Source organism: Phacochoerus africanus, chromosome 9, assembly GCF_016906955.1.
Source record: "Phacochoerus africanus isolate WHEZ1 chromosome 9, ROS_Pafr_v1, whole genome shotgun sequence".
Taxonomy (NCBI): Eukaryota; Metazoa; Chordata; class Mammalia; order Artiodactyla; family Suidae; genus Phacochoerus; species Phacochoerus africanus.
This window is the reverse complement of record NC_062552.1, coordinates 25,848,417-25,920,505: the sequence shown is the minus strand read 5'-3', so window position 1 is coordinate 25,920,505 and position 72,089 is coordinate 25,848,417. Positions and strand designations below refer to the sequence as shown.

General features: G+C 37.1%; 1 protein-coding gene across 3 annotated transcripts; it reads left to right on the top strand.

Moving 5' to 3' along the window:
• The first annotated feature begins 22,993 nt into the window (after positions 1 to 22,993).
• LOC125136466 (butyrophilin subfamily 1 member A1-like) lies at positions 22,994 to 45,319 on the top strand. Of its 3 annotated transcripts, XM_047797291.1 has the most exons (10): positions 23,006 to 23,317; positions 28,641 to 28,751; positions 33,527 to 33,544; positions 38,002 to 38,019; positions 38,102 to 38,122; positions 38,205 to 38,222; positions 39,840 to 39,866; positions 40,596 to 40,622; positions 44,084 to 44,110; positions 44,320 to 45,319. In XM_047797291.1, exons 1-10 carry the CDS (start codon positions 23,257 to 23,259, stop codon positions 44,865 to 44,867), a joined length of 876 nt encoding a protein of 291 aa, XP_047653247.1. In that variant the 5' UTR covers positions 23,006 to 23,256; the 3' UTR covers positions 44,868 to 45,319. The 3 variants fall into 3 exon arrangements, with proteins under 3 accessions (XP_047653248.1, XP_047653247.1, XP_047653249.1); XM_047797292.1 differs by lacking the exons at positions 33,527 to 33,544; positions 38,205 to 38,222 and adding an exon at positions 39,466 to 39,486 and having other exon boundaries at positions 22,994 to 23,317; positions 44,320 to 45,058; XM_047797293.1 differs by lacking the exons at positions 33,527 to 33,544; positions 38,205 to 38,222 and having other exon boundaries at positions 23,015 to 23,317; positions 44,320 to 45,058.
• The last annotated feature ends 26,770 nt before the right edge of the window (positions 45,320 to 72,089 follow it).

Here is a 72,089-nt window from a genome sequence, read left to right as displayed (position 1 = left end):
GGGAGAATGAGCCCCTGGAGCAACTGGCATTGAAGGACAGTGCAGCTTGTGTGCAGGAGCTCCCCAGGACTGAGGGAAATGGAGACCCCATTCCTAAAAGACACACACAGAATTTCAGGTGCACTGGGTCCCAGGGCAAAGCAAAGTCTCCATAGGAATCTGGGTCAAACCTGACTGCAGTTCTTGGAGGACCTCCTGGGAAAGCAGGGGTGAATGTGGCTTCTTGTGGGGGAAGGGCATTGGAAGCAAAGCTCTTGGGAATATCCATCAACATGCATTCCTCTGGAGGTGGCCATTTTGGGAAAATCTGGCCCCATCCATTAGCACTGAGAAGCCCCATGGCAAATGACAATCTAGGTGGGATCACAGCCCCATCCATCAGTAAACAGGCTGCCTAAAGACCCCCCAGGCACATAGCCACCTCTAATCTCACCCAGAAACAAAGCCTCACCCAACAGAGGGATAGGAATCAGCTCCACCTACCAGTGGGCAGGCACCAGTTCCTCCCATCAGGAAGCCTAGAGCAAGCCCCCATACCAACTTCTGCCACAATGGGGGCAGCCACCAGAAGTAAGAGAGGCTACAACTATATAATCTGTAAAAAGGTCACCACACCAAAAACTTATAAAAGTGAAAAGAGAGAGAACTATAACTCAGATAAGGGAGAAATAAAAAACAACAACAACAACAAAAAAAACCCCCAGAAAATCAGCTAACAGATCAGGAGATTCTCAGCCTCCAGGAAAAAATTAGACTGTTGATGCTAAAGATGATGCAAGACATTGAAAATAACCTGTAGGCAAAGATGGATAATTTACAGGAAACACTGAGGAAGGAAATACAAGATATAAAACTTCAGCAAGTAGAGCTGCAAAATACAATAACTGAAATAAAAAATTCATTAGAAGCAACCAACATCAGAATACAGGACACAGAAGAATGAATAAGTGAGGTGGAGGACAGATTAGTAGAAATCATGGATGCAGAACAGAAAAGATTAAAAAAGATTGAAAACAAATGAAGAGAGTCTCAGAGAACTCTGGGACAACATTAAACACAACAACATCCGTATTATAGGGGTGCCAGAAGGAGAAGAGAGAGAGAAAGAGACAGAAAAAACATTCCAAGAGATGATAGCTGAAAATTTCCCTAACATGGGAAAGGAAACACTCACTCAAATCCAGGAAACACAATGAGTACCATATAAAATAACCCCAAGGAAGAACATCCCGAGACATATATTAATCAAACTGACCAAAATTGAAGGCAAAGAGAAAATTTTGAAAGCAACTAGGGAAAAGAAAGAAATGACATACAGGGGAACCCTGATAATGTTATTGGCAGATTTTTAAGCAGCAACTCTGCAGGCCAGAAGGGAGTGGCATGATATACCTAAAATGATGAAAGGAAAAAACCAACCAAGATTACATTACTCAGCAAGGCTCTCATTCAGATTTGAAGGAGAAAACAAAAGCTTCACAGATCAGCAAAAGCTAAGAGAATTCAGCAACACTAAAGCAGCTCTACAACAAATACTAAAGGGATTTCTCTAGACAGAAAAGAAAAGGCCACAACCAGAAACAAAAATACTACAAATGACAAGGCTCACCAGTAAAAGTTGATATACAGTAAAGATGCAAAATCACCTACGTACAATTATGCCACCAAAATCCAAAATCACGAGAAGAGGTGGGTACAGATGCAGGACACTGGAAATGCATTTGCAATTAAGAGACCAACAACTTAAAACAACCTCGTATATATACAGGCTCTTATACCAAAACTTCAGAGTAACTGCAAACCAAAAATCTATAACTGATACACAAACAAACAAGAAAAGGCAACTCAAATACAACACTAAAAATAGTCATCAAACCAGAAGAGGAGAAAACAAGAGAAGAAGGGAAGAAAAAAGTCCAACAAAAACAAATCCAAAGCAATCAAAAAAATAGCCATATGAACATACATATCAATAATTACCTTAATTGTTAATGGACTAAACACCCCAACCAAAAGACATAGACTGGCTGAATGGATACAAAAACAAAACCCATATATATGCTGTCTTCAAGAGATCCACTTCACTCTTAGGGACACATAACAAATTGAAAGTGAGAGGATGGAAGAAAATATTCCATGCAAATGGGGATCAAAAGAAAGCTGAAGTAGCAATACTCATATCTGACAAAATAGACTTTAAAATGAAAAATATTTTAAGAGACAAGTAAGGTCACTACCTAATGATCAAAGGGTCAATCCAAGAAGATGATATAATAATTTCAAATATCTATGCATCCAACATAGGTTAACCACAATATATAAGGCAACTGCTAACAACCTTAAAAGGAAATATTGACAATAACACAATAATAGTGAGGGACTTTAACACCCCACTTACAGCAATGGACAGATCATCCAGATCAAAAATCAAGAAGGAATACACTTCCTGAGTGAAGCATTAGACCAGATGGACTTAATAGATATTTATAGGACATTCCACCCAAAAGCAACAGAATACACATTCTTCTCAAGTGCACATGGAACATTCTCTAAGATTGATCACATCCTGGGCTACAAATGAAACCTTGATAACTTTAAGAAAATTGAAATCATATCAAACTTCTTTTCTGATCACAATGCTTTACGACTAGAAATAAACAACAAGAAAAACACATGGAGACTAAACAACATGAGACTAAACAACCAGTGGATCACTGAAGAAATCAAAGAGGAAATTAAAAAATACCTAGAAGCAAATGACAACAAAGATACCACACTCCAAAACCTATGGGATGCAGCAAAACCATTCTAAGGGGAAAGTTTATAGCAATACAAGCCCACCTCAGGCAACAAGAAAAAGCTCAAATAAACAAGCTAACTTTACATCTAAAGCAGCTCAAGAGAGAAGAACAGACAAGACCTAAAGTTAGCAAAAGGAAAGAAATCACAAAGATCAGAGCAGAAATCAATGAAATAGAAACAAAGAAAACCATAGAAAAGATCAATGAAATGAAAAGCTGGTTCTTTGAAATAAACCTATAGCCAGACTTATCAAGCAAAAAAGAGAGAGGACTCAAATCAATAAAAATTAGAAATGAAAAAGGAGTAGTAACAATGGACACCACAGAAATACAAAGGATCATAAGATTCTACCATATGCGACTGTAGGCCATAAAATGGAAAACCTAGAACAAATGAACAAATTCTTACAAATGTACAATCCTCCAAGACTAAACCAAGATGAAATAGAAAAGATGAATGGACCCATCACAAGAACTGAAATTGAAACTGTGATTAAAAAACTTCCAACAAACAAAAGTCCAGGACCAGATGGCTTCACAGGAGAATTCTATCATACATTTAGAGAAGAGTTAATACCTATTCTTCTGAAACTATTCAAAAAAGTTGAAGAGGAAGGGATACTCCCAAACTCATTCTATGAGGCAACCATCACCTCTGATACCAAAACCAGACAAAGATTCCACAAAAAAAGAAAACTACAGGCCAACTTCATTGATGAACATCGATGCAAAAATCCTCAACAAAATACTAGCAAACCGCATCCAACAATACATTAAAAGGATTGTACATCATGATCAAGTGGGATTTATCCCAGGGATGCAAGGGTTCTTCAATATCTGCAAATCCATCAGTATGATACTCCACATGAACAAACTGAAGAATATAAACCATATGTTCCTCTCATTAGATGCACAAAAAGCCTTTGACAAAATCCAACACCCATTTCTGATAAATACCCTTCAGAAAGTGGGCATAACAGGAACTTACTTCAACATGATAAAGGCCATATACAACAAACCCACGGTGAACATCATTCTCAATGGTGAAAAGCTGAAAGAATTCCCACTGAAATCAGGAACAAGACAAGGATGTCTGCTCTTGCCACTACTCTTCAACATAGTTTTGGAAGTCCTAGCCACAGCAATCAGAGAAGTAAAAGAAATAAAAGGAATCCACATTGGAAAGGAAGAAGTAAAACTATCACTTCTTTGCAGATGACGTGATACTATACCTAGAGAATCCTAAAGACTCTACCAGAAAACTGATAGAGCTCATCCATGAATGTGGCAAAGTCACAGGATACAAAATTAATACAAAGAAATTAGTACAAGAATTGAGGGCATTTCTATATACTAACACTGAAAGATCAGAAAGATAAATTAGGGAAGCAGTCCTGTTTACCATCGCATCCAAAAGAATAAAATATCTAGGAGAAAACCTACCTAAAGAGACAAAAGACCTGTACTCTGAAAACTATAAGCCACTGATGAAAGAAATCAAAGATGACACAAAAAGATGGAAAGACATACCATGCTCTTGGATTGGAAGAGTCAACATTATAAAAATGACACTATGACCCAGAGTAATCTATAGATTCAAAGCAATCCCTATCCAATTACCAAGGACATTTTTCACAGAACTCAAACAAAATATTTTCAAGTTTGTTTGGAAGCACAAAAGACCCAGAATAGCCAGAGAGATCATGAAAAAGAAAAATGGAGCTGGAGGAATCAGACTCCCTCTCTTCAGACTATACTACAAAGCAACAATCCTGAAAACAGTATGGTACTGGCACAAAGACAGAAATACAGATCAGTGGAACAGGACAGAAAGCCCAGAATTAATCCCACACACCTACAGCCAACTCATATACAACAAAGGAGGCAAGAATATACAATGGAGAAAGGACAGCCCCTTCAATAAGTGCTGCTGGGGAAACTGGACAGTCACATGGAAAAGTATGAAATTAGAACACTGCCAACACCATACACAAAAATAAACTCAAAATGGATTAAAGACTTAGATAGAAGACCAGACTCTATAAAACTCTTAGAGGAAAACATAGGCCAAATATGCTCCAACATAAATGACAGCAACATCTTCTCAGATCCACCTCTTAGAGTAATGACAGTAAAAACAAAAATAAACAAATGGGACCTAATCAAACGGAAAAGTTTCTGCAAAGCAAAGGAAACCCTAAACAAAACAAAAAGACAGCACACAGAAAGGGAGAAAATCTTTGCAAATGAAGCTACTGACAAGGGATTAATCTCCAAAATCTATAAACACCTCTACTGCTCAATACCAAAAAAAAAAACAAAAACAAGAAACAGCAAAATAACCACTCCTATCAAAAAATGGGCAGAAGAGCTAAACAGACAAAGAAGTCATTCAGATGGCCAAAAAACATATGAAAAGATGTTCAACATCACTCATTATTAGAGAAATGCAAATCAAAACCACTCTGAGGTACCACCTTACACCAACCAGAATGGCCATCATCAAAAAGCCTACAAAGAATAAGTGCTGGAGAGAGTGTGGAGAAAAAGGAACCCTAGTACACTGTTGGTGGGATTGTAAGTTGGTGCAACCACTGTGGAAAGCTGTATGGAGATTCCTCAGAAAGCTGAAAATTGAACTACCATTTGATCCAGCAATCCCACTCCTGGGCATCTATCCAGAGAAAACCATGACTCACAAAGACACATGTACTCCAATGTTCATTGCAGTGCTATTTACAATAGCCAAGACACAGAAACAACCTAAATGCCGATCAACAGAGAAGTGGATCAAGAAGATGTGGTACATATATACACAATGGAATATTACTCAGCCATTAAAAAGAATGAAATAATGGCATTTTTAGCAACATGGATGGACCTAGAAATTATCATGCTAAGTGAAGTCATCCATACAATGAGACACCACCATCAGATGCTTTCACTGACATGGGGAATCTGAAAAAAGGACAGACCGAACTTCTTTGCAGAACAGATGCTGACTCACAGACATTGAAAAAATTATGGTCTCCAGAGGAGACGGTTTGGGGTGTGGGGGGATGTGCTTGGGCTGTGGGATGGAAATCCTGTGAAATCAGATTGTTAATATCATTATACAACTAAGGATGTGATAAATCCATTTGAGTAATTTAAAAAATAAATAAATAAATAAATAAAATAAAATAAAAGATTAATATATTTAATTTCAAGACCAGTCATCTTAAAAATTTTCTTATTGCATATTCCCCCCCCCACACTTTCAATTTTTAATCTCTTCCCTTTCATGTTCTGCTCTCTGGTTCTCAAGATTTATTTCATCCTATCCCACTTTGGTTTCGGACCCCATCCATGGTCTCCACACCATCCTACTTTCCATCTCTATCTCCACCTCCACTCACTTTTCTTTCCAAGGCTGAGAACAATCTGCGTCCCTTTTCATTCATATATCCAATTTTTATAATTCAATCACTGGGAGGAAATTGATCCCATATGTTCTCTTTTAAAATGTCTGACATGGGAGTTCCCATCATAGCTCAATGGTTAATGACTCTGACTAGGAACCATGAGGGTTTTGGTTCAATCCCTGGCCTTGCTCTGTGGGTTAAGGATCTGGCATTGCCGTGAGCTCTGGTGTAGGTCACAGACACAGCTTGGAACCTCATTGCTGTGACTGTGGTGTAGGCTGGCAGCTATAGATCCAATTTGACCCCTAGCCTGGGAACATCAATATGCCACAGGTGTGGCCATAGAAAAGGCAAAATAAAAAGACCAAAAAATAAAATAAAATTAAATTAAAATTAATTGTCTGACATGTTTGTATTGTGAATAGTGTCCAATCATTATTCCTGTGCACATACTACTGAACAGTCATTTGGGAATATATACCCTATGTGGTTTACCTTGGACATTGTATTTTCCTTTTGAATTACTGAACTAAAAGTGAGGGAAGGAGAGTCTGAATTAGCACAGGGAAATAAGAAACCATAATGCTGTTAAACTTAAAGCTTACATCATTTCTTCCCTCTTCTATATGACAACTAAATCTTACTCTCAAAAATGTAAATTAAGGTATACCTATTGAATTATTCTTTCTTCTATATTTACACCATTTCATTACTCATGCATTCTCTGAGGGGAGCCAACATCCTCTTATGCCTAGCAGAGTCCCCTGTGCAGAATAGATATTAAGTGTATAAAAGGATTCTCTTTCTCTTTGGGGGATTTTTTTCCCTTTCAATCAGCATCTCTAAGCATCAAGCATAATGAGCAGAGAGAGAGAAAAGAAAATGTTTCATTTAACAATATCACAGGAAAACCATCTCTGGTTATTGAATGGACAACCTTTTCAAATTTTCTCTTCCTTCTGAATTCCCAAAGAACTCTGTGACATTACAAGTTCTCCACAAGGAGGAGCATATGGATGAGAAAGGACATGAAATCCTCTAGGGCATCCTTTAATCTCCCAGGCAAGTGCTGGTAGGTGATAGAACCACACTCAGTACCTACCTCATCTTAGACATGATCCTGCTAGCTACCACTCCTTCTCCTGTGGTTCCTGTTTCCCTTCACAGTCCCATTCATGGACAAGCAATTAAAAGAAAGCAATGAAAATGATAAAGTCCAAGTTCTAGAAGAAACTTCCCTCTTCTCTGAAAGTTGTCATTGGTGCTCTGATGAGTGTCATTGGACTCATTTGACTGCTCAATACAGAAAAATATAGTAGTCTCATTCTAGTATTCACTGATTACATCAGGACCTACCACGATCTTAGAGGCATAGTTTGATAAGGAATTGACAAATTTGATCATGAAAAGAATATGACAACTCTAACTGAGGATAATTTGGACACTCCCCAAAGAAGAATAAATGGTTAAAATGATTGAAGATGTTGAGGTGGAGTGGGTTGAATGGTGGCTTCCCAAAAGATTGATCCATGTCTTAATCCCCAGAACCTGTGAACTCAACCTTATCCGGAAAAACAGCAATTGTAAATGTAATTAAATTAATAATATTATGAGAAAACCTTCCTCAATGTTCCAGGTAGGCTCTAAATTCAAAAATAAATGTCCTTATAAGAGAAACACTCAAAGAAGGTGGCATTGGGAAAATGGAAGCATGGATAGAAGTTATATAACCACAAGCCAAGGAATGTCTGTGTCACCACCAGAAGCTGGAAGAAACAGAAAGTACTTTCACCTAGAGGTTTCAGAGAGGGTGCAGAGCTACTGAAACCTTGATTTCAGACTTCTGGCTTTCAGAACTGAGAGAGAATAAATTTCTGATCTTTTAAACCACCAAGTTTTTGGTAATTTGTTAGAGTAGCCTTAAGAAAATAATACAATCTGAAAAGGAAAAACCTTTGGGAGATTAAGGTAATAATTTTCAAACACCTAAAGGACTAAGCATTTGGAACAGTAGTCATCCTGAGAGGTCATCAAGCAGGATTAGGACTATTTGTGGAAATTTTCTAAAGGCAAATTTGCAATCTATATAAGAAAGAAATGATAACAGCTGCTGAAGATAAAAATGTCACCTCCTTCAGAGAGGTAATCCATCAAAAGCAAACGATCACACAGTGGAGATTGTTATGGGATCACAATAGCATTGGATATGGTATTGAGGAGATTCTGGCACTCCAAGAGGTATAAATAAGCTCCTTTTTAAGGGTTCATGATTTGCTAAGAATCGGTATCCCTTCCCTCAGATTTGAACTACTTGTCACCAAAATCCCAGCCATAGGATTAGTTATTTATCTCAGTGAACTCTTTCTGGAGGTAGAGGGATTTCCTGATTTACAAGTAGATCCACAGATGATATTAACAGAAGATTTGTGCTAAATTTTCCAAATTTACTGGAATGTGCACTTAGGAAATGTCAGTAGCAACAACAGGAAACAACCTTGATCCAGAACCAAAAGTAAAGACAGGATCACCTCAGAAGAAGACAAATCTTTAGAGTCTACCCTATCTCCTTTGTTTGATCAATAAAAGTAAGGAAAGATTTAAAAAGTAGCTCCACAAACCTAGCATCCTTATACTGCTTTGTATTTGTTTTTTGGGCCTCCCGGCAGCATATGGAGTTCCCAGGCCAGGGATCACATCTGAGCCAAAGTCGCAACTGAAGCCACAGCAGCAGCAAGCACCAGATCCTTAACCCACTGTAGCAGCCTGGGGATCAAACCTGTGTCCCAGTGCTCCCAAAGCACTGCCCAGCCTGTTGAACCAGAGCAGGAACTTCCAGATGTAATTTTTAATACTATTCTCCAATAAAAAGAACTGTGCAGGGATCCATGGAGAAATGGTTGATTCTAGGACTGGCTCAGAAACATTTTGTAGTGTCAGAAAGTAAAAAAAGCTAAAAAAGTTAATGAGGGCACATCAAAGAGGTGCAGAAGCCAAATGAAAGTGATCCCAAGGGCCAAAGCCAGAATAATTTAAATAACAAAATTAAATAATATTGCATTAACCTAAAGTAAAAAATAAATATCCATGATTCCATCTTGATAAAAAAAAACAAATGATTAAGTTAATTAATCGGGAGAAAAAGAGACAAACATTTCATGTAAATGAATTCCAAGTAATAAACGTAGGTTGTAGTTACTTTGTTCTCAAGGAGGGGTAGCATAACTTTTCACTCCTTAGATGTGGGGGTTCACACATAGTGACGATTTCCACAGTGTACGGTATGGAAATGGGAGGTGGAAAGGAATAATTGTGCAGTGGAGAAAGCTCATAAACCTTACCTCAGTGAGGTCAATGAGTCCAACATAATCTTGTTGATAGCATATACTCTTGATATGCTGTGATGAAAATGGAAGTTTACCTCTGCGCTCTTCCTCTTGTCTGTCCATGAGAAAAACATCTGACAACTCTCAGTTCCATGGCATATAAATCTCCTGACAAGGACTCCTGAAAATTGTCAAGGTCATTTTCAAACCAAGGAAAATCCGAGAAATTGCCATAGCCAAGAGGAGATTAAAGAGATATAACATCTAAACCAGCTATAATGCAAAAAATAAAAATTGTTATAAGTGAAAAAAATAAAAAATAAATGTAATATGGGGTTTGTAGCAGAAAATGACAGTAGATAAAAAGTAAGGACATCTAAACAAACACTAAACTTCAGTTAACAATAATGTATCAATATTGATTAATTAATAGCAACAAATTCATCTTACTAATGTAAGATGTTAATTAAAAGAAGAAAACTCATTCTGGGTATAGGGGAACACTGTACTTACTCTCTTCACAGTTTTCCTATAAATCTAAAACTGTTCTAAAAATGTCAGATCCACAGATATTCTTTCTTAATGTGTGATCAGAAGGAAGGCACAATGATCAGAGCCATAGAAAGAAAAAATGATGGATGAGAGAGCTTCTGTCCTTGGACTTCTATAGTATGGAGTCTATAAGTGGAAGAGACACCAGAAGTAGAGCAAGGGAAGTATAAGGGCCAAATTTGTCTCCCCATTGGTCACATGAAACCAAAGACCCCAGGGGGACTTCCAAAATATAAGGCATAGGTGATACATTCATTATGTTCCCTAGATGCACTGCAAACTCTCTATCATGTAATGGACAGCTGAATCTGTATCTTATATTTTTTGTCCAATTTTATATGAATGGTTCTTCTGAGGACAACCAATTATCTATTACTCAATAAGGCAAAAAGACCGAAAGAGTTCAAGCTCAAACAAGTTGTCAGAGAGAGGTAAACGGTGTAGGAATGAAGTCCATGAGAGCCAGGAATTGATCTGTTTTGTTCAGCAGAGTTGGTAAAAAAATTTTTTTTGATTTATGAATATATAGAGTATATTCTCCTTGGCATGTTTAAGTCACGAATTTTCCAAATTAATAAACTCTTGCTGTGTATCACATCAAGAACTTTCTAAAATGTTTATGTTGCTTTGGTGGCACAGTTGAGGCGTGGGATTCTGTGCTCCACAGAGTACTCTCTCCATTCACAAAAATGACTTATGGAGCAAGGGGATTCTGCTCTCTCACATAACATAAAATTCTTTAAGAATGACTATGGGCCCACTCTTAGGAGATTGATTAAAACCACCATGCCCAGAGGCCAAAGGCAGAGCTACAAAGAGCATCAACATGTAATAATAACTGCGTTTATCCTTTTTGAGAAATTTTACTTTAGCACAAGAGTGTGTGATGAGGTCCGAGTGGCAGCTGAACATAGACGACATTAATTAGGGCTCACCCCTAGCAGCAGAGAGCCCCACCCAAGGGAGTAAAAACTGAGGTCTAGGACCTGGAGGATTACAGAGCACTGGCTACTGGGAAGTCAGTCAAAAGAAAGGGACTGGGAAAGTCTGTGGGAGCAGAAATAGCAAGCTTGGGAAGGCATCCCTTCCAGGGGTAAGGGAGGGGCTTAGCTTCCTGCTCTTGGCATTTCACTCTTCTTCCTTTACAAGTTATCTCTTACATCCTCAGGGCCTTATCTCTTCCTCCACATCTCTTATCTCTTTTCCCTGAATTCTTGAGTATAAAGTTTAATGTTCTTTTTCAGCACTTTCTCTCCAAGTGATTTCTTTCTTCTGCATTCTCTTACAGTCAGTTTTCAATGAAAGAGTCTAGTTTATTTACTCCAAAGCCCTAGGAAGTGGCTGCTGCCATATCAAGTACCAGTGATGAAGACTCTCTGATCACCATTCACTACAGTCCTTCCTCCATGTTAGAGATCAGGGAACTCAACTGCTCTCTCTGTCACCTGGTCTGGGCTTGAGGAAGGGCATATGGGGGACCTCCTGGCACGGACTAATTCCCACAACTGTAGTCATCATGTGAATGGACAGGCCCCCTCAAACCAACTGCTCCAAACTACCAGCTCACCCACACAGAAAAGTTCCTCAATGGGCAACTCCTTATGGTATTTTTTCTGATAGTTAAAATGTCCTTTAAAGTAGTTCAGTAAAAAGGATATTGAATTCATGTATTTATGACCTAGGCAGTGGGCTGCCTCAAATTCTGGCACCACAAATTCCCAGTATTCTATTATTTATGATTTTGATTTTTTCCCATTATAGCTGGTTTACAGTGTTCTGTCAATTTTCTACTGTACAGCATGGTGACCCAGTTACACATACATGTATACATTCTTTTTTCTCACATTATCATGCTCCATCATAAGTGACCAGACATAGTTTCCAGTGCTACACAGCAGGATCTCATTGCTAATCCATTCCAAAGGCAATAGTCTGCATCTATTAACCCCAAGCACGCCATCTATCTCACCCTGCCCCTCCCCTTTGGCAACCACATATCTATTCTCCATGTCCATGATTCTCTTTTCTGTGGAAAGTCCCATATGGGCCCTATATTAGATTCCAGATATAAGTAATGTCATATGGTATCTGCTTTTCTCTTTCTGACTTACTTCACTCAGTATGAGAGTCTCTAGTTCCATCCATGTTGCTGCAAAGGCATTATGTTGTTCTTTTTTATGGCCGAGTAGTATTCCATTGTGTGTGTGTGTGTGTGTGTGTGTGTGTGTGTGTGTGTGTATACCACATCTTCCTAATCCAGCAATATTCTATTTTTAAGATGCTCTCAGCATATAGTTTTCAGAAACACGATCCCTATTTTTTCTGACATGCTTCGCACCAATAAACCAAAATCACTTATGTATTCTTATGGAAGGAAAACATGTATTTAAATCAAAACAGGTGACCATTTTTACCATTAAATTGACAAGCTGTCATTAACATTAAAAAATTAGTAAACCCTTGCAGTGGATTTTTGTAGACATCTTGACCAGCTCCAACAATTCTATAGTCAAATACCTATTGCAAACCCTTCATTCCATATAGTTTATAATTGTCCTATGTCCATAGCCAAAGCATAATTAATACAAAACATTATTTCAATGTCACAGTGTCAATTGGTATAGAAACCAAAGGGAAGCTGATTTAAATGGTAGTGTTTAGGGTCAATGAATGAATCATAAGCATGTGAGATCCTCCCTTGGACAATCATCCAGTGTGTTGGGAGGTTTAAACTTAACAAATAACTTCAGAATGTGTCCGTTGGTTTGGGAATACCTGTTTGGAATTAACCTCCTAGGGCAGAGTAAATGATACCTTCAGTTGATCTAAGCCCGACAGCTGGGCAGAGAGGTACCAAGAATCTCATAGGGTATTATGGATGCCTTCCTTAGCTAACTTGGTTATACTGATTAGAAGGATAGAGGTTGAGCCTATGCTCATCGTTTTATGTCAGCCTGGCTAGGCTATCGTACTCAGTTATTTAATCAACCGATGATCGAGATGCTACTGTGAAGATATGTTGCAGGTATGGTTAGCATCTAAAACCAACTGACTTTAAGCATATTAACCTCTGTAATAAAGACGGCCTCATCTAGTCAGTTGAAGGTCTTAAGGGCAAAAATTAATGAAAGAGAGTGTCAAAAATTTATACAGTTACTCTTTCTCCTAACCCTCCTCAGAGGGACCTGTGGTGACCAGGGTGACTATGTACTGGGTAAAAGGAAATAATCAGACCTTTCACGGATTTCTGGACACTGACTCTGAGCTGACACTAATTCCAGGGGACCTCGAACTTTACTGAAGTCCACAAGTCAAGAGTACAAGCTTATGAAGGGTAGGTGATCCAAGGAGTTTTAGCTTGGGTTCATTTTACACTGGGTAGAATAGGCCCCCAAACCCATCCTGTAGTCATTTACCCAGTTTCAGAATGCATAATTGGAATAGACTCACTCAGAATATGGCAGAATATCCACATTTGTTCCCGACAAGTGGGATGAAAGCTATTAGGGTAAAAAAAAAAAAAAAAAGGCCAAGTGGAAGACTTCTGTGAAAATAATACACAAATACCATTTTCCTGGAGTGACTGCAGAGATTAGTGCCATCGTCAGTGACTTGAAGGAGGCAGAGGTGGTGATTTCCCACATCTTCCTTCAACGCACCGATTTGGCTTATACAGAAAACAGGTGGGAGGATGATCATGGATTATCACAAACTTAACCAGGTGGTGACCTCAATTGTATCTGCTGTATTAGATGTGATTTTATTGCTTGAGCAAATTAACACACCCTCTGATAAGTAGCTATTGATCTTGCAAGTGCTTTTTCTTGATTCTCATTATTAGAGACCACCAGAAGCAGTAATGCTTTCAACGAGCAAGGCCACCAATATAACTTCTCTGAAGACTACATTGTTTATAGACTCAAAGCCTTTTTGATTGGAAAAGAGGTGAAGGAGCTCCAGATTGCTAGATATATTTTCCAATCTATTTTATTATACCTTTATGATTAAAAAAAATATATATTCATCCTATTGGAAGAAGTGAGTAATAATCTTTTGAATGTACCCTGAAGAATCAGACCTCTATACACATAACGTACACTTCTATACCAAGAACTTTTGCTGTGTTTGGAATGTCAGGTCTTTCCTAGTCGTGTCTCTATAAACAGATCCCCAAGTTTATGTTCAGTCTGATATTCCTTTGAAACTTGCTTAAGTGTTAATAATCTCATTCGAGATTTGGGTTTGCATTTTCCAAACAGGCAGAAGTCTGACATGGATATAAATGCTTGCCTGCTTTTGGGGAAAAAAATAAACTTATATTCTCCTAATCTTAACCTTGTGATGTTAATGTTAAAGGGTCTCCATGTTCCACCTCTCCAGTCCAGATGTCATAGTCCATAGAAGAGTTTTGCAAATCACAGTCCCTGATCCTATCCTGGCCCATAGTCTCTTTTTGCATAAGATACAACCAAGAAGATTTTTCACATTTTTAAAGGCATGTAGGGAACAAATATATGACACAGACTATACGTAGACTACAAAGCCCTAAAACAATTTACTTTCTGACCTTTTATAGAATAAACATGCTGACTTCTAGTCTACAGTATTGATAGCTATAGGGTTGCGCAGTGTACCTCCTGTGCAACTCTACTAGGTTTCCAAGATGTTTATATTTTGCCAAAAATTGTTACTTTCTATAGTTTTTTCTTTCCAGCTCCTGTTTATATTTCATACTCTTGCCACCATATTTCTCTTTTAAAATAATATGGATTATTTTTAATAAGAAAACCTAACCTACAACATTCCTATTCATTCATTTTCTTTAACATGATCTCTTTTTTCTCTCTCTCTCATGTGGCAAAAAGTTCTATTCAAGGATTAAAAACTGTACCTAAAAATTGTTCAGACTATAATGGGTTGTACATAAATGAAAGCACATTAATGAAGCACACTTTAAAAGGTGATGTGTGTGTGTGCATGTGTGAGCGCACATTATTTTTTCCATTTGGGGATACTAGATGTGAGTCCAGAGTTGCCGAGCATATATATATATGACTCCTGACAACATAAGAAAGATACATCAGATTAGGATGACTAAAATAATTTTAAAGAATAATATTTTCTAAAAGGGAATTATTATTATTATTATTATTATTATTATTATTATTTGGTCTTTTTGCTATTTCCTGGGACACCCCCGCAGGCATATGGAGGTTCCCAGGCTAGGGATCCAATCGGAGCTGTAGCCACTGGCCTACACCAGAGCCACAGCAACGCGGGATCCGAGCCTCATCTGCAACCTACACCACAGCTCAGGAAAACGCCGGATCGTCAATCCACTGAGCAAGGACAGGGACTGAACCCGCAACCCCATGGTTCCTAGTTGGATTCATTAACCACTGTGCCATGAACAGGAACTCCTAAAAGAGAATTATTGAAGGACTTCAGGCCTGAACTGCCAAGTATCATAGATGGAGCCTAAATATAATATAGAACTACATAAATAACTGAGAGCTATGAGACAAAAGAAATCAGTTTGAACCACAGCCAAAGATAATATTCAAAATACTCACGAGCCAGGACAGTGCATACATTTTTATATTCCACTCATTTATAGATTTGCCTTGTTTTATTCTGCGAATTGCAAAAGAGGAAGTTTTATGTTTGGGATTGGCAACCATTAAAATAAAAATTAGATTCAATTCCAATTAGGACATATTAAATTATTTGATGAATTTTTAATATGAAATGAAATAGACTAGTTAATATAACAGATACAGGGAACTCTGGACTGGTTTCTTTATATTTATAAAATGATTAAATCTTACTTGGTGTGATCACAGAGTAATGACGTTCAATTTCTTCACAAGAGAGCTCATTCTTGTACTCTTATTTCAAAGATCACCCTTGCTTTATATATTCTTTGAAGTCAGAGTATTTAGAAAATAAGGAAAATGAAATACTACATCCGAGATGAAGTCAAACTGATGCTGGAAAGATGTTATTGGGATCGGGTTCTTGTTCACACAGCTGAAGAATGAACTTCGTGAACACACAGGCAGCAAGCAAGCAAAGTCGTTATTACAGGAAAGCAAATAGCTCCCAGGACAGCTGGGAGGAGGGAGAAGTGTCCCCTTCTCTATCATCCTATAGGAGTTTTTATCTCTTAAAGATGGGGGGGTACCAACATGGGGTCCAGAAAGATGTGGGTTTCTCCCATTGGCCTTGCCCAATTACCTATATCAGTTCCTGTCCAGTAGGGGTCTAGAGGTGGAAATGTCCCATATGTCTCAGGGTTTCTTTGCTCTTTTCTTCCTGTAAACTGAGTTACAGGGGGTTGGAGATTAATGACCATCTGGGCATAGGTACACTGCCTATAGTAAACAAGGCCTGTGGGGATGTTACTCCCTAGAGCCCTTAAGCTACAAGTGTTAATCAATAGCCATAGCAAAGAATGCATGGGAACCCATGCTCCTACACTGACTACCTGAGTTAATATTCTGCCTCAAAAGAACTCAGCCATACCTTTAATCAAAGGTCAATTATACATTAATGTAACCGAGCCAGTACCCTGTTTGGCATACAAGACTTTCTGTGTCCTCCATCTATTGTATTTAGGGAATAAGCCTCAGCCACTGTGACCTTCTGTGAGTTCCAAAGGGCAGCTGCTAATCAGGGAAGGGAGGGCATGTAGAGACCAGGGAGGAACAGTCAAGGTGGTGCAGCCTTAGGGCAGGTCCTGGTTCCTTCTCAAAGACTATGGATAATAATCTCCTTGAGGCTATCTGAAGAACTGAAACCTCCAGCAAATGGAAGAAGGACTTGATGAAGCATTCTTCATTCCTGGAAGAAGAAGGACCACTAGAATCTGTCCTGGGGCCACAAAACACCAGCTTTGAAAGACAATGCAAGCTTGCCTCTACCCTGATCTTTATCTGTGGCCCTATTTTCCACTTCTCAAACCATAAAACCACCTCCTAATCTCTTCCAAAGGAGGCACAGTCTTTAAGGCATTAGCCTGGTGTGGCACCCTTTGTCTGACAAAGCAATAAAGCTATCTTTTTCTCCTTCACCCAAAGGTGCTGTTTCTATTTGGCAACAGTAGGCAGAGGTTGAGTTTCAGTAACATTAACTACCCTCATGAGTTTTAGTGGCACATAACACTTTTGGGTGAGGCACCACAATATCTTTATACCCATGGGTCAAGAACACTAGATTAATTGTGGTTGAAACGGAGTTCAAAATATTTCTTTTGATAAGAAGTGGCTGGTTTGATAAGAGGGTCCTTGCACAATACAATCCCTTCCATTTCACCTTGACTTGAGGGCTCAGCAGGAGCTCTCAGATAAGGGATAGGAGGAATGGGATGACAGGTAGAACTGTGCTTCTTAACTCTGGCTGCACAGTATAATCCCTTGAGAATGTATTTTAAGTTACTGATTCATAGCCCCACCTTCTCTTTCTTCCTCCCATCCCCAAGAAATTTCTATTTAATTAGTCTGAAGTGGGAACCGGGCAATGGTTCTTTTTAAAAGCTCTTAGCTGGTTCTAATGGTACCTGGGGTTGAGATCAGTTGATCTAGAAATAGGGTTAATATTTGAAACAATTCAAGTAGCCAAAGGGGCCTTGACACACATTGACTGCCCAGTCAGAATATGCAGTTCTCAGCAATAACAATAAAGACTGACATAAGGCTGGTTGGCTGGCCAAAAATGAGATTTTTATATCCCTGCAAAGCATGGTTTAAAATTAATTATATACTTTTTGGTGGCTATGAAACAGAAGAATTGTGTGGTTCTTTTCCTAACCTCATTCCCTGTCTTTTCATTCCATCCAAGATGGGTAAGAGATGCTACAAAATGGCCCAATTCAAGACACCCTCGGTAGAGGGCTAACAGGCTCATGAAAACATGCTCAGCATCACTAATTATTAGAGAAATGCAAATCAAAACACAGTGGGATATCACCTCATACCTGATAGAATGGCGATTATTACAAGTCAAATATTGGTGAGGCTATGGAGAAAAGGGAACCCTTACACACTATTGGCAGGAATGTAAATTGGTGCAGTCTCTGTGTGAAACAGCATGGACGTTCCTCAGAAACTTAAAGATAGGATTTTCCCCCTGTGGCACAATGGGACTTGCGGCATCTTGGGAGCCCTGGGACACAGGTTTGATCCCTGACCAGGCAGAGTGGGTTAATGATCTGGCATTGCCACAGCTGTAGCTTAGGTTGCGACTGTGCCTCGGGTCTGATCCCTGGCCAGGGAAATCCATATGCTGTGGGGCAGCCAAAAAACAAAAAACAACTACAATATGATCCAGCAATTCCACTCTGGGTATATATCTGAAGAGAACAAAAACACTGATTTGAAAAAAAAATGTACCCCAATATTCATAGCAGCATTATTTACAATAGCCAAGATACAGAGGCAACTTTAATGTCTATCAACAAATGAATAAAAGAGAAGATTTGGAATACATATGGTATATAAATGTGTGTATGTGTATCAATGTGTGTGGGTATAAAGTGAAGTATTACTCAGCCATAAAATAACGAAATTCTGTCATTTGCAACAACATGGATAGACCTAGAGAGTATTATGCTTAGTGACAAAATTCAGAGAGAGAAAGAAAATACATTAACACTTACATGCGGAAGTCTAAAAGTAAAACAAATGTATATAACAGAACAGAAAGAGGCTCACAGATATAGAAAACAAACCAGTGGTTACCAACAGGGAGAGGGAAGGTGGAAGTCGTGTTACTCAAACTTGGCCTCTGTCCACCAGGGCTGAATAGAAACTCAGAGACAGAGTTTGGGGCCTAGGAGAAAATATTGCTTTGCCAGGCAAAGGAGCGCACAGCAGGCGAATGCCCTAAAGACTATGCCCTCCCTTAGGAGAAATTAGGAAGTGGTTTTACAGTTTGAGAGTAGAAAATAGGGCTGGAGATAAGGATCAGGGTAGATGCAAGTTTTCATCCTTCTTCAAAGCTGGTGTTTAGTGGCCCTGGGACTGGTTCCTGGGGTCCTCCTTTCTGGAATGAAGAATGCTTCACCAAGTAGTTAGCATCATTCATGTGTTGGGGGTTTTAGTTCTGCAGAAGAGCGCAAAGATATTGTTCCGTGTATTCCTTGATAGAGGAAACAGAACCCCGGCCCCAAAGTGGCACTTGACTGTTCCTCCCTGGTCTCTGCATCCCCTCCCTTCCCTAATTAACAACTGCTTGAACCTGCCCTTTGGAACTCAGGGGAGGTCATGGAGGCTGAATAAGGCCTATTTCCTACAGACAGGAAATGGGGGACAGAGGAAGGCTGTTGTGTCCAGAAGCTCCACAGGGCCCTGCTCAGTTTCGTATTGAATCACTATACCAAACACCTGAAACTAATGTATTATTGTAAATTAACTATACTTCAATAAAAAAATCATGGAAATAATAGGGACTGCCTTAGTATTACTTCTCATTTTTCTACAAAGTTGAGAAGATAAGGAGAATACACAACCTTCTTCCATAAAGCTGCAAAGGTAAGAATTTTCAAAAAGGGTTATTCTCCAGTAGCCGTTTCCTAAGGAGAATTGGGACAGGCACACAGATAAGTTATGTGTTAGTCTTTGGGTGAACATTCTTGGAAATTAACACCAATGAAGACAATCTTTTTGGTCAAGTTTTTCCTCTATATCAACAGATTATGAAGACCTTCAGAGAAAAGAGGAATAATTCCCTTTTTTTTTTTCAAAAAAAAAGTCCTGCCCCAAATTACCCTAAGTGTTTATAAAAAGTGACTTCATCCAAGTCCTGTCTTGGATGAGATAAAAATTTCTTGGGAGGGGACATCCTGTTGTGGCTCAGCAGAAACAAATCTGACTGGTACCCAAGAGGACACAGCTTAGATCTCTAGTCCCACGCAGTAGGTTAAGGATCCAGCGTTGTCGTGAGCTGGATAAGATCCCAGACATGTCTCAGATCTGGCCTTGCTGTGGCTGTGGCATAGGCCAGCGGCTACAGCTCCAATTGGACCCCTAGCCTGGGAACCTCTGTATGCCTCGGGTGTGGCCCTAAAAAGATTTTTTTTTCCCCTTGGGAATGGGGAGGGGGAGAGGAGGGAAAGAAGACAGGGCTATGAATCAGTAATTTAATGACAGTCTCAAGTGACTATGCAGTGCACCCAGGATTAAGAAGCACAGTACCAGGCTGCCATCTCCATGCCTCCTGGCCTTTGTCTGTTAGCTCCTACTGAGCCTCAAGGCTGGGTGAGGACAAAGGGAGTGCATTGTTCAAGGACCTTTTATCCAACCAGCCAACTATTTCTCTCTAACAGAATTATGTAAAGAAAATAACCTAACACAACTGTGTAAGTCAACTATACTCCAATGAAATTTATTTTTTAAAAAAGAGAAGAACAGCATTTAAAAAAAAAAAACAGTCTCTTTCCTCTGAAAATTCATTATGACCTTGACATGTTTTATTTTGTAAATATAAAGTAGCATTCATGTTTTTCAGGAAGAAAGCAAGAAAAGGCAAGAGAAATACAGTGAGAGAGGGAGAAAAGAGAGGTTGTAACTTCTTTTTGCTTTTTATGGCCACACTAGAGGCATATGGAAGTTCCCAAGCTAGGGGTCGAATCGGAGCTGCAGCTGTCAGCCTACACCATAGCTCACAGCAACGCTGGATCCTTAACCCAGGAGCGAGGCCAGGGATAGAACCTGTATCCTCATGGATACTAGTCAGATTAATTACCATTGAGCCACAATGGGAACTCCCTATTTTTATCTTTTTGATGCACCCAAGACATATGGAAGTTCCTGGGCCAGGGGTCAAACTCATGCCACAGCAGTAACCAGAACCAGAGCAGAGATGATGCTGTATCCTTAACATACTGAGCCACCAGGGAACTCCCAAAAAAGTTCATTAACCATGATCACAACTACTCATTTTTAACTGCCTTGAAAACAGATAGAAGTAGGTATGGGTTACAATAAGGCAGAGAAAAGAAAGAAGCAGAATAACAACAGCAAATGATCATTTTTAATTCATATTTCATTAATTAGAAAATCTTTACTGAAAAAGAGTATTTTCAAACGACTTTATTAAAGCAGGACCGTAAAATTCGCTGAAGTTAAAGTACACACATACCTGGTTTTATTGTGCTTTGCTTTATTGTGCTTCATAGACACAGTTTGTTTGTTTGTTTGCTGGTTTGTTTTTTACAAATTAAAGGTTTGTGGCAATCCTGCACAGAGTCAGTCTATCAGTGCCATTTTCCAAGAGCATTTCTCATTTCATGTCTCTGTGTCACATTTTGGTAATTCCTGCAATATTTCAAAGGTTTTCATTGTGATCATATTCATAACAAATCATATTAAGGTGATTTGTCATCAGCGATCGTTAATGTTACCGCTATTGCAAAAAGACTAAGATATGCTGAAGGCTCAGATAAGTATATTTTAGCAATGAAGTATTTTTAACTTAAGATATATATATATATATATATATATATATATATTTAGATATAATCCTATTTAATACTTAACAGACTACAATACAGTGTAAATATAACTTTTAATGCACTGGGAAACCAAAAAACTAGCATGACTAGCTTTATTGGCATATTCGCTTTATCGAAGTGGTCTGGAATTGAACTCACAGTATCTCCAAGATATGCCTACAGTGTCAAGAACACCACTGGAAATACTAATAAACTATTATATCAGGTATTATAAACATATAATTCTATTAAAAATACAAATACCTTGTGAGATATTACTATGTGACATCACTATGTGTTCAGTGCCCTTTATGCTAATCTATCCCTCAAACAAGATGGTCATTGATCTGAAAGGAAAGAAAGGACTTGAATTCTGGAGCTTCAAGGTGACAGAGTTAGCCAGCTATGAAAAACAAACAGAATAAGAATGTAAAATACTGGTTCATCAGATCTAATTTATTGGAGGTTCTCCCAAAAGCAGTAAACCAGGAAAGACTAGTAACATTTTAAATTAATTAATTTTAAAATGGTATTAATTCATGTCCTCCACAAACACAGTGAGTATAGAACAGGAAAGAAAGTAGACACAAATCCCTACCCTCAAGGAGTTTTCATTCTTGTTGAGAGAGACAATACACATTTACAGACGTTACATATGGAGTGTCTTAAATGGTAATAAATACTCAGAAGAAGATAGAGTAGCAAAGGCGTATAAGGATTGAAGAAGCCTGGCAACATGAGACAGTTTGCCCAAGGAAAGTCTCCCTAGAAAGGTGAACAAAGACCTGAGAGGGTGGAAGGAGAGTCGTGGGCATATCTGGAGGAAGAGCATTCCATTTAGAGGAAAAAGTAAGAAGAAACAAAACCTGATTGGAATATTCATGGAACAGCAAGGGAATTGGTCTGGTTAGAGCAGGTCATCAAAAGGGTGTGAGATGGGGTCAAAGATATAGCCCTGGGACTCCACCAAAGAGCCTATGTAAGGATGAGAGATACAAGGAGAACCTACGGCAGAGTCTAGGTCCATCATAGCAGAAATGGTTCAGAAGTTCACAGAGCCTGAGGATAGTGTCCAGTGCTCAACATGGGCTGCTGAAGAAAACTCTTGAGACAAGGAGACTGAAATCAGTGGATAAGATTTTAAGAAAAAAGAAGAGGAACCTACTTTGCAACAATCCTTAGTTTTTACTGGTCTTTATCAATTATCAAGTGAACATAAAATCTTTTTCTCTTTTAGCACTAGGCACTCTGAGGTTGATTTGCACTGAAGAGAAAAAAAGAGAAATCTCCCATGTATCAATTGATTTTCTGTGTATGTGCAATTATTTGTGCATGTGTTCAGATGAGCAAATGAACTAAATGCAACTAAAATATGGTTTTATGAGCTATAAAGTCCAGAGTCCAGAGTTTCCGTTCCTGCTTCTGATTAATTCTATACTCCAATCTAGCTAGAGAGCTCAAGAGCAAGAAACCTGATTCACATGAGTAAACCTTCTCTCTGATCCAGTGATATTGCCTTGGGTGGTATCTTGCCCCTGTGTTAACAGAGTGAATACAAAGACTTTCAAAATCTTTGTGTTTCAAAAACACAAAGGATTTAAAAATCCTGCCAACACAACTTGAAACCAAGTTAAGGATTTTCTTTGGGCCACGAGTGAAAGACGTGAAACAATTTATTTCCTGAGATGATGACCTACCCAAGAGATTGCTGTAGAAAATTACCTATAATGAATGAAAATCATAAAGGTGAGTTTTATTTTTTGATACTGCAGTTATTGTTCGTGTGTGTGTGTGTGTGTGTAGAGCGAGAGCATGTGTTCAAGAGCACACATGTGCCTAGTGCTTCTGAAAAAAAACATCTGAGTCACAAAGATAGAGCAAACCTCAGTGTACACGGTATAAGACTTGGATATTCTACTCTCTCAAGTCTGGTCAACCTGACTTCCATGCGTTCTTTTCTCTATGTCATTAGAGTATCACTTATTTCAAAAATATAACCAGAAATTAGCAATTAATAAGTGTGATATTTTAAGTGTGCATTCTAAAGTTATGAAAAAGTACCTTATAGGATTAAAAACTAACAGTCTTATACTAGTGACTTTATGTAATAATGAATTAAAAGCTTCTTCTTTTTTTTTTTTTTGTCTTTTTGCCATTTCTTGGGCCGCTCCTGCAGCATATCGAGGTTCCCAAGCTAGGGGTCGAATCAGAGCTGTAGCCACCCGCCCACACCAGAGCCACAACAACGTGGGATCCAAGCTGCGTCTACAACCTACACCACAGCTCATGGCAACTCCAGATCCTTAAACCATTGAGCCAGGCCAGGGATCAAACCCGCAATCTCATGGTTCCTAGTCAGATTCGTTAACCACTGAGCCACGACAGGAACTCCAAAAGCTTCTTTTAAGGCACATGATGCTGTGGAATTCCAAGATGCTTTTAATATTCTTGGTGAATATATTTTAATGTGCAGTAATTGGGCATTTTAAGAGTGGAGAACTAAGCTATAGTGGCTAATATTCTGGTTCATAGTAAGTCCTAAAAAAATTGATGTATAATGAGGCCATAGGTAAGCTTCTCTGCTTGGAAAAATAACCTGTGAAACAACTCATAGATGTGTAGAGATTAGAAAAAGTTATTTCTGGTCATTGTGGGGTATCATTCAAATTATCCTAACATAAGAGTTTTATACTTTGTTCTAATGTGTTTTTTTTGTCTTTTTGCCTTTTCTAGGGCCGCATGTGTGGCATATGGAGGTTCCAGGCTAGGGGTCGAATAGGAGCTGTAGCCACCGGCCTACACCAGAGCCACAGCAACGCAGGATCCGAGCCACGTCTGCGACCTACACCACAGCTCACAGCAACGCTGGGTCCCTAACCCACTGAGCAAGGGCAGGGATCGAACCCGCAACCTCATGGTTCCTAGTCGGATTGGTTAACCACTGCGCCATGATGGGAACTCCCTAAAAATGTTTTATGTAAGAGTATGGCTTTGGACTATTTTGATATTAACTTTAAACATTTTATTACTTGGCAATATTTAATGAAATATTTAATGTTTGAGGAAGAAGACTAGATACAAGAACAGAGGAACCCATAGATGATATGACCATTTACCTAGAAGGAGAGCTTCACCAAAACTTCCTGTTCAAACAGTACTAACAGTAATGGTGTAAATACATCCAATTCCCTCAGACATTTGGCTAAGAAATAAGCAGAGAACTGTTGGTCTCTAGCAAGAAGAAAGATGATAATATAAAGAAAAAGAAGTAAGAATATAACTAAATCATATTACAGCCAGTTCAATTAAGTAAAGGTGGCTACATCTCATTTACTTAAATTCTTGGAGTTTATCTCAATTATTTAATTATTTTTAAAAACCAACAAGTAAATAATCTGAATGACATATAAGACCGTGTTATTACCTTCAAATGCATTTTCTGAACAAAAAAATTTAAAGGTGTAGAATTTACATTTAGAAAGAGTAAGTTTTTCATCCAATCCTGGCCAGGGATCAAACCCAAGCCACAGAAGTGACTTGAGCCACTACAGCGGCTATGCCAGATCCTTAACCTGCTGCTGCACCAGGGAAATTCATACAGATATTTAAAGGTTATACCCCATTTATGGTTATTACAAAATATTCGCTGTATTTCCCGTGTCTTAAGTACATCCTTGTAGCCCACCTTAAACTCAATAGTTTGTACCTCCCACTCCCCACCCCTATTTCGCCCCCCTTTAAAAATTGTATATAAAAAAAAGAATGAGTTTTTTCACTTTACATTTCAAAGCAAAGATCAGATTCAAAGATGAAAAGGGGAGTTTCTATCCCAGGTCAGCAGTAACGAGCCTGACTAGTATCATGAGGATATGGGAATGATCCCTACTCTTGCTCAATGGGTTAAGGAGCTGGCGTTGCCCATAAGCTGTGGTGCAGGTCACGGGTGCAGCTCAGATCCCGAGTTACTGTGACTGCGGGGTAGGCTTGCAGCTGCAGCTCTAATTTGACCCCTAGCCTGGGAACTTCCATATGCCTCAGGCACTGCCCTAAAATGGAAAAAAAGAAAAAAGATGAAAAAGGATTTTTCCTGTTTATTGCTCATAAAAGCAATATTTGCATTTGACAATAAATAAAACTTTACATTTATCTGCTCTACATCTACTAAATTAAGTCTTCTTAAAAATATGTATATATATGATCTAGGAAACAAACTCATTCACTTCTATTCATAAAATTTGTCTATATTTCCAGTAAAACGGCACAGTTCTAGAGGGGTGTGAATCATGTATATATGATTGGATATACATAATCAGTGTGTACAGTAAAAAAATATCCTACTAGAAGCCTGATCAGTTAGCTGCATCTTCAGATTCCAACCTGAGCAGCACTTCAGAAGAGTTACGCTGTTTTCACTCAGGTAGAGTCCCTCCAGTTTCTTTCCCCAAACCAGGGATCAGGAAACATTATATGTAAAGGAAAAGGTGATAAATACTCCAGGCTTTGAAGACTAAGAGGCAAAAAATAGTATGTACTTACATAATAAGAGAGAAAACATTTCCATAGACATTTTATTGGTGAGATTTATTAAGTTTTTTTTGTTTGTTTTTTGTTTTTTTGACTCTTCTAGGGCCACTCCCGTGGCATGTGGAGGTTCCCAGGCTAGGGGTCTAATTGGAGCTGTAGCGGCCGGCTTACGCCAGAGCCACAGCAATGCAGGATCCAAGCCGCATCTGCAACCTACACCACAGCTCACAGCAACACCGGATCCTTAACCCACTGAGCAAGGCCAGGGATAGAACCCACAACCTCATGGTTCCTAGTCAGATTCGCCAACCACTGAGCCACGACGGGAACTCCGAGATTTATTAACTATTAATAGCTATTGAGTACAATTTTTGTGATGCAGATCTAATAATGAGAAGAATAGAAGTTTTGGAGGAAATAGGGTCTTGCTTAATTGTGGATTTAAGTTAGCATTCTGATCTTTAGAAACAGTGCTTATCTGTTAATAATGGTCTGTTGTAAGAGTTACTTATTTCATCTTTGAAAATGTCTTTTCACCCAGCGAACTACCACCAAATGCTGATACTAGTCCAGGGGCATATGAGTTTAACTGAGCTTGAATCACTTCAAAGACAATATTTGAGTTCTATTTTGTTCTTCTCTTACTAGTCGCCTTTAGAATGTCATTACACTGTAGATCTGCCACTTCCATTTGAAGATTATTTGGAAGCTGCTCAATTGCACAGAGACATACATTTTAACATATGGAAATTTCCTTTGCAGTGTTATTGAGGTAAAATGGATGCTGCTGGAAATCTAATTTAAACTTTGAAAACATATCTGGTGCAAATTCGCGTGAGGAGGAAGATCTTTCCTTTTGTTTGTTTACTTTCTGACACCACAAGAGGCATATGCGAAGGAGCTTGACACTTTATGTGATACAATTGTAGTTAAAATGACCTCATCACAGTCTAAATTTCATATGTAAGTTCTATTTTACCTTGTAATTTTAGGTTGAATGTGTGGAGAAGCATTATGATGTCTGAAGTAAGAGCTATTTTCAGAGTTACGTGGTGTTCAGTATGAATGACTGAGATTGATCTTAATTTTCAGAAAATTTCAATCTCACCCTGAATTAATAAAATTATATAAAATAAAATTTTATCACTGCTAAGCCATCAGCATCCTCTGTGGTAAGGTAAATTAGGATATTCTGATTCTATTTCTGACAGAAATTAACAGAATTAACAGTAATTAAGGACACCATAGTCAATGAATGATATTCATTTTCAGATGTTGGATTATTATGTATCTTGGCGTGAATTTAGTCAGGTTTATCCTATTTGTGGTTGCTCAGCTTATTGAATATGTAGATTGATGCCCTGTGCCAAATTTGGAAAATTTTCAGCCATCAATTATTCAAACAGTTTTTCAGCCCCACGGCCTCTCCCCTTCCTGGGACCTCAGTGACATGTACATTAGATCTTCTGTGATAGCCCCACAGGACATTTATTTTAGTCTATTTCCTCTTTGTTGTTGAGATTGGATAGTTTTGTCTGTATTCAAGTTCACTGACTCTTCTGTCATCTCTTTTCTCTGATAAGCTATTCAGTGAGCATTTTATTTTCCAGTTCTTAAATTTCTGTTTTGTCCTCTTTTGTATCTTCTATCTATTTACTAAAACTTTCTATCTTTTTTCATTTGTTAAAAGTATGTTCAGAATTGCTTATTTTTGTGATAACCACCCTACCATTCTTGACAGATCATTCAAAAATCTTTGTCCTTTTGGTGCTGATGTACATTGATGGTCTTTTTTTTTTTTTTTTTTTCATTTGAGTGGATATTTTCTTGGTTCTCCCACGTGTGAAGTGTGATTTTCTATTGTATACTGGACATTTGGGGGATCTCATATAGCACCTCATTTTGCTAAGTGCAGGTAAAAGTACAGGTTCTCCACTCAGCATTGATTAACGCTATGGAAGGAGAGAGGCGTTTTGAGTTGCTGGGTAGGGCCATTCTGCAACCTGCCCTGGATCATGTTTAGCTTCACAGGACATACGACATAAGATCCCATACATGTGGTACCATTTGAGGCTTGACAAAACAGATGATGTAGGGAGTTCCCATTGTGGCTCAGTGGTTAACGAATCTGACAAGGAACGATGAGGATGCGGGTTCGATCCCTGGCCTCACTCAGTGGGTTGAGGATCCGGCATTGCCTGTGAGCTGTGGTGTAGGTCGAAGACGCGGCACATCCAGAATTTGGCAGAGATTCCGTCATTTACTTTTCAGTGTCCACCCTCAGCAATCCTTCATAACCCATAGGAGAAACATCTCCCTAATCCCTGGTCTACTCTGAGATATTCAGTCCCACATTGTCTTCTGAGTGGCTGCTGCAAGACCCCCTTAAGATACTTAGAAGCAGAGCAATCCCTCTACTATGAAGACTGAAACTTGGTCATAGACCTACAGGTTACTTGAGTATAGAATAAAATTTCTATTGTAGAAACAGCAATAGGATTGGTCTGGATGTTAACAAGAAATTTCTCTGTCATGCCTTTTTCAGAATCTCAACCCAAAGTAGACCACGTGGACGACAACTTTGCAACTTGCCTTCTCAGGCTCTTAGTGATGGTTCTTATTTTTTATGTATTCCGGGAGGAATGTTTTGGAAATAGTAAGTTACTAAATATTTAAATAACTAAAGTCATGCTATCTTAAGGAAACTGTCCACTACTCTGACAGGCTTTGACGTTGTTCCTGAATGGTGATGATAACAGAGATGAGCGGCCTCTAACCTTCCCACAAAAGCAGAACTGGAGGCAAGAGATGTGGCAGTCTCGCTTCACTGTTTACTTTTCATTTTTGGAGGGAACACATTCTATTATTACTATTATTATTATTTTGTCTGTTCTAGGGCTGCACCCACGGCATATGGAGGTTCCCAGGCTAGGGGTCTAATTGGAGCTGTAGCCGCCAGGCTATGCCACAGCCACAGCAACTCAGGATCCGAGCCGTCTCTGTGACCTACATCACAGCTCACGGCCACACTGGATCCTTAAACCCACTGAGCAAGGCCAGGGATCAAACCTGCAACCTCATGGTTCCTAGTCGGATTCATTAACCACTGAGCCACGACAGGAACTCTGGGAAACTCATTCTTTTAGTTCTGGAAACACGGTTTAAGAGAGATTTTGACAAGAAATTCATCAAGTGTACCATTTCCCCAAATTGCAAAGTTTCTGAAAACACTTCTTTTAAATTAACAGAATCAATCAAAAATAGTTGAAATTTCTCAACTATTTTGATAAATCTTCATTGAGAGTAGATTCTCTCAGTCTCTCAGTTTCTCTCTCTCCAGCGTTATTTCAACTGTTAGCATTAGAAAGAAATAATGATTGAAGTTGTAAAGCATCATATTTGAGCTCTATATCAGGAAATATTTTAATGGTAAGACCTTTTTCATTATTGAATATTCCTGTAAAAAAAGGTCATGAGTTGCCTACCACTGAGAGCATTTAACTGAAATCTTAATGGTCATATACAGGAATTGTTTTTCCTCACATTAGAAAATAAATTTCTAAATATATTGAAGGGTCTAATTATATTTTATCATAAAAATGCATAAGTGTAAAGAATAAATCCTAATTTTCAAGCAAGATTTGTGGGGTGATGTTAAAAAAATTTTTTACCACCATTTTCACAATTTTTTAAAGTTGCTTTTAGAAAAAAAATTATCTCCTTAGAAAAATTAAATATGCAATATTTTGCAAATTTAGAAATCCTGAATATGCAGAAATATTCAAAGAAATACACTGGGATTTTTTTTCAGCAGATTCTTAATAGCATTAGAAATCAATGAGTATTAACAAATGAAATCCTATACAAACATTTTATTCTAAAAAAAACCCACACTGGATTTAAATAAATACTCAAGTAAAATCAAGGCCAAAAAATTTTTAAACAGGAGTTCCCGTCGTGGCTCAGTGATTAGCGAATCTGACTAGGAACCATGAGGTTGCAGGTTTGATCCCTGGCCTTGGTTAGTGGGTTGATGATCCGGCGTTGCCATGAGCTGTGGTGTAGGTTGCAGACGCGGCTTGGATCCCGCGTTGCTGTGGCTCTGGCACAGGCCGGCCGCTACAGCTCTGATTAGACCCCTAGCCTGGGAACCTCCACATGCCGCGGGAGTGGCCCAAGAAATGGCAAAAAGACAAAAAAAATTTTTTTAAACAATTTAAATTAATATATAATCAACCTAACACAAAAATGGATATAGATACAATATAGGAAGCCAAATTTAAACAAATATCTTTAAAAACTCCTAATAATACATTAAAACAAATGATATAGGGAATTCAATTCAATGAACTCAAACATCATAACTATGTAAGGACTAATTGCAAATATTTCACTGAAGAACTATTATAGAACAGGCAACAAGAAAAGCTATTATTCTGTTCTCTTAGGCTGCTAAAAGAGATAGATTTGATTTTGTGTTTCTCTTGCATACGTGGATAATTATAATTTTAATGGGAGAATAAACAGAGCTACAGAATCCCATAGATTCTGCACTGCCAAACTCAGATGTAACACTCGACCAGTCATACCCATGTGTTCTTACGCTGGTCTTCACCATGATTACATATCCAATGGACATGGAACCCCTAAAATCCTCCAGTGACATTCTCCATGCTGTGGACATATGCAGGGCTGGCTTCATGGGTATGCGACTTGTGCAATTGCTCAGGGTCCAGTGCTAAGAATGTCCCATGATTGGTATAATGCTCTCGTGTCGTTATATTTACATTTTCAATAACTTTATATCTGAATATGTTTCCTAAGTGGAGTCCAGTGAGACAACAGACCATGCATATGAGTGGAGGAAATACACTTATTGGCACTGCATGGAAGCAGTTGTGATCCAGCAGCAGTCCAAACACAGTGGGCTCAGGCCTATGGACAAGGAGCAGTGTACAAACCATAGTTGGCACATGCAAATACTTGTGGTGGACCAGAACATCATGGGACCTAGGTTTAATAGGATTTTGGCCTGTGTCCAAATTTGTGACAACAACAGTGGCAACAGCAACAGAAGTGATGTCAGAGGCTGTGGCTGTGGGAAAGAAGAGGAAATTCTCATGTGTGTAGTGAGAGCACCTGCAGTGGAGACCAGCTTGCTCATCTGTCCCAGAGCCTATTCCTGTGGCATTTGCACAAATATTAAACTTGCTGTTCTGAGTGTTGGAAGAGAAACAAATATTCATGGTAACTTTATTTATATTGGCAGAAAATGGTCACAAAGCAAATACTTTTCAATAGCTGAATGGGTAAATAATCCAATGTACATCCATACAGTGGAATACTATTCAGCAGTAAAGTGGAACAGGCTATTGATTCCTACAGCAAATTTGATGGACTTCAATGGCACTGCATTTTGTGAAAAAAAAAAAAAAGTCTATTCAAAAGATTATATACTGTATCATCCTATTTGTATAACACTTGAAAAATTATTTAACCATAGAAATGGAGTATAGATTAGTGGTTGACAGGGGACAAGGGCTGAGCAGAGATGTGGAGTAGGAATATAAAGAGATTGTACAAAATATTTTATCTGTGGTTATGGAATATTTCTGTTTCTTGATTGTGGTGGTAATTGCTTGACATGATATATGGGGGAAAACTGCATAAACACAAACAGAGACACACTCAACAGAAACACACACACACACACTCATCAATGCATGGCAAAATGGTGAAACCTGAATGATATATATTGTATAGTCAATAGTATTGTACCGTGTCAATTTATTCGCTTTGATATTTTGCTACAATTACAAAGATATTTATCTATCATTAGAGGAATATGTGTAAAAGACACACGGGGATTTATACTTTTTTTAAAAAAAAGGAGGAAAAGAAAACTATAATTGCTAAGCTTCATCAGGTAAAGCAAAAGAGACTAGAAATTAAAGAAATAGAAATCCACAGCAGAGAAATAGAAACTAGGGAAAAAAACAGCCAAATCAAAATTTTAGAAATTTTAAAATTTGAAATTTAAATATTTGACTGTATTGGCACAATAGCAAAATGCGGATGGCAAAGTATAAAGACCAGAAACTGGAGAACAAATCCATGGGATTTATTTTATCTGAAGAATAGAAAGGAAAATATATTTAAACCATGAACAGAGCTGTGAAGAAACTACAAGATAATATCAGACGTTCTAACACAAAAATCACGAGATTCTCAGAGGGCACAGCACAACTGAGGCATAAGACATATTTGACGAAAACTGTCAAAATTTCTCAAACGTGATGAAGATTTAAATTTAAGGTTGCAAAATACTGGGCAATATACAAGCAGAATAAACTCCAAGAATAACCACATACCTAGATATATCACAATCATAATACTTAAAACCCCAAGATAAAGAAATAACTCCTGAAAATCTCTAAAGGAAAACAAGAAGATCAATTATTTAAGATCAGGTGGTTTCACATCAGACATCATAAGAGGAAGAATACGGTGAATCAAGAGTGTTAAATACTGAATGAAAAGACTGTCAATCTAGTAAAATCTTCTATATATCCAGTGAAAAGAGACTTCAGTGATAACGGCAAAATCATACAACCATGCATGGAAGAAAGGAAAGTCAAGGAATTTATCAAAATATTTGTTTAATAAGAAACTCTAAAGGAAGTTCTGCAAACTTAAGGGAAATGACACAGAGGGAATAATAGAGAGGAAGAGAAGGATATGATGGATAGAAATAAAATGAAGGGTGTGTCAATTCTGAAAATTTTAATTTCCTTTTTTTTAGAAAACATGAAGGTGAAACATATTTTATCTTCATCAGTACACAAAGGGTTTAATTAATAATCTAATTAATTTGAACCTCTTTACTCATTTGTATGTTGTACCAATTTATCGGACACAAATGAATTTAATCTATTTAATCAGAGAAAAAAAGGAAGTAAAAGAACTATCTCCCCCAATTAGAAAATATATAATTAAATAAAAATCAGACCTGGATTATATAAAAGCCACATTCTTGGTACCTTGGCATTATGTAAAATAGAGCTGTATCCATAAAGAATTAATATTTGATCCTCTGTAAGTTTATTTGTGAATTATTTGAATTATTTATTTATTTATTTATTGTCTTTTTGCTATTTCTTGGGCTGCTCCCGTGGCATATGGAGGTTCCCAGGCTAGGGGTCGATTCGGAGTTGCAGCCACCGGCCTACGCCAGAGCCACAGCAACGCGGGATCTGAGCCGCGTCTGCGACCTACACCACAGCTCACAGCAACGCCGTATCCTTAACCCACTGAGCAAGGGCAGGGACCAAACCCGCAACCTCATGGTTCCTACTCGGATTCGTTAACCACCGCACCACGACGGGAACTCCTGAATTATTTTAATTAATATTTATCTTATTTGTTTTGCAGAGAAAAGAAAAGGAAATGGTGAGCTTCAGACTTTGATCCACTTACAGAGACATCATTGCAGCCAACCCAGCTTTAGGCAATAGCAAGGAAAGAGTTCCAGCATCTTCACTTTATATAAAATAAAGCATTCCCCCGGTATACAAATCTATTTGAAAATCTTATTTTGTTTGCAATTTTCTTCAATTTAATCTGTAATACATTTGTTTATATCTGTTTTTCGAAACTGTCCAAATTTTTGTCTAATATTTTTTTCAGAGACAATTAAGGAAGAAAATAAGCCAGAGCAAAGGAAGCCTTTTATCGTCACATAAATACAAATTATGTAACCAAAGCAATGTCAGCCCTTGTGTCTATAAGAGCAACACAATGGGTAGGTATTTTGGCGTTTTGTAAAAACAAGGGCTTTGCCCATGAGTAAACTTAATCGATTCAGCCCGCTGCTATTTCGTTTGTAGATTGCTTCTAGAGATTTATGTTTTGCTTCTATTGGGCTAAAATTCATATAACATTAAGTTAGCCATTTTGAAGTGTGAAATTCAGTGGCATTTGGTACATTCACAATAGAGTAACATCACTTTCATCTAGTTCCAAAATAATTTTATTACCTTAAATGTAAACTCCTACTCATTAATGAGTCACTTCTCATTCCCTCACCTCTTAGTCTCTAGCATCTGCTGGTCTGCTTTCTGTCTCTGTGAATTTACCTATCCAGGTATGATTGCACATGCATGGGATTATACAACATGCCAACTTCTCTGTCCGCTTTTTTCCCCTTGCACAAAGTTTTTAAGGTTTGTTCATGTTGTAGCATGTATCAGTATTTCATTCTTTTTTCTTTCTTTATTTCTTTCTTTTTTTTTTTATCCTCAGGGCTTCACTGGCAACATATGGAAGTTCCCAGACTAGGGGTCTAATCAGAGCTACAGCTATCAGCCTACACTACAACCACAACAATGGCAAGATCTGAGCTGCATCTGCAACCTACAGCACAGCTCACAGAAACGCCAGATCCCCAACCCACTGAGCAAGGCCAGGGATCAAACCCACATCCTCATGGATTCTAGTCAGATTCAATTCTGCTGTGCCACGAAGGGAACTCCCAGTGTTTCCTTTTTTTTTTTTAAGGCTGAGTAGTGCTTCATTGCATGGACATACCACATTTTATTTATCCATAAATTGTTGATGAGCATTTAGGCTTTTTATACCTTTTCATTACTATGAATGGTGTTCCTTTGGGTATTTGTATTCATGTATGTGTTTAAATGTCTGTTTTCAATTTGGGGGATATTGCTTGGTCATATGGTCTGCTTTGTTTAACATTTTGAGGATCTACCAAACTATTTCCCAGAGAGATGGAACCATTTTACATTACAGCCAGCAAAGTATTAGAGTTCCAGTTTCTCTGCAATCTCAACAACACATTATTTTTCCTTTTTTTAAAAAAATAAGCCATACTAGTGCCTTTAAAATGGTATTTCATTGTGATTTTAATTTCTATCCCTTCATGACAAAAGATGATCATCTTTCCATGTGCTAGTTGGCCATTTGTATATCTTCTTTTGAAAAATGTCTATTCAAGTCCTTTGCTCTTTTTTCTTTTCTCTGTCCATGTCATGCAGAAGTTCCTGGGTCAGGGATTGAATCCAAGCCACAGCAGTGACAATGCCAAGTCCTTAACTGCGAGGACACCAGGGAACTCCACTTTGCTGATTTTTTTTTAATTTAATTTTTTAATTTTAGGAGTTCCCATAATGGTGCAGCAGAAATGAATCTGACTAGGAACCATGAGGTTGCTGGTTTGATTCCTGGCCTTGCCATGAGCTGTGGTGTAGGTTGCAGATGTGGCTGGGATCTGATGTTTGCCATGGCTGTGGCATAGGCTGGCAGCTGTAGCTCTGATTGGGCCTAGCCTGGAAACCTCCATATGCCATGGGTGCAGCCCTAAAAAGCACACACACACAAAAATTTAATTAAAAATTTTAATTTAATTTAATTTATTTTTTGGTCTTTTGGGGGCCACACCTGTGGCACACGGAAGTTCCCAGGCTAAGGGTTGAGTCTGAGCTATAGCCGCCAGCCTACACCACAGCCACAGCAATGCAGGATCCGAACTGCGTCTGTGACCTACAACACAGCTCACGGCAACACCGGATCGTTAACCCACTGAGCAAGGCCTGGGATCAAACCCTAATTGGCATGAATGCTAGTCAGATTTGTTAACCACTGAGCCACAACAGGAACTCCCAAAATTTTAATTTAAAAATTAAAAAATTTTCCATACCCCTGTGGCATATGAAAATTCCTCAGTCAGCTATCAAATCCCAGCTGGAGCTGAACCTATGCCATAGCTGCAGCAATCCACTGCATTAGGCCAGGGATCAAACTGGCATCTGAACAGAGACAAGCCATATCATTAACATACTCTGCCACAGTGGGAATTCTCCCTTAGCTCATTTTTACACTTTTCTTTTTGTTATGGAGCAGTAAGTTTTCTTTCTCTATATATATTCTTGAAACTAGGCCCTTAGAGTATATACTTTGCAATATTTTCTCCTATTCTGCACCTTGCCTCTTCACCTTCTTAACTTTTGATGTATGGAAGTTTTCAATTTTTATTAAGTCCAATTTATCTTTTTTTCCCTTTTGTTACTTGTGCACTGGTGTCATATTTTAGAATCAATTTTCAAATCCAAGGTCATAAAAATGTACTTTTTTGTTTTATTTTAAGAGTTTTATAGATTTAAGCTCTTGGATTTAGGTCAGATTCATTTTGAGTACATAACATTAATACAGTAAGAACATTAAAAAGTGAGTAAGAAAGACCTATATACATTAGTCAATCATTGGAGGCTTTTGCTGACCTTTTTAAAAGCACTTTAAAGTGTCCTAGCAGGAAAAAAAACCCGTGATGTTAAATCACTAATTGGATTTTCAAATTAGGTAGTTGAAATAAGAAAAAAACACATGATATATTATTGTTTAACCTTCTGAGGATCTGCCAAGCTTTTAATATAGTCTTGCTATATATTACACAATATTATATACTATTTATCACATAGTATTTGAGAGTGCTGACTTTAGCCTAATGCTTTTTTCTTCTACTGAAAATATCTTTCCCTAATAAGAAAATACACAGGCAAATGTGTTCCCTGTTTTTTTTCTATTTTATCACATATTAAGTTAAAATGAAAGAAATGAATTACAATATTTACAAATCATTGGAGTAACTAGTCTAAAATAACTAACAACTACATGCTTAAAACTTTTCTACCAGAGAGGTCTAATAATGGGAGAAGTATATTATAATGACGGTCAAAACAGACATTAGCAAAGAGAATGAAAGAGGAGTATATGCAGACAAAACCACTTAAAATTTTATACAAAACAGAAAGTGGATATTGTTATCACATAGCAGAGCAACTAGGATCATAAAACAAAAGAGGAAATCTATGCTTCCATATAAACCTTTAACGGGCTCTAGACATATCAATGTCAAAAGCAGTGAAAAATTAAAGAGCACTGTAGAGTTGAAATAGGGTGAAAATGGAAGCAAGTTATATGACTTTTCTCAGTATGAAGTTTACTGCCACATACAATAATCTAGGAACTTGCACATCACACAAATGAAAGACAGCTAATACTTCGTCTTTATAAAAATAATTGAATTGCTCTAAAGAAAAAAATTTTAATTATCTGTTACTTAAATGGGCTCCAAAATAATGGCTAGCTCTACCTCTTATCATCCTAAGATGGAGCTCACCTCTCATCAAGCTATTTCCGAGAACAGAGGATGTCCAGTTTGCTTTTAAAAATGAATTCATTACTTAGCCTTATCCATCATTTCACATGTTGTTCAACACAGATGAAAAGCTATTTTTTAATGATGCTGAAATGCCCAGAGATAATACAGAAAACAGAACAGATTATTGCATTGGATAAAATCATTAATTTTGATGTCAGACAGACTTTGGATAAAGTTCTGACTCTGAAATAAGCAACTGCAGGGAACTCAGCAAGGAACATATGCTTGCTCTAACCTGTTTACTCCTCTGCACAAGTATAGTAACTTATCTGGAGCACTTCGATGATCAAATATAATGCTACTTCTAAAACATGTATCACAGAGTCTAGTACAGAGAAAATATGCAATGAATGTCGATGGTAGTTATCGCAGTGGTGGTGATGGTGATGATAATGACGACGACGTTATTATGTCTTAAAAGGGGCTTTAGGAAAACATTTTGTGGGATTCTTAAGTTTAGTCATGAGAAATTTAAAACTCTTTATCTACTTCACCATTTGGCAAAAAGCAGTGATGCCCCCTATATATTTTACAGGAAAACACCTAGACAATAATGTTTTTCCTCTCTGAAAGGGCTAACTTATTATATATCACCTAGGTGAAGAAATTTGGGGGACTGTTGTGTTTGTTTCTGTTTCATAAGAATTCTTATATTACTCTTTTTATTTTTCAGATCAACTTAAGGAAAATGGTAAACATTTATGACTCTTTACAAAATACGATCTCCCTGTTAACCATTTCATAAGTCTTATAGTACTCTTTTTATTTTTCAGATCAACTTAGGAAGGAAAATGGTAAACTTTTATGACTCTTTACAAAATATGATCTCTCTATTAACTGTTTCATAAGTCTTATAGTACTCTTGTTATTTTTCAGATCAACTGAAGGAAAATGGTAAACTTTTATGACTCTTTACAAAATATGATCTCCCTATTAACCGTTTCATAAGAAGTCTTATATTACCCTTTTTATTTTTCAGATCAGCTTAGGAAGGAAAATGGTAAACTTTTATGACTCTTTACAAAATATGATCTCCCTATTAACTGTTTCATAAGAAGTCTTATAATACTCTTTGTTTTTCAGATCAACTTAAGGAAATAAATGGTAAACTTTAATGACCATTTATGTGATTTTTCTACAGCGATTTTTCCTGCTTCCTTGCTTTTCCATTCCTCCCTCTGTATCATTTTCTCTTTAGTGATTTTTATTCATTCTTACTACATTACATCTTCCATTGCTTCTTTCTCTCTTTGTTCTTCTTCATCAGTTAACTCACTTTTCCTACTGACCCTTCTCTTTATCTAATGCATTATTTTTCTTACTGTCTCCCTGATGCTAACAATAATAACTCCTTCTCATGGCTCTGAGATGAGTGAAATTCTAATATGAAAAGATATCTGAAAGTGCTCTCATAGTGCTTTTGTGTCCACAAGCTGATTTTAAGAAAAATTCAAAAGCTCTTCTATGCAAGACACTTTTTAAGAAGTACAGTCGATTGTTCCTTGTAGAGCACACCATTGTTCTCTACCTTGAGATTGAAGCCTCACCTGGCTGGACCAGGAGTGGAGATTTATGGCATAGTGATATGGAGACTTTGCTTTGCATTTTAACAGACCTGGGTTCAAATCACTGATCTGTTCATTGACCAGCAGAAACTTCTCCATGTTATTGACCCCTTTTATTCTCAGGTCTTTCTTTTGTGAACAGAGAAGCACTAATTTACAAGTATTTTGCTAATATTAATCAAGTAATTACATCAAGCCCTTAGCAAATATTTAAGTCATTGGAAACACCAAATAAATTGTAGCTTCTTTTGCACAGATGATATAGAGCATGCCAGCATTGCAGAGGATGATAACCATGACTATCAGCATTCCAAATTAGATTAAAAACAATACTTCATGGGGGATTTGATAATTTCCCTCTTGAATTTTAACTGTAAAATTATTTGTCTATGTTAGCACGTAATATGTTTTCTTATTTTCTTTCTTTTTTGGGGAAACATGTGCTGGAGAAAACTGAGGATTTTAAAAACCTTGATGAGTTAATTTATGTCTTTGTATATAATCCTTCCAAGCAAGTTTAATTTTTCTTTTTTCTGTAACATTAAAATGGAGTTTTCACTTTTTTCCCCCAGGAAAATTGCAAAAGGAAATTGGTAACGGTATTCTAATAGTTAAAATATTCTCAAGAGGATGTCCTCCTCTGATGATCCCCTGCTTCCTTTCATTCTTTCCCCTTAACTCTTCATTTTAGGTATCTTTTGCATTTCCCCGTTGCCTCTGTATATTGCAGCTATCATGTTAGGAATAATTTTCTGCTTACCTTGATTAAGTCCTGAAAATCATGTGATTCAACTTTATTTTATGCATGAACAACAATTTCCAAAGGGAGCAGTGGCTTGACTAATGATAGTAATGACTATGGTAAATCCCTCAGAAGAATGCCTGTCTTTTTTCTGCGTCGTCCTCTCTTTGAGAGTCCATGTCTTATGTGTGTATCTCCTTTCAGATGAGAGGAAAGCTCAATTTAGGAATGGTAAGTAATTTGGAAGTTCTTTCGTGGGATCAGATTCCACAAATAATAAGCCATCTAGCCCTTCTCTAAACCTCCTTCCCAGAAAGAGTCAGGCATGGTATACCATGGCATGTGCTCACTGTGTAGAAGCATAAATGGAAGAGAATCTGTGAAAGTGAGTTAACTCATTTTCTTTTCTAACTTAGAATATCCTTTTATTGAGATGGGGAAAAATTTAATTGTTTAATGGATATTTCCCAAGCGCTCCTCCCTTTGTCTTCACTTCCCTAACCACCCTTTTCTTTCCCTTTTCACTCTTTGTCTCACTCTTGTCAATTCTTTCTTCCTTCACCTCTGTTCTTTCCAAATCCTTACCTTTCTCCTTCATCCTTTCCTCCTTCCGCCCTCACTCCTTCCATTTTATCCGTTGTGCTTTCTTTCCATCTTCATTTCTCAAACTATCCACTTTTATTTCCATCATTTCTTTATTTTCTTTGTTCTTATTTTTCTTTTTATTATTACTTCTCTTGCTTATAGCTTGATTTTTCTTTTGACTTTATACTTTTTCACATATATATACAAACCCAACAATTTTAAAGTTAAAGGAATGGTCACAGTATTGTGAGGAAGGAAAGGGATGGAGAGATAAATAACTGAATACTTAGAGAATACTGGTGATGAGGAGAGAGGAAAAGATACAAGAAGGACCAGGAAAGGGTAATCACATGTTCTCATGTCGTTCAATTGCAGGCTGGCAGAAGTCATTGTTGTATCCTGGTGAGTATGTTGCACTGAAGATGAGTCTAAGATAGACAATTAAGCTTGTAAATTCTATAAAACATTGGGCTACTAACTACCACATGACAGAGAAATACATACATACATATATGTATGTATACATACATATATATATATATATATATATATAGAGAGAGAGAGAGAGAGAGAGAGAGAGAGAGAGAGAAGGGTATGCATGTATATGTGCTTGCAACTTCTGGTCCATAGCAAACATAGCAAGAAAGATAATTTTTAAGTATTTTTCTTTTTGTCTTTTCTCACGTGCCTCTCACAAGACAGAAGTTAATTAAACCAGATATTAAGAAATGAAAAAAGTATAATTTTCTCTTTTGTGATTTTTATTGATTCTCACTATATTACAACTTCAGTATTCCTGGCCTAACTCAAAAACATAAATTTTTTCTCTAATTTTTTCCACTGGTATTGGATTTTATCAAATGATTTTTCTGTGCCTATTGAGATGATTATGCTATGCTGTCCTTTATTTTATTAGTATGGTTTATTATATGAATTGATTTTTACATGTTAAGCTGATCTTGCATTCTGGGAACTAATCCCACTTGGTGGTGTGTATAATCATTTTTGCATGGCTGTGATATTAAATTTACTAGTATTTTATTGAGAGTTTTGCATCTGTATTCATGAAGGATATTTGTGATGTCTTTGGTTTTAGTACCAGGGTGATACTAGCCTCAGGATGATAAGGGAAATATTCTACCCACTTCTATTTTCTAGAAGATTTTGTTGAATCTGGTATTTTCTGTCCTTTAAAGGTTTGATAAAACTCACCAGTAAAATCATCTGGGCCTGGGAATGAATTCGCATAAATTTTCAATTAATAATTCAATTATTTTACTTGTTATAAGTCTTTCCAGATTTTCTATTTCTTAAGCCATTTTTAGTAATTTGCATATCTTGGAGAATTTGTGTAGTTCGTCTAAGTTTAATTTGTCAGCTATGGATTTTAATAGAAGTTTCATTTGAGCTTTCTAAATTCTGTAGATTCAATAGTGATCTCATTAATATGTGGTTTCTCATTCTTATTGAGCAATCTAGTAAAATTTGCTGATTTCCTAAAAAAGCAAAATCTGTTTCAGTGATTTTTTTCCTAATAAATTTTGTTTTCTTTCATTGATTTCTAACCTAATCTTTATTATTTCATTATTTGATTGCTCTAAGCTTAGTTCACTCTTCTCTTTTCAGTCTTTTCATGGAGAAACTTAGGCTATTGGTTTAAGATAATACTTTTTCTCTACTTTGGACAATTCAAGCTCCAAATTTCCCTGTAGGTATTACTTTTAGCTGCATCCAATAAAGTTTGGTAGATAGTGTTTTCGTTTTTATTCAATTCAAAATATTTTCTTTTGATTTTTTTATCCACAGATTGTTTATAAATATATCAATATCCAAATGTTGCTAAATCAGAAATTTTCTTCTTTTTTGATTCCTAATTTAATTTTATTGTAACCAGAGATCATCTTTTTTACAGCTGTCTTTTTATTAATCGCTTTAAATATTTTTTCATGAATGAGTGTTTCTCAGTTTGATGTGTGCCTTTGTCAATTTCCACCATTGCAAAGTGATCATTTTTTTTTATAATTTTTCCAGTTTTAATTGTTGCTTTTGGGGATAGGATTTAGGCTTCTCATTCATTCCCTTCCAGTTAGTTTCATGCATCAATAACTATTTCCTAAGTAGAACTCTAGTTATATTTGTCTAGCGTTTTTCCCTATATGTCTTCTGTATGGTTGCTCACTTGAAGCTACCCAGTATAGCTGTAAAAATTCCATCATCTTGATCTTTGCTTATTCTTGACTTTCTTAAGTCATTTTGTTCAATAAAGAAATTGCACTAGTGCCTTAGGCTAAAATTGCACATTTAATTTCATTTCTTATTTTAGGTGATCTACGAAAGCCATTGTCATACTTGTTCTAAAAAGGCCAAGATTGTAAATATTTTAAAGTTTATGGGCCATATGGTCTCTGTCACAATTACTCAACTGTGCCTTTTTAGCACAAAAGCAACCATAGACAATACATAAAGAGATAGCATGGTTGTGTTACAATAAAACTATTTACACTGACAGGTGGGCTGGATTTGTCTCCTGGACTAACACAGGAACTGACTCTGGGTCTAGAAAAAGTCACTTTTCGAACCCTGAAAAATCCACCCATTTCTGGAGTTTTTCATTTATTTTGATTATGTTTTATATTAAATATGTATTTAAAAGACAAATAGTTCTTAAAATAAATGGTAATAACAGATCCAGTGGATACTCTCTTTTCAAATTCATTCCTATAGATCCTGTTTAGGGCACAAGATATATTGTCTAAATGATTATAGAAAAAACGTTTTAGAACTGTTTTGTCTCTTCTTATCATGGCTGTCTCTATATGCAGTCAGGTTTATCTGTTTCGTCACTCTTACCACCTAAGCATTGAACTAAGACTGCACTTTTTAAGTGTTGGTTACAGTATTTCACTTTCATTTATTATGGCACTATCTGCATTGAGCAGTGTAATGAACTTTAATTTTTATAAAAATCAACTCATATCTCTGTGGTTTAACCTCTCGCATACAAATTAATATGAGTATATCTAGGTCTGTGGTTCTTCTGGGCAACTGTATTCAAAATAGTAGCTCTGAGAACTAGTTTTTTTCCAGTCTGCTGTCTTCTCCATTTCTAGGGCCTTATAATTCTGGCATTGGGTGGGAAAGTGTTAGAATGGGAATGAAAAAAAATCAAGTGAACTACTTTATTGTCCAACCTAGAAATGATATGGTTGCCTGCTGAGCACATTGTAATGACCATAACTCATTTGTATCATCTCACCTAAAGACGATGAAGGTGGTGAGGGTTGGTATGTAATTCTACTCTTTTTTAAGAAGAGGATAACTGCTGGTAGTCTGCACTACATAATATATAAGTTAGAGGGATTAGTTCTTATGAGAGCATTTAATAAGAAAAGCAGTGGAGGAGTTCCCGTCGTGGTGCAGTGGTTAACGAATCCGACTAGGAACCATGAGGTTGCGGGTTTGGTCCCTGCCCTTGCTCAGTGGGTTAACGATCTGGCGTTGCCATGAGCTGTGGTGTAGGTTGCAGATGCGGCTCGGATCCTGCGTTGCTGTGGCTCTGGCGTAGGCCAGTGGCTGCAGCTCCAATTCGACCCCTAGCCTGGGAACCTACATGTGCCATGGGAGTGGCCCAAGAAATAGCAAAAAAAAAAAAAAAAGACAAAATAGAATAAGATAAAAAAATAAAATAAAATAAAATAGCATACATAAAAAAAAAAGAAAAGCAGTGGAAACTTCAGTTCAAGCAAAAGTTCTAGAATATATTTGGATCATTATCAAAAGAAGTGTTAGAAAGAAGAAATTACCTCTCTGTACCAGACAATTCAGATACTAGGTCTGATCATGCATATTTATTTTCTTTTCAGACTGGAGGAAAGAATTTTTCCAGGCTGGTGAGTCATACCCTGATGGCCAAAGAGGGATTCGACTCCTTATTCTCAGGATCAGCCTCAGGAATTATTGGAAGAGGGCAGTTGAAAAAGTCCATGTGGGACTACATGCATGTCCCACAAGCTCAAAGACACCTCAGGCTAATCCAAATAGTGTCTCTGTTTCTAGGATCCCTCTTTTTCAGAGATTAAAAAGCTTACTGTCTTTGCAGTGACTATTACTCTGGATCCAGACACAGCCCATCCTAGCCTCATCTTGTCAGAAGGGAACAGACGTGTAACCTGGGGAGAGAAGTCTCAAGATCTACCTGAGAACCCACATAGATTTTATTCCTTTCCTTGTGTGCTGGGTCTTCAGGTCATCACCTCAGGGAGGTGCTACTGGGAAGTGGAAGTTGGAGACAGTCAAGCCTGGGACCTGGGACTCTGTAGGCCTCATGTAATGAGGAAGGGAGGGATTTCCATCAAACCTGAAGATGGTTTCTGGGCCATCAGGTCTTGTAATGATGAGTACTGGGCACTTACCTCTCCAGAAACACAACTTATTCCAAAGGAGCATCCTGCCAGAGTATGTATTTTCCTAGAATATGAGGAGGGACGTATCTCATTTTATAATATGACAGATAAATCCCACATTCACACCTTTTCTCAAGGCTCCTTTGAGGGGCCCTTAAAGCCTTTTTTCAGGCTTTGGCCCAGTGATTCAGCATGTTTGACCATCTGTCCAGTGCTTGAAGCAGCACAGAATCCCCTGTGCTAGGAGTATCATAAAGCTGCAGGTCAGTGTGGATGGAAGCATCTGATCATGACATACATTCTCCTATACCAGAAGCAAATTATTTTTTCTTATCCCATATTGTGGTTCTCCCTATCATTTTATCTTCTTCATAAATAGTTCCCCCAAAGCATGGTGCAGGGTAAAAAAACTGTGTTGCTCATGGCATGTTTCAAGAAAAAAAAATATGTATATATAAACACATAAATAGACTCATATAATATGATCATACTATCATTGTAAGGATATACAAGGAACTAGTGCATGTGATTGCCCATACAGTATTGTAATTTCTTAAGATTCCAACTTTAAAATGGCAAAGGTAGGAATGAGGGGAGAAAACCTTTTTATTTTATACAATTTTGTAACTTTGGGTTTTGTACTACATTTATAAAGGGATATGCAGAAAAATAAAATTAAAACTTTCAAATAAATAATTGAATTGTTCTCAGTTGTACAACTTAGTGACATTCAGAGGGAAACATATTTCCAAGTTTATCCTTCAGCTTCCTCTGTATGAACCTCATCTATATTATATTTTTACCCTTTTGACCTTTATTTCCTTATGAGATACTGGTTCATTCCTGCCTTTTCTTACTACTATTCATTGCTTGGGAATGAATTCATAGCTCCACATTTTCTTAACGTACAAGCATTAAAAATGATTTTTTTTGGTACAGTCCTATGGATTTTAATACTTGTATAGCCACTACTACCTTCAGAATACATGACTGTTCCATTATTTCAATAGACTGTTTTATGCTAGGTTTTTGTAGTCAAAAACCTTTCGTTAATGCCTAACCTGTCAACAATTGATCACACTGGTGTTTCCGTATTTTTGTATTTTACCAGAAGCTTTTATAAATAGAATTATATTATCGGTTATGGTTTGAGATTGGCTTCTTTCCCTCAGAATAAGGCTTTTGATAGTCAACCAAGGTAATGGAGGCATTAATACTTTATATTTCTACTGTTTGCTGAGTAGTATCCCACTGAATGTACAGCAATTTGATCGTTCAGTCACTAAAGAGTATTTATGTTGTTTCCTGTTGAGGTGATTATGAATTCAGGTGCTATAACCACTCATGTAAACATTTTGTGGGTAAACATCAGTTCTCACTTTCTACGGTAAATATCTAAAAGTGAAATTACTGGGTCATAGGGTTAGAGCAGTTACAACTTTATAAGAAACTGCCAAACTCTTCCCAGAGTGGCTGACCATTCTGCATTCCCACTAGAAACGATGGGGAGTTCCAGCTGTTCCACATCCTTACCAGTACCTGGCATTGTCAGTTTTGCTTTTATGTTTCACTTTTCTTTTATTATTTAATTTTATCCACTATCTAATGCTTATAACTTTGAACATCTTTTCCTGTGCTTATTTACCATTTGAGTGTCTTCTGGAGGAGGTGTCGGTTCAAATCTTTAGTCCATTTTATAAACACTATAAAAGACTTTAAGAGCACTTTAGGTTTAGAGAAAAAAATGTGCAGAAAATAGAGAAAGTTGACCTATGGCCCCTATTCCCTGCACACAGTTCCACGGAGTAACAGCTTGTATTAAGTAGTACATTCATTGCAATTGATGAAGCAAGGTCCTGTGCTCCACTTGTCCATTTCAACTCCTCTCCTCTGAACCCCTGGCAACCACTGATCTTTTTACAGGGTCTACAGTTCTGTCTTTTCCCTCTATGAAATTATATAGGATGGGAGCTTTTTTCAGACAGGCATATTACACATGGAGAAATGCATTTAAGTGTCCTCCTTGGTGTTTTGTGGCTTGATAGTCCATTTCTTTTAATTGCTGAATAACATTCCATCATACAAATGTTCCACAGTTTGTTTATCCATTCTCCTGGTAAAGGATATCTTTGTTCCTTTTGATGTTGGGCAATTATGAATAAAGCTGCTTTAAACACTCATGGTCAGGTCACTGTGTGAACATGAATTTTCGGAGTTCCCGTTGTGGCTCAGTGGTTAATGAACCCGACTCGTAACCATGAGGACACAGACTTAATCCCTGACTTCACTCCGTGGGTTAAGGACCTGGCATTACTGTGAGCTGTGGTGTAGGTTGCAGATGGGGTTCTAATCTGACGTTGCTGTGGCTGTGGCGTAGGCCAGTGGCTACAGCTCTGATTCGACTCCTAGCCTGGGAACCTCCATATGCCATGGGTGCAGCCATAAAAAGACAAAAAAAATTTTTTTCCGACACATTTGGATAAATAACTGGATCATTTTATAAGACTACTGACAATGAAAGGGAGTTTCTGTCATTCTACATCCTTGCCAACATGTGATAGTGGGAACACAGACAGTGAGTCCACAACACTATTTTTTCTCCCAGATTTATAAGCAGTGTTGGTGTACAAGATATATGAATGGATCTGCCTCTAATTTATGTGGAGGATATTTTTCTTCCAGTGTCTATTTAAAGCTTAATGTGTCAAATGGGGGCTGTGAAATTGTTATGAAGACCGTCTTTTATTTCTTAGGCTGTCATAATGATATTAGAAATTCCTTTCCATAGCTCAAGTCAAATTATTTGGCAGTGGCTTTACCTCCTGAATGTGGAGCCAGCACCTAGGAACTGCCAGTTACCTGGAGCAAGTCAGGACAGTACCTCACTTTCTAAAGAGGGAAGCCATCGGCTTGATTTCCTAGTTACATGTGTATGGGCTCCATGTCCCAGATGTAGTGGGTGTAGTGTGCCCATGAGGGCAGGTCTGGGGAGGTGGTGGGGATGCTCTTCTCCACTGAGGATTCATCTTTTACCTTCTCCCTGCTGGTAGCAGGGGGGTTACAGAAAGCTTTTGGGATGTACACTTCCCAGGGCCTCATGATACAGGTCATGATCAGACACTTTATGGCTTTCAATCGTTTGTGGTTCCTTTACAGTGGCATCCAGTTATCTACCCTATCTATATATTTGTCTCTATACATATGTAAAAATACACAGGTATTTTGGTATTAGACTTCCTTTCAGACTCTTCTTCCAATATTCTTTGATATATTACCTTTTATACTGCTGATACTTATTAATTTTACATGCAAAACTGATCACCTATTTAAAAATTTACAGGTCTCTTTGAAATTTATATGAATCAAGGCAGAGGAAAGTGTAAAGGGCATTCGGGTTTGAAAATGGTCTGCACAGGGATTACTTGAAGGAAAGCAGGCAAAGGAAAACAAAGCTACCTACAAGGGAGTAGAAAGGAGAATTAATACCAGGAAACCAAAAAAGCAATCCTCAAAAGAGAATTGGAGGATTGAACTTCTCTATGACCTACATGTTCTACTGTAAATACTTAACAATTCGCAAATCCTAGCTCCCCTCATCTTAAAGTAATTATAGCAAGGAAGGTTTCTGTGTGTTTGTTCTTAACAAAGAAATCTATTTTCTCTATTTGGCATTTAAATGAATGGTATATATTAAAATCACAAACTTTGAAAGTAGGTTTCTCTAATTCTTTCTATTCCAATGTCGTATAGGAAGAATGATGAAGATTGTCGTCTCTTTCACATGAAATTAAATCTAGTTGAGCAGGGGGATTCAGATTAAAATTTATTCCACTTAAAAACATAATTAATTAGTGACTCGTGATTCTAGGCAGACTGTGGTGGGTATCAGCAGGATAATACTCCTATCCCAACAAAATGAGAATGAATGCAATGAGTAAATTGAAAAAGGAAAAAATTGAAAGTTGAGTCATGTATGTAAAGAAGTCAAAAGCTGAGGAAGAAACATTGACTTGAACTAATGCGCTGATTCTCTGAACATTTTAGTTCCCGGGGGTATTTACTGATTCAGAGAAGGGCTTGCCTGAGCAGAGGGATACTAGTGGAGAAAAACCACAGGGCCTTTTACAGTTAGGTGAATCTGGAGCAATGAATTACAAACCAGAGGTTCCCATACTGAAGGTTAATTTTTTTCCAACAGGACATTTTATTAAGTGTTGGGTCAGTACAAGAGGTTGGCAGGGGCAGAAGGGGTAAAGAGGAGGGCAGTGTAAAATTTCCTGCTACTCTGAGGTGTTCTTCCTGGTAGCAAAAGACTTCAGCAAATGTCAGGAACTGGATCATGTCTCCCAAGATAGCAGGACTTGAACCCTGCTAGTTTAAAGAACATGACCACTTGCACTCTTATGATTGTTTCAGCATCAGGTTGGGTAGACAGCATGGAGACACCCAACAGAGATATCCACATTGCCAGAAATAATCCTCTGAAATTAGGGCAAAATTATTGAAATTCTATTGAAACACTGAAAAGTAAAAATAGAAAGTATTATATCTTAAAAATGTATTTTCTCTAAAGAACAATGAGCAGAAAATAATGAACATGCTAAATATTCCTTGGATTATTTGGCATTCTCTGAGAATGAGATTACAAGCTACAAGACAAGATTTGAGGAGCACATAGTGAATTCATGTCTGCATATGCTGAATTTGAAGTACAGCTAAGTGTTCACTGGTGGCCTGGCAGTCAAGGATTCGACTTTGTCCCTGCTGTGGCACGGGTTTGATCTCTGGCTCAGGAAGTTTTGGATACCCCAGGCTCAACCAAAAAGAAAATTTTTTTTTTAAAGAAGTACTAGAAAGATGACCAAACGGAAATGTTCTGGAGGTTGTTAAAAGAATTGTCAGGTGCTCAAGATGAATGCCTAACACAGATAATTGGGACATAGGAAAGAAGATAAGGGCTGGGATGAAGAGAAAGACCCTGTAATTGGCCCACAAAGACCCATGGAAATGAAAAAGAGTGCTATTTCATGGCGCTCAAACAAGACTTGAGTGTCACAGGCTTAGTGACGACACGTGTCCAATGCCGTGGAGGGTCAAATTAGGTGAAGGCTGAAAAATGTCCAAGCAGAGCACGATGGATCTGGCTAATGTTCTTCAGCAGACTGCTGGCTTTGAAAAGTGAATGGATATTAGGTAAGTGAAAGGGCTGAGTGTAGACCACTCTTTCAAAGGAAACTGGCTGTCAAGGGAAGACAAAAGACATGGCAGAATCTGTGACAGAATGCAGGTTAGAAGGAAGGAATTTAGTTTGTGCTTGTTTTGATTGCTTTGCTTACTTTTGTTTTGTTTTAAAGTGAAAAGCACCAAAAAATATGTTTATGCAGAAAGGAAATTGGAGAGTGAGAGATGGAAGTGATTAGAGAGAAGGTACCACGTGAAATGATTATGCCTGGGAAAGAATGGAGGTGGTGATATTTGAGCCCACAAATGAAGACTGCATAAGAGAACATAAGGTGTAAAAGGTCTTTAAGGGAAAAGAACAGCATTGCCAAATCATGGTTTAAAATATTCACTCAGGCTGCATTTAGGCGTTGACTAAAATAACCAGCATAAGTGATGGATCCAGTGGAGAGTTAATGCCACTGGAGGCCAAGACCCTACAAAACTGGGGGAGATATTATGAAAGCAAAGGAAACAGCAGGCTCTGGAGAAGAGGGACGCCTCTGAGTGCCTGAATGATGAGAAATTACAGGAACCACGGAATTGTTTGTGCAATTAAATCGTAAAAATTCTTCCACTGATTTTTGCTTATCAGTTAATTATGGTCTGGATTTGTCACCTTTGGTCTTTTCGAGAGGGGAGCTCACACATTACTATGTCCCACAGGTTTGTATCTAATTATCACAACCCCAGACTTAACCCTGATTCATGCTCCATTCTAACCGCCAGTTACTAACAATCTCCACAGCCAATGTTATACATCTCTGTGCAGAAACAATCACCCAACATTATGTGGGGTCCTTGCATAGAGTTTCCCTTTAATCTTTCTGAAAGTCCCTCTGACCTGTATAATTGTTTGTTAGGTCCTTTTCAAATCCTTCCTCTAATGCTCTTGCGTACCATTTTTTGCCATGACTTTGCCTCTGAAATGAACCAATATTTTACTTTATTTTTATGAACCCTAGAAGATTCTCTAAATTTTCATCAATGAAACACAAAAAGTTTCTGCACCAAAATACTCTTCCAGCAGTAAAAACAATACCTACCCCTCCTCAGCCTCATGGACTAAATGACAAAGGTGAACCGATGTATCAGTAAGTCATTAGTTGTGGCTGATTTATTTCTGCAATCATTCTTATCTGGGCAATAAAAGCTTCTGAATAACTTTCTTGTTTTTTCTAAGGTGATATGTTCAAAGATCATCAACAAACCACGAAGGGATGAAAGAGAAAGAGAAACACAGAAACACAAGCTCCTTATTACACTAGGTAGAACATTCATGGAAAGAGAATGGAGATGGGAAAATCAGTGAACTTTGAAAAAAGAAGATATATGGATTATTTTATCTGAGTCACTTTGAAAACATAAGTGGCAAGAGAGTTTAAAAATGCGTTTCGTTTAGTAGGTTTTTACTCTCTTTCACACTACGCAAGCACGTATAAACGAACAAAACTAAAAGAAGCTGGATATCAAGGAAACCGGTTTCTGAGCATTAGAAGGGAAAAAACAAATGGTTGTCCTTTCATTTGGTATGTGATTTAATATATTTTTGGAAATATATTTTGAGAGCAACATGTGTACTTGGAAGAGGGTACATCATGGTTCTTCCTCATCTGCCTCTGTGACAGGTGCACCTGGCTGAAACCAGAAGCTTGGGCCATGGCATTCACAATAAGGGCAATACAGCTCAAAAGCAAAACATTGGGGGAAAAAAGGGGGAGACAGAGAAAAAAAGAAAAGCAAAACTTAGAAGAACTGCCAAAACCTGAACTTGAACGAATGGTACACAAAGTATTGACATACCTGAAGGTGACATGGGCTGGTCTAAAGTAGGGAAGCTGAACCAGTTCTTTTTACCAATAAAGGCAGAATCTAAAATAAGGATCTGAGTGATTTTCCAGAAATGCCTTTATCATTATTACCTTTTTTTCTGGCCTCCATAATGAGTTAACAGAGAAACCATCCCCCACTCCTCTGGTCAGCGATAGGCCAAGGTATCTCACTTCAGTAGCTAGAATTACAGTAGGTTTACTCGGTAGAAACTCCTGATACTTTCAATGGAATTTTCATGGTAGGGCATGGATGTTATTTTTGGCTTAACTTTTTCCCTATTTTACTTTCAATAGAATTTTTATGGTAGGGCATGGATGATATTTTTGGCTTTATTTTCTTTCCTATTTTACTTTTTTCAAATATTCATAAGCAACATCAGTTTCACCAGTAGTGAGAGAGTAAATAGCAAACATTAGGCTCCTAGAGGGAAAGGAATGTGAACATCACCACCTTGGACTTCCTGGCATTCGCACAAGGTCACAGTTTGCTTTAAGTTCCTACAGTTCTTCAAAGTGAGGGAGAGTTTTCGGAGGAGCTGGCTCATCTGATGTTCCTTGAGCATACAAGACCATTAAAATCTGTTTTAAATCTTTTCCATTATCAAAATACATCCTCCAAATAGCACAGTTCTGCATCTCTCATCTGCAAAGTGTTCTGCGTACATATTTTCACTAGTCTGCCTGACTGGAGGAGGGGGTGGGTTTGAGAACTTGTTGCACTGAGTCATCCAAATCACCCATCTGAGGTGGGAGGGACGGGTGGACTGGGGATTTGGGATGGAAATGTTCTAAAATTAGGTTGCAGAGTTCTGGCCTGGCTCAGCAGAAACAAATCTGACCAGCATCCATGAGGAGGCAGATTCAATCCCTGGCCTCGCTCAGCGGGTTAAGGATTCTGCATTGCCGTGAGCTGTGGTGTAGGTTGCAAACACAGCTTGGATTTGGCATTGCTGGCTGCAGTGTAGGCCAGTGGCTACAGCTCCGATTCCACCCCTAGCTGGGAACTTCCATATGCCGTGGGTACAGCCCTACAAAGACAAAAAAAAAAAAAATTAAGTTGTGATGATGGTTACACAACTATAAATATAATAAAAATTCACTGAATTATAAAGAAATAAACAAAAAATTAAAATATAAAAAACCTCAAAAAACAAAAAAACAAATTGTCCATCTGAGAAGAGAGATCACACAGAGCATTCGCAGACATGGAGTGAATGGCTCCAAGGCCAAAGAAATGTATGATGCTGGCATCATTGTGGGGACTGACAGTCATGAGGGCCAAATAAGGTTTTCAGTCCAGAGATCAAATCTGAGGAATTAAGACATGTCTAGGATATTTAGACAATCATCCCTAGAATTTTGTATATATCTTATGAGTTTAAACTGAATGCAAGTGATCCAACAATAAATGAATGGTGGGTTATTTCTGAGTTCTTCTGTACAACAAGCATTAGAATTTCTAATTTAGTTTTATGGGCTGACGTCGTTTAAGGAATGGGAGTATCCTGGAGAAAGCAAACTCTTGACAAATGTAAGTATCTATTGGAGATTTTTGCACAGACCAGCTATAAACATTTATGGGGCTGGAGACGTAAGAATTAATTAAGAATCAGCTACCCTCAATGGCCCAGGTAGATTTTCCATAAACTGTAATATCAGTAAGGCTAGATTGCAAAAACTATAGTGGCTATATATATATATACACAATCCTCAACTCTGAAAAAATGTAAGAACATAAAACTAGAAATTTGGTATACTGGAATTCCCATCGTGGCTCAGTGGTAAGGACCCATTATTGTCTCTGTGAAGATGTGGGTTCAATCCCTGGCCTCCCACAATGGGTTGAGAACCAGGCATTTCTCTAAGCTTTGGCATATGTTGCAGATGCAGCTTGGATCCAGTGTTGTCCTGGCTGTGGCAAAAGCCTCAGTTGCAGCTCCAATGTGATCCCTGGCCCAGGAATTTCCATATGCCACAGGTGTGGCCATAAAAAGAAAAAAAAAAAGGAAATAACAAGTTGGTATACTGATATTTCACTTAAACGTCTATGCTATTCTCTTGAAAATAATAATAATAATAAAAGCAGGAAGAAGGACAGCCATTCATCAGAGGATATTTATGTGTGTGTGTGTCTTCGTGTGAGCATATACATCAGCTTTACATTTATGTGAAGTCAAATTTATTGCCATCATGTGAGCAAAGGAGAGTAAAGTACAGTCCAGAGTCCCCTTCTCTGGGGCTTCCTGTCCTTGTGCCCCTCTCATACCCCTGCTGGTTACAGAACAGGGAGGAAGACAACTGGGTGTTGTGACTGACACTTGCAGGTGGCAGGCTTCAGTATTTCAGAGGGGGCTCAAGAGAAGCGAAGAAACGGACCTATTTTGTTGATGATTAAGCCGGGTGAGTTAAAAGTAAAGGGTGTTTCCTGGGGAATTAGAAAGAGAAGAGCCTGAGAAAGGTCAAAGGAGACATGACAAATTTAGATTAAAAGGCCCAAACTTAGTGTCTTTGATTCTCATAATTTGTCCATCTTTTTTTTTTCTTTTTTCTTTTTTTTTTTTTTTTTCGTTCCCTGGTTAGAAAACTTGAAGGGCTCATCTGGAACAGCTGTATGCTCTCCAGCGCTGGGTACTGGGCTTTCACCCTGCTCTCTCTGGTCTTCAGAACTTGTCTGGCTCTGTCCCGATTGGGCCTGTACCCATCCCATGGCCTCTGTCTCTTCCTTCATATTTCAGTTCCCCTTTCATCACTGTCTGTCCAACGGGCTCTTTTTTTTTTTTTTTTTTTTTCTGTCAGGTGAGAACATTCTGAGTCCTGCTCCTTCCCTGTACCTCCTTCCCTAAACTCAGCCTCTCCTAAACAGATGAAGAAAACGGGACTTCATCCTTGTAATCTTACTTACTTACTATAATAAAATCTAAAGCAGAATATGAAAAACAGGTACTATTAAAATGCATGTAAAAAGAGTTCACTAAGATATAGAAGCATAATCCTCTTCTCTTCCTCTCCTACAAATGCCTTAGTAAAAGCGTTATCTTTTGTAAAAAGAATTGCAACAATTAGACTTTTGCTGCCTATTTCCCAGCACTATGTTCTGTCATTCTGTAAAGGGAATGCATTTCCTGCAGATCTGTCTATATTATACCATATGCATTTGCCAGCTATGTGTTATATTTCCTCCTTTTGTTTCCTTGATCATGTCTTCAGAAGGAAAAACATTTAAAGTTTTGTTAAGGTCCAATTTATAGATTATTTATGACTCATGGTTTACATGTCCTAAGAAATTCTTGCCTAATCAAAGTCTCAAAAAAATTCCTCCTACGTGTTTTCTTAGATGATTTATAACTTTTGTTTTATATGAAGCTCTATGAGCCTTTTTGAAAAGTTTCAATATTGTGAGATAAGAGTTCATGATTACTTTTTTCCATATTGTTCCAATGCTATTCATTGAAAAATGATCCTTTCTCCTACTGAATGCCTTTGGCACTTTTGTTGCAAATCGTTGAAGCAAATACGTACGGATGGATTTCTCTATTACTCCTTCAGGTACACTAGTCTATATATCTCTGCTAATGCTAACAACATACTTCAGAGTTAGTGTAGCTTACTGAAATTTAAAAATATATATAAGCCCTCTGGGTTTTTTCTTCATTTTAATATTTCTTTGACTGGTCTAGGGCTTTTGGCATCATTTTGTGAATTTCCAAAGAAGTAAAAGGCAGCTAAATTTTGATGGGGGTTATGTTGGTGCAATAGGTGATTTGGGGGAGAACTGTGATTTTAACAATAGTGAGTCTTACAACACATAAACTATGGAAGTTCTCTCCCTTCACACTTTCTTTAATTTTTCATAGATGAGATCCTATATGTCCTTTGTTATGTATATTTTAAAGTATTTTACACTTCTGCTAATACAAATGGAGTCTTCTGTATTTATCATGGTTATTGCTAGTGCATACACTTAAATCGATAATTGTATATTAACTTTTATTCTATAACCTTGCCATATAGACTTATTCGTTGTTGTTAGTTTGCTTTGTGGATTCCTTAGATTTTTTTTTGCATTGATAATTTTTTTGCACATTACCTGCAAATAGAGATAGTTTTACTTTTTTTCTTTCTGATTTTATGCTTTTTTTCTTTTTACTGCTAATACTTCAAGTAAATTATTGATGAGAAGTCATGAGGATGAGCTCCATTTTTCTGTATTTTAATCTTTAAGGAAAACATTCCATAGTTCACCATTAAGTACGATTGATATAAGCTTTAGGGCTTTTCCACAGATTTCACTGATCAGATAAAGGAAATTCCCTTTTATTACTACTGTAGTGACACTTTAATTTTTAAAACCGTGAGCAGATGGAGTATTTTGTCCAATTTTTTTTGTCCTTTGGAATGATTATCTGTTTTTTCCTTTATTTTCTTAATATGATGAATTGCATTAATTGCTTGAGAATATTGACTGGTCTCGCATTGTTGGGATACATTCTATTGACTCCAATCTTCTCATATATTTTGGATTCAAAATTGCAATTTCTTTGTAAAGGCTTTCTTTGTCTTTGTTTATGCGTGCTGTTGGGTGTGGAACTTACTTTTTGTGTAACATCTTTGTCAGGTTTTGTTTTTAGTTTTATACTGATCTCATGAAACAAATTGATAAATGCTCCCTCCTTCACGGTTTCTTCAAGAGTTTCTGAATGATTGGTGTTATTTTTTCTTCTAATGGTCAAAAGAATTCACAAGTGAAATTACTCTTCTGAACTTTTTTGTGTGTGGAAAGGTTTTGCTGACAAATTCCATTTCTTTAAAAGACTTAGGGAAAATGACATTTTATGTTTCTCTCGTATCACCCATAGTAAATTGTATTTTCAAAGAATTTTTAAGAAATTTAATCACACTTGCCCAATTCGTTCCTATAAATTGATAAAAATATTCTTCCATTATCCTTTTAATATATGTAGAATTTATAGTTACAGATCTTCTTTTATTCCTAATACTGGTGATTTGTGTTAACTCTTTTCCATTCTTGATCTGATAAATGAATAGTTTATCAATTTTGCTGTCTTTGCAAAGAACCAATTTTTGGCTTTTAAAATTTTTTCTCAATCATTCACCTCTTTGCTTTTATAGATTTCTGTTGGTTTGTGAAATTGACAAGCTGATACCAAAGAACTCAAAATAATGTAAGTACCTTCTTTCTTACACTTTGCAATAACTTTGCTTCTGGAATATATTCTGCAGTAGATTGGTGTAATTATTGATATGATTGCATTTATGTTTACATATATATATAAATACACACACACACACACACACATAATATTACTTGTCTCCTCTGATTTTTGTGCTCTATACTCCCTTTTCAGTATTCCTTGGATTACTTGAATATTTTTAGGTTAGGATACGATTTTCACTTGTCTTTTGACTTTTTAGCTTCAACTCTTTGCATCATTCTTATATATTTTTTAAACAGGTATGTATGTCTCTAAAAGAAAAGAAGGGAAAAGTGGATTATTTCATATATCTAAATATTTAACACTGTTGATACCCTTCATTCTTTTCTGAAGCTCTGATTTTTTTTCTGGCAATGTACCTTCAGAGTGAAGAATTTCCTTTAGCATTTCTTAAAGAGGGAGTTTGCTGATGACTCATAGCTTTTAATTACCACAAAATATCTTTATTTGTCATTAACCTTGAAGGATATTTTTGGCTTACATTAGAATCTGGGGTTGGAAATTATTTTTTTTAACTTTCTTTCATGCTACGAAGATACTGTTTCACTGCCTTTGGCCTTTCAGAGTTTCTGATAAGACTCTGTACCATCAAATCTTTGTTTCTCTTATGGAATATGTCACTTTTCTGGGTACTTTAACAGTCTTCTTATCTTTGGATTTTTCAGCTTTAATTTCATATGCCTATGCATGGTGTTCTTAATATTTATTCTTTTTCGGGCTCCACTGAACCGATTGGAACTTTAAATTTGTTGTTTTTGACTAAATTTTGGAGGAGAAGTTGAAGAAGAACCATTACTTCTTCAAATATTTTTCTGACACATTCTCTTTCTACTTTCTCTGATTGCACACATCTATACATAGTGCCCTCTGCTGTGGTCCTACTGGTCCCTCAGTCTCTGTTGTTCTTTTTCTCATTCTGTGTCTCTCTTATTGGATTGGATCATTGTTACGTTCATATATTTTTTTTTAGATATTGTACTTTTTAAGTTTAAAAATTCCCATGTGATTCTTTTTTATATTTACTTGTTTTCTGTGAATTTCCTGTTTTTATTCATAATGAACAAGTTTTTCTTTATCTCACCAGTCATAGTTACAGCGGGTTTAGAGTCATTGTTAGATATTTCCAACACTTAGTTCATTAGCAGGATGCAATTTATTGCTCATTGTTCATCTTTTTCCTGGAGAATGTGTCACCTTTAACTGGCACTTCATATATCACTTAATTTGGACTGTAGCCTGGACTATTTCAATGTTATGTCACAGAAACTCTGAAATCTTTTACATATTCCTAATTGGTATAGAATTATTTGCTTTAGCGGACACCTGTTGAAATTCAAACTGTAAGCACTATGATGCCTGTGGTGGGTGACACTTAGATCTCAGTTCAGATTTTATAAGAAGTCATCCCCAAAAGGACATGGATGACAACTCAAAGGGATTTAGGACAAGTCTGTATGTGACTCTTGGTTTCTCTTTTTTGGTTCTCCTCTCCTGTATTCCTCTTTCATTCTTCTGTGTTCTTAGTTCTTTCTCTGGTTGCTATATACAAAAATATGAGACTTTCTATTAGAATATAAGCAACATTGCTAACTGGGTGCCCTCAGGGTAAAGGCACAGCAGTTAGGAAACCTGATTTATGCTGGTCACTTGCTTCAAGTTTTTACTCGCCAACAAATCCTGTCTGTTTTTGTTCACTCTCCAGGGCTCTTGAGTAGTTGCTTCTTAGTTTTCATCCAAAGTTTAAGGTTCCTTTCTGTGAGGAGGGTCAGTTTGTTACTAGGCTAATTCTCTAAAGAGAGACAAACATTTTTTTACCTTAAAAATATATCAGGCCAATATATGTATAGCTGGGTTACATTGCTGTACAGCAGAAATTGACAAAACATTGTAAATCAACTATAATAAAAATTTAAAAAATATACCAGCCCATTTTATATCTGTCAAATTTATTCCAAAATGATTTACACTGTTGGCAGGATATGAAAACTCCAGTTACTCCACATGTTCACCAAACTTGGCATTATCAGCATTTCATTTTAGGTATTTTAGAGAATGCATAGCATCATCACCTATTGTGTTTAATTTGCATTTCCTTGATGGTGGATGGAGCTGAGAATATTTGCAAATATAGATTTATTGGCAAAATACAACTTTCTATAATCTAAAATCTCAGCAAACTAGATGAAGAGGAAGGTACCACAACAGGCTAATATTAAATATAATATTGTTCATACAAACAAGCACAGCTAACATCTTACTGAATGGTGAAAAGCTGAAAGCTTTTCCTCTAAGATCAGAAAGGATGTGTGTCCACTCTTGCAACTTCTATTCAGCATAGTTCAGGCATTCCTCTTTTTATTGCATTTCATTCTACTGTGCTTTGCAGATATTGCATTTTTTACAAACTGAATATTGTGGCAATCCTGCCTTGTCAGATGATGGTTAGCATTTTTAGCAGTAAAGTATTTTTTATTGAGACATGCACTTTTTTTGACATAATTTGATTGCACACGTAATACACAGCAGTATAAAGGAAACATAACTTTTATATGCACTAGGGAACCAAAAATTTATGTGACTTATGTTATTGAATATTGGAACTGAAGCTGCAATATCTCCAAGGTATGTCTGTACTCAAAATCCTAGCCAGATCATTAAGGCAGTAAAAGAAGTAAAAGGAATCCCATCAGAAAGACGTAAAATTGTCTGTTTTCAGATGACAGAAAAATGTATGTAGAAAACCATGAGGCTTTCATAAGAACATCATTAGAACTGAAAAATAAATTCAGTGGTTATAGGAATCAGAGGTATTTCTACGTAATAACAAACTAACTAAAAGAGAAATTCAGAAAGCAGCTCCATGTAACATAGCTTCAAATAGAATAAAAATGAGGAATAAAATGAACCAAGAACGTGAAAAATCTGTACACCAAAGACTGTAATGACACTGTTGAAGGAAATTGAAAAAGACCCAAATACATAAAAAATATATCCCATATTCCTGAGTTGGAAGAATTAATTTTGTTAAAATGTCCATACAACCCAAAGTAATCTACCGATTCAAGGTAGTATGTATCTTAATTCCAATGGCATTTTTCACATAAAGAGAAAAAGTAGTCTTAACATTTGTATGGAACCACAAGGGACCTTGAATAGTCAAAGCAATCTCAAGAAAGAAGAATAAAGCAGGAAGCTTCATATTTCCTGATTTCAAACTCCATTCTAAAACTATAGTAATCAAAACTGTATGATACTGTCTGATATAAACAAAAGCATAGATCAATGACACATAATCGAGAACCCAGAAATAAACCCATAAAGAAGTTAAATTATTTTTGATTAAGTTATGAATAATACTCAAGGGGTATAGTGTGGCCTCTTCAATAAATGACATCAGGAAAATGGGAAAACCACATGCAGAAAAATGGCATTGAAAATCTATCTTACAAATTAACCCCAAATGGATTAAAGACTAAAAAATAAGATTTGGTATCATAAAACCACTAGAAGAAGACATGGAGGAAAAGCTCTTTGACATCAGTCTAGGTAGTAATTTTTTGAATTTGACACAGAAAGGACAGGTACCAGAAGCAAAAATAAGTAATGGGATTCTGTACATCAAAGGAAATAATCAGCACAATGAAAAGGCATCTGAGAAAGTGGGATACAAAACTGCAAATCATATCAGATAAGGGATTAGTATAGTGAATACATATAGAGAGCTCAAACAACTCCATAGCAAACAAACATCCAAAAGGGAAAAAAAAAAAAAAACAAAACCTTTACTTAAATATGGACAAAGGACCTGAATAAAAATTTCTCCAAAGATATGCAGATATGCAAAGAATATATGAAAAGGTACGTAACATCCTTAATCATCCAGATAATGAACCCCAATAAGATATCATCTCACACCTGTTGAAATGGCTATCATCACAAAGGCAAACAATAACAAATGTTGGTGAGGATGTGAAGAAAAGTGGACCCTTGCGCTCACTGCTGGTGGGAATGAAAATTGGTATAGTTCCTATGGAAAACAGTATGAAAGTACCTCAAAAGTTAAAAGTCAAGTATCAGGACTTCCCATCATGGCTCAGCGGTAAGGAACCCAACTAGTATGCATGAGGACATGGGTTCAATCCCTAGCCTCACTCAGAGGGTTAAGGCTTTGCCATGAGTTGTGTTGTAGGTCACAGATGCAGCTTGGATCTGGAAATGCTGTGGTTGTGACATAGGCCAGAAGCTGCATTTTCAACCGGTCTCCTATCCTAGGAACTTCCATATGCCATGGGTGCAGGACTAAAAAGCAAAAAACAAACAAAAACAACAACAACAACAACAAAAACCCTATCATATGATCCACCAATCCCGTTTCTGTATATACATTTAAAGGAAGTAAAATCAGAATCTCAAAGTAATATTTGCACTCTTATGTCCATTGCTGCATTATACACAATACCTAAGATATTGCAAAACCTAAGTGTACAAAAGATGAGTGTACAAAGAAAATGTGGATAAGTGCACAAGGATATATTATTCAGCCTTAAGAAGGAATAAAATCCTAGATTTTGCTAAGAGATAGATGAACATAGAAGACATTCTGCTCACGGAAATAAGCGAGACATATAGAGACAAATGTTGCACGATCTAATTTATATGTGGACTCTTAAAAAAAATGAGAAAAAAGCCAAACTCATAGAAACAGAGTAGAATAGTGGCTACCAGAAACTGGAGCATGGGGAAAATGGAGACATGTCTTTTAAAAGGAAAGAAAAAGAAAAAAGAAAGGAGAATGACTGTTTGCAGGACGTGGGGAGAGGGAACCGTGGGAAGTTTATCATTTAATGGGTACAGAGTTTCAGGGTTGCAAGATAAAAAGAGTTCTGGAAATGGTTATTGATGATGTTTGCACAATATGAATGTGCTGAATACAACCAAGCTCTACACATGAAAAATGGCTAAGATAGTAAATTTCGTTGTGCATATTTCATCACAATAAAAACTGGGGAAATTGAATAAATTCAACAAAAGTCATGAAGTACATAACTCTTCTCTTTTTTTTTTTCACTTTTACTGCAGAAAGAGAAGAGATCATGAGAAAGTCACAGCGGATTCCTGTTTCAGGCAAGAAATAACCTCCTCAATAACTTTTATTCACATTCCATTGGCAAGAGCTAATTATATTGCCAAATAATGTGGCAGTGGAGATAGATAATATACTCTGGCCGGGATGGTGATCTAATGCATCTCTCCTTTTATCAGTTGTGGGTCAAAAGAAGCAGGAGCCAAGAACATTGGGTGTCCTGTGACTAAATTTTCCTGAAAGTACCAGCAAGATGCATGAAACAATTACTCTAGAATGCTGCCATTTTTTTTTCTTACAAAAATACAATCCTTAGACCTATAGTATCCTCCTTGAAAAAAATGTCAAGGAGGCATTTTTTTCAACAATTTTGTTTAATTTCAAGGGGAGTCAACTAAGGAATAAATCAAATCAATGTATATAGGGGGCTTTACCTGACGAATACTGCTCAAATAGTTTTGGACACATGAGTGCCTTTACTCTGTTCTTCATCATCACTTTTTAAGCACCTCTCCTGTGTATGAGCAGAGGTTTTCCTTTTATTCTGAAAAAGGTAGAAGACTCAATGCAAGATCAATAGTTGATATATTTATTATCTCAAGTTATTGATTCTTTGATTTGCTATGTTGCTACAATTTATGCAGATACTACTGTTTTTTTTTCTTCTTAGAGCCACACCTGCAGCATGTGGAATTTCCCAGGCTAGGGATCGAATCAGAGCTGCAGGGGCCAGCCTGCACCACAGCCACAGCAATGCCAGATCTGAGCCACATCTGTGACCTACACTACAGCTCATGGCAATACTGGATCCTTAACTCACTGAAAGAGTCCAGGGATCGAACCCATGTCCTCATGGATACTAGTCAGATTCTTTTCCATTGTACAAAATGGGAACTCCCAGATCCATTTTTGAATCAAGTGAATTATATTACTCATAACCTCCGAAGTACCAAGCCTTTTCAGAGTGGCTGACGGGAATGTTTTGTCCAAAATATATTCACGACATTTGACTTAGATCTGATCTACTGCCATTGAAGACACTGTTTCCCTTCCCTACATGGAATTTTATTATGAAGAACTGAATTTAGGCATTAGTTAAAAAATAAATTTATAAAAAACACTTTTATATATCCATCAGTTGATGAAAATTTTCTAAGTAGGGTAGCACAAGAAAATTACCCTGTAATACTACTAAAAGCAGTGGTTCAATATGTTCTAATTTAGTTTTGTAGAAATTCTATACCACATAGCCTTTGCAATACAGAATTGTATATTCATATTGGTTTAAAAAAAACCTTATTAAATATCACAAACCAAATTTAAAAAGCCTAACTAATGACAAAAGGGATCAGGATCATTTTTAAAAGGTGAACACGAGGGAGTTCCCATTGTGGCTCAGCAGTAATGAACCCAACTACTGTCCATGAGGATGTGTGTTCAATCCCTGGCCCTGCTCAGTGGGTGAAGGATCTGGCGTTGCTGTGTCTGTGGTATAGGCTGGCAGCTGCAGATCCAATTTAACCCCTAGCCTGGGAACCTCCACATGCCATGGGTGTGGCTCCCCCCCTAAAAAGAGACAGACAAACAAAAGAGTTGAACATGAGAAGTAATATTCCTGAAACTTTTTCTCAACAGTAAATTCGCTCTTTTTATGCCAATTTTCATTTTGGGAGGAATACACACTATGGACAAAAGTGAGACCTCAAACACTGTACTTATGTGTGCATGAGTGTGTATGTGCCAAAATGCAAATTATGTGTGTTTGTGTGTGTGTGTGTGTGTGAGTTTATGTTCATCTGCATTCTGAAAAGCTTAATTTTATTTTAAACATCAATTTTGTACTCATTTCATATTTTATTTGTATTTACCCATTATATTTTCTTTGATCTCCTTACTTTTTATGTTTCAGGAAATCCTCAGGGAAAAAAAGGTAAATTTTTTGGAAATATGTTAACTCACAAATCCCTTTTACACTACCGATTTCTCAAGGCCTTGAGATTCCCTGTTGCTAATTCATACACCTTTCCTTGTTTTGTACTCCTGAATCGCTAACTTTCTCTAATTTTTAACATATAGATTCTCATATCATGTACTTAGTTTCCCTTGGTTTCTCTCTCTTGAGTCCTTTTCAATTCTTACTTTTTCTGCTCTGTATCATTTTCTTCCTGTAACACTAATATTTTGTCTTTCGGTGACCTGTTCTGGTTTTACTAGGAAGTTGTTGAGAGGAACAGCACTCACTTGAAAGGCACACTGTTTCCACTCTGTATATTTTTCCAGGACACCGCAAGATGGGAACTCTATCATATATTTCATGTTCAAGGGCTCATTCTGATGCCAATGAAACTTTCCCAAACTAATTTCAAAGCCTATGAAATTTATGCTCTCATTGACCAGTCAATGCAAAATCGAGGCTTATTCTCTTAACTGTGACAGAATTTTTATTGCCCAAAGAATCCCAGGTATGAAAATATGTCCCATGAATATTCTCAGAATATTTTCTCACTGAAGAAATTATTCTGTGTTTTTGTCATTTTCAATATCACATTTATTGTCTACATAAACTGCAATTCCTATTAAATATGTGTGGAAGGACTTTATATCACAGGGAATGTTCAATTATTGTACATCTCTCAATTCTCAATTTTTCAGGTGAAATACATGGGCAACAATAACCATGGGTTTTATCAAATACATTTCTTACACACAAATATAATTCATAGCAAGTCAATAACCTCTTAGTCATCTTTTTGCAATGACAATTTTTAATTCAAAGAGAATTCATCTTACAAACATACTGATTTAATATATATAGAATATATGATTACTGCTACAGAGGAGTTGGGGACAGATAGGTAACTTTATTTTGTCCTTTTCATCTCTTTTCAAATATCTCTCTTGTGAATAAGTGTGTGTTTTCATTTTATGATGAAAATGTCGGAGGTATAATGCAAAAGCAGAATCAGTGATTGATACATTTTGTATCCCAGAGGGATAGTTAGCACTCCATTCTACTTCCTTGCATCGGTGTATTGACAGTGTGTGGGAGGACTTTAAATCACAGGGAATGTTCAATTATTGTCTTTCATCAAAGGGTGTATGGAAGTTTAAAAAAATTTCTGATTGGTGAGGTGGTCTTCAATCCTGTGGTTCCAATTCCCAGAAACATGTGTCAGTTAGGATTACAGTGAAAACCATAGCAGCGTCTGAAATGTTTGTCTTCCTTTTTTCCTGACATTGCGCCCTCATTTCAAGTTAACTACTTCTTTCCTCCTTTTATTTTCTCAACAAATATGAAGAAAAAAATGGTAATTCTCATTATTGTATTTGTCTGTGTACATACATAGTCAAAGTTTCATCTGTTTTTGCACTTTCCCTAAAGTATGTAGACATCTCTCTCACTGGGCTTCCTTATATGTTTACCTGATTTTCTCTCCTATCTTGTCTTTGCTCTGAATGCTGTCATCTTCCTTTGCTATTCAGTTATCTCACATTGTTGCTTCTTGGATTTGTCTTTTGATTGCAATCTATACAGATATTCCTTTTGAGCCACATAAGCTTTATTAAACATACACATCTGAAATATTGGCATTTTCAATAATGATATGAAAGTTTTGTCCAAGGTATGTCAGTGATTTGATATAGACAATTTCACTGCCGTGTGACACTTCCAGTCCTACTTTTCATGGAATTTGATTAAGAATATTAGTTAGGCAATGATCAAAATAGAAATTTAAAAAAACCACAAAGTTCTGCATTTCTCTGTTGGTGAAAATGTTGTGACTAAAGGGAGCCCAAGTAAGTTTCCCTAAAGTATCCCTAGAAGCAGTGCTTCAAGATCCTCCCATTTGTACTTATTGTAGAATATATACTCAATAATACATACAAATTACAAGGCATTGTATTTATAAAATCATACACACGGAATAATAAATGTTATTAATGTCTAAAAGGATAAGAAATGGACCACTAAATTCACTAGCGTAATACCATTTTCACTTCAGGGAGAATCCTCTGTGGACAAAACCGGCCCAATACCACCATATTTATGTGTTCATATTTTGAGTGTGTGGGTGTGGATGTGTTAGTGTGTGTGTGGGTGTGTTTGTGTGTGTGAGTGTGTGTTTTTGTGTGTATCTGTGCCCTCATAGGTTTATTCTCATGTATAAATCTTGCATTCAATTTGAATTTTCTTCACATTTCCCATAATATTTACATCGATCTCTCCATTTTAATTTCAGAACAACATCAGAGGGAGTATGGTAAATTTTCTGAAAATCTGTAAATCGCCCCCAATCAAAGTGACTGCTCTCCTGTTGCCTTAACATTCCCTGCCTTGTAATCTGATACCATTCATTGGCTCACACGTCTCCTGAACATCTGCTTCTGCTTCCTCAACTGATAGCTTATGGATGTTTCCCAGATGAAGTTCTCTTTCTTTGTATTTCCCACCTTCCATGATTTCCAATTCCTTCTTTTCCCACTCCATAGCAGTCTTTCCCAATTGACATTGGCTTTTTCTGTTTTCCAGGCATGTGCTATAATGTCACTTAGAAGGTGGTGAGATAAGGGTCACTAGGCTGATAGGAACACCCTTTCCATTTTGTATATTTTCCTGGACCATATCTAGTGTCAGGACACCTGGACACATTTCTTCTTCACTGGCCAATTTTGATACCAGTGATATTTTCATGATCTAAGAGATGAGAGAGGACTCCCACTTGCTGAGTTCAGTTTGTCCATCCATTGTCCTTTCAAGGCATGTGTAAGTTCTGATATCGGCCATTGGTCAAGTATGAGTTTGAGGCTCATTTTTCCACTGCTTTGGAACATATCACCCAAGCATGCCAAAGTATACAAAATTTTTTTTATGATTCTCATTGAAATTTTAATACAGACAATTATACTAACACTTCTTTCTCTTTAACTTTTTCAGTGAAGCTATTTAATTTTATTAAACTTCAATTCCTGTTATATATTTGCAGAAGGAATTTAGTCCACAGGGAATTTTTCTTTTTTTTCTTATCTTTACCATTTTTTTTTCCAGAACTGCACCTGTGACATATGGAAGTTCCTGGGTTGGGGGTTGACTCAGAGCTATAGCTGCCAGCCTATGCCACAGCCATAGCAAAACTGGATCTTTAACCCACTCATTGAGGCCAGGGATCGAACCTGAATCCTCAAGAGACTATGTCGGTCCTTAATCCTCTGAGCCACAACGGGAACTCCTCACAGGGAATTTTCAATTGCTACCTACCTCTCAATTTTCAATTTTTCATGTGCAAGACATGGAAACTCTTACTTTGGAATTTTGCCCAAGATGGTATCTTACAATACAAATGCAATTAGAAATTTAACATGCTCCATGGAATGGTATTTTTAATGATAATTTCTATTTCGAACGGAAGCCAATTCAAGTACATATAGACTTAATGTTTGTATGAAGCCGTATATAGGTACGTCTACACAAAGTATTGTGCAATGGTGACTTGAGTCTATTTTTCCTCTCTCTTTACAAGCACCTGTTTTGTGTTATGAGTGCGTGTTTTCCTTTTACTCTGAAAAAGATACAAGGCCGAGTACAAACCAACGATTGAAATAATTCTGTATCTTTTAAACCAGAGGGAGGGCTATTTACTGCCTTCCATTCTGTGATTTCCAGCTCAGTCCCTTTGTCATCAGAAGGTGCATGGAAATGAAATGATGCTTCCTTTGATTGCTGAGATACTCTTTGAATTTTGCAGTTCCAATTCTCAGAAGACAACGATCAGAAATAACTTTGGAGGTGTTTGAAAGTTTTGTTTTCCTACTTCCTGGTATTGTGCCCTCATCTTGAATGAATCTTTCTTTTTTTTCATTTATTGACCAATATGAAGAGGAAACTGATAAGTCCCATGAATGCATTTCCCTGTGTGCTTAAGCATGATTTTATCAGTTAACTGTGCCTTTCCCTTCAACTTCCAAAGATCATCTTTCTCAAATCCAACACGTGCATATTTTACATGATTTTTCCTGGGATCTTACCTTTGCACCTGAAGCTTTCCCCATATATTTGCTATTCAGTCATCCCTCAATACTGCTATTTGACTTGTCCTGTTATTGCAGTGTATTCACAGACATTCCTTTTAAGTCGAGCATTTTTTACTAATCGTATGCCTCTGAAGTAATGGTTTGTCAAAGTGGCCAAAGTGAAAATTTTGTCCAAGACATGCTCAAGTCACATGATTTAGACCTACTTCACATCCATTAACACGTCTTTTCACGGAACATAATAAAATCGTATTTAAGTATGGTTAAAAGAGAAACATACACAATATTATATATTCATTGGATAATGAAGGTATTCTTAGTAATGGAGCCCAGGTGATATACCCTATAGTACCTCTAGAAGCAATGATGTAAGATCCTCCAATTCAGCGTATGTGGCTGTATGTGTCATGTAGATAGCATAATAAACGGATTGAATACACACTTTAATTAAAGGGCCAAGTACTTATGACATCCTATAAACTGAATGATAAAAGCCTAACTGTATCCAAAGGGATGAGGAACATTTTAAAGGTTAGCATGAGAAGTTCCAGTTCTAAAACGTTCACTCAAATCAGACTACTCACTCATTTTATGCCCACTTTCATTTATGAAGAACGCGCTTCAGATGACACTGAGTTCTCAGCCACTGGATATGTGTATACGTGTGTGAGTGTGCGAGTGCTTTCATGTACATATGTTTATTTGTGGGTGCATCCACGTGGGTTTAATATGAAATATGAATAGGTGCCTTAAATTTGTATTACCTTCCCTTTTCTACATTATATTTACATTGATATCTCCATTTTCCTTTTCAGAGGGACGTGAGAAAAGTGTAGGTAAGTTTTCAAAAATCCCATTGCTTCCAAACCCATTAAAATGACAGTTTTCTCCTGGCATTATCATTTCCTGCCTTTGAATCTACATCTATCCTCTGCCTTGCTCTTCTCCTGGATGTCGGCCCTTCCCTCCCCAATTATATGTTTATGCATTTCATTCTTAATTACCTCAATGTAACGTCATCTCCCAACCATCCATAATTTCCCATTCCTCCTCTTTTCATTCCTTACCTTTCTTTCTCAATGGACACTGGCTTTTTCTGTTTTCTAGAGCCATGCAGTTGTTTCACTGAGAAGTTGCTGGGATGAAGGGCATTAAGTTGACAGGCACATTGTTTGTCTTCCTGAAACACAATCCAAAGATAGGAACTCTGTCACATATGCCAAGTCCAAGAGACCATTTCCCTGCCAATGGCACTGCCTCAAATATGTAGAGATGAGAGATGTCTATCATGTGAGTGATATTTGTCGACCTACTGTCCTCTCATTTATAAATATCAATTATTAGTTAATATGAACTTGAGGTTCATTTATCCACTGCTCTTTAACATGTTATCCAAGTATTTCCAGGTTAAAAAAAATTTATACTTGATTCTCATGGAAAAATTTTAACGAAAAAATCATATTGTTCTATTTTTGCACTTTCAGTAACACAATATTAATTTAGCCAAATTGAAATTCCTGATAAATAATTATAGCACTTATATCTCAGGAATTGGTCCATTATGACATACCTCTAAAATACCACTTTTCATTAAAATTTCATGACATGCCATTACCTAATATGATACCAAATATTTTTCACACTACAGGAATAAACTTTTTGTTTATTGAACTATTCTCAATGTACAATATTGTGTTAGATTCAAGTGTAGAGCAACGTGATTCAGATATACATGCATATAATCTTTTTTCAGATTACTTTCCATTATAGGTTATTTCAAGACATTGAATATACTTCCCCGTGTTACACAGGAAATCCTCGTTGCTTATCTATTTTATACGTAGCACAGTGTATCTGCTAATTCCATATTTCTAATGATCCCTCTCCCATCTTTTTTCCCCTTTTGTGGCCTTAAGTTTGTTTTCCATGTCTGTGTGTCTGTATCTGTTTTGAAAATTAATTCATTTGTATTACTTTTTTAGATTCCACATATATGTTATTTAATACTTGTCTTCCCCTGTATGGCTTGCTTCACTAGTATGATAATCTCTAGGTCCATCCATGTTGCTGCAAATGGCATTCTTGTGTTCTTTTTTATGGCTCAGTAGTATTCCGGTGTGTAAATATACACAACTTCTTCTTAATCCAATCATCTATCAATATACATTTAGGTTGTTTCCATGTCTTGGCTGTTGTGAATAGTGGTGCAGTGAACATGCAGGTGCATGTGTCTTTCTCAAGGAAAGTTTTGTCCGGATACATGCCCAAGAGTGGGGTTGCTGGGTCGTATGGTAGTTCTATGCATAGTTCTCCATAGTGGTTGTACCAATTTACATTCCCACCAACAGTGTAAGAGGGTCCCCATTTCTCCACACCCCATCCAGCATTTCTAGTTTGTACACTTTAGTTTCCCCACTGAAAGCCAAATACCTCACTTAATCATACAAACTGAAGAGTGAAAGCCTAACTACTGACAAAAAGTGATTACTAACTTTATGAAAAAAATTACCCCCAGAACTAACATTTCTAAAATCCTTTCTCAATGTAGTAAAATGACTCAGGTTATGCCCCTCTCCATTTCTGGAAATGGTTCTTAGCAAAAGTGACTATTTGGTCACTCTGAATGTGTTAGCATGTGTGTGTGTCTCCATGGGTCTGGGTGCTCCCGTATATAAATGGTTCCATATGTGCATTACTGTTTTGTGTTTTTGTGTACGAGGCTATGAATGAGATGCACTTTAAATGCAAATTTTTAGCAAGAGTGAATTATCTTTGTTTTTTGAGGTTTACATTGACCTTCTCATTTTATTTTTCAGCGGAACTTCGGAAAGTATTTGGTAAAGTTGTCTGACATTCTTTGCCTCATAACCTTGAAATGATTCTAATGTTCCCTGCATTTCTATCTGCATGACATCCACTGCTTCTCTTTCCCTTCTTTGCCCTCCAATTTTTTGATATGGACCTACTCCCATTTTAATGTCTTCTGTTTGGTTTTCCCCATTCTATGCCTTCCCACGCCTTGATTTTCATGGAGTATCTTTTCTTTCCTATAAACATTAGATTTATTTCCCTAGTTTATACATCTCCAGAGACTTGTTGATTTGACTGTGATTTTAAATGTAATGTAAAAAACAAGAGATATTAGGCTGATCAGCACACCTCTTCCATCCTGTGTACGTTTTCTGATAAATGACCACTGAGGTAGAATCATTGTCACTTTTCAAGTTCAAGGGACAATAACCATGCAACTGATACTGGCCCAAACTTGAAGTGGAAAGCAAACTCCACATTTGCTGAATGAAGTTTCTCTACCTTCTGCTCAGTCAAAGGCTCATTTTCTCCTGTCATCCACTGGTCAAGAATGGAGTGAGCTCTAAGCTAACTCTCCAATAAACCTTGATCTTATTAATCAGTTGTTCCCAGGTATATAAATAGTTTACCTAAAATAGCGTGGCATCTTAGCTTTCAAAATTACTCGTTCCGCAACCTGCAAATGTTCTTACTGTGTTTAGAAGGATATCATCTGTCCAGGGAAGGTCATGTGATAACAGATCTCTCATTAATGAAATGTTATGTTAGTGAAATGAAGAGTGGTATTGCTTGGCAAACTGTAATGAGTTTTTTCAGAAAACGCTAAGTCAAACACTAGGTTTTTCCAACCCCTATACTCTTGACATGCTTTCATTTACATTTTTGTCTTGGAGAAATTGCATTTAGCCATCTATCTCTTTACACTTTGTAGGAAGCTAAGAGTGCCTAAGTCTCCATTAACGCATGTGTAGAGGAGGATTTACTCTTTACTGTATGTTTCCTCATCACTCTTTTTCTGGCCACACCCACAGCATGCAGAAGTTTCAGGGCCAGGGATCAAACCCAAGCCAGGCCAGGACCTGAGCCACAGCTGTGACAACACCAGGTCCTTAACCTGCAGAGCCACCAGGGAACTCCATCATCCCTTATTAAATACATCTCTAGTATATCTGCTCATGGAACATTTTTATTCTGAAAAAGGTAGGCGGCCCAACACAAGCCCAATGCCTGAAAATGCTTAATCAGGAGGAACTCCT

Bases quoted from the DNA above. Each gene is read 5' to 3' on its own strand.
- LOC125136466 (XM_047797291.1), top strand. From the start codon at position 23,257: ATGATGACCTACCCAAGAGATTGCTGTAGAAAATTACCTATAATGAAT. The intron at 23,318-28,640 runs GTGAGTTTTATT...TGCCTTTTTCAG, and splicing joins AATGAATGAAAATCATAAAG to AATCTCAACCCAAAGTAGAC. The intron at 40,623-44,083 runs GTGAGTATGTTG...TTTTCTTTTCAG, and splicing joins GAAGTCATTGTTGTATCCTG to ACTGGAGGAAAGAATTTTTC.